The sequence below is a fragment of the Tasmannia lanceolata genome, unplaced genomic scaffold (genome assembly GCF_043159265.1).
Source record: "Tasmannia lanceolata isolate RefF3 unplaced genomic scaffold, GAP_Taslan_0.1 ptg000003l, whole genome shotgun sequence".
NCBI classification, from domain to species: Eukaryota; Viridiplantae; Streptophyta; class Magnoliopsida; order Canellales; family Winteraceae; genus Tasmannia; species Tasmannia lanceolata.
This window is the reverse complement of record NW_027518680.1, coordinates 52,731,904-52,803,992: the sequence shown is the minus strand read 5'-3', so window position 1 is coordinate 52,803,992 and position 72,089 is coordinate 52,731,904. Positions and strand designations below refer to the sequence as shown.

At 39.8% G+C, this 72,089-nt stretch overlaps 1 protein-coding gene across 2 annotated transcripts; it reads right to left on the bottom strand.

Annotated features, from left to right (window-relative positions):
• Positions 1-16,549: 16,549 nt before the first annotated feature.
• On the bottom strand, positions 16,550-41,713 carry VPS11 (vacuolar protein sorting 11). Of its 2 annotated transcripts, XR_013238081.1 has the most exons (6): positions 41,330-41,713; positions 39,541-39,714; positions 39,087-39,410; positions 37,204-38,982; positions 17,074-17,685; positions 16,550-16,975 (listed from the first exon to the last, which is right to left on the bottom strand). XR_013238081.1 is itself a non-coding variant. In XM_077365854.1 (5 exons), exons 1-5 carry the CDS (start codon positions 41,549-41,551, stop codon positions 17,299-17,301), a joined length of 2,886 nt encoding a protein of 961 aa, XP_077221969.1. In that variant the 5' UTR covers positions 41,552-41,713; the 3' UTR covers positions 16,550-17,298. The 2 variants fall into 2 exon arrangements, 1 of the variants encoding a protein (XP_077221969.1); XM_077365854.1 differs by having other exon boundaries at positions 16,550-17,685.
• Between the last annotated feature and the right edge of the window lie 30,376 nt (positions 41,714-72,089).

Genomic DNA, 72,089 nt, shown 5'->3' with positions numbered 1-72,089 from the left:
ATTTTTTAATGGATTTTACCAATTTTTAACCATATGAGTGATTTTACAAGTGAAGCTGTTGCAAACGAACTCGAAATGAGTTGAAACTTCTCCAGCAACAAGATATGATGAGATGTAACTTACTGGAAGATTTTTACAGATTTTTACATTAAACTCATATTTAATATGGATTTAAAAATTAATTGACCAGATTGCAAAAATAACACATAAACTACTAGAAATAGATATCTAAATTCCATGAAATTTCTACAGTAGTAAGAGATAAGTGAAAATAGCATACTGTGAGATTTTCATGAATTTAGAAAACTATTTACTATCAGTTTCGAATTTTTCAAATTTCAAACCAGATTATGAATTAACACTACAGCTCATATGAAACAAGATCCAAATCACTTGAAAATTTTACAGAAGCAAGAAGTATAGAATTTAAGACTACTGTAAAAATTTGGAGAATTTTATCTGTGATTTGACGTCAGTAACAATTCTCCCAAAATCTGCTGATTTTCAAAGAAAGCATAAAATTATATACCAAACAAAATCCAAAAATTCTCACAAATTCATGGTAGAATGTATCATTATCATATTATTTTCCCACGAAATTTCATTATTTTTGGAATCTGTTTAGTATATCGTTTAGTTTTCTTTGTTAAAAATCATGCAAAAATCCGAAAATATACCAAATAATTCTAAAAAAATTCCGAGAACGGTGTACCTACCTGTGATCGAAATCCTCGCCGAATCCGAGAGCCGAAAAACTCGAAAATCCCGCCTCCGTGCTATCGCTTCCGCTTTCTTTCTCTTTTTCGTTTTTTGTTTCTTTTTCTTCTTTTCTTGTTTCTTTTTCTTCTTTTTTTTTTCTTTTCAACCCCACATAGCAACTTTGTTAGAACACATGATAGAAGAGAAATGAGTTGTGTCCTCTTACTCACCCTCATTGAACCATTTATAGCAAAGGAATGGGAGGGTGGTGGCCACCATTGTGGACTTATTCCATGGTAGGTGGCCACCATTGTGGACATATTCCATGGTAGGTGGCCACCATTGTGGACATTGAATTTTGACATGTGTGTGGCCCCATGCATGTTTTTTAAAGTTCTTTTGAGTAGGTAAAAGATAACCCAAATGGGTCCCATATGTGACCAAATTCCCAATTGTGCATAAAATCATATGCCCCACTCCAAAGTATGATCGGAACCGTTCATTTGATGGGCGACAATGTGATTTAATTTGTGCTCCGCTAATCAATCCTATGGGCTGATCCAAGCCATCCAATAGATCAAAATGTGAATATGTTACCCCATTTTTAAATCACTCCTATTTGATGATCCGAACCGTCCATTTGATGGGTGACAATTGATGATCTTGACCGTTCAAATAGTGGGCTGCGATGTGATTTAATTTGTGCTCCACTAATCAATCCTATGGGCTGATCCAAACCATCCAATAGATCAAAATGTGAATATGTTACCCCATTTTTAAATCACTCCCATTTGATGATCCGAACCGTCCATTTGATGGGCGACAATTGATGATCTTGACCGTTCAAATGGTGGGTCGCAATGTAAATTGGTTGTGCCCCCTTAAATCATTCCTCTATGACGATCCAGACCATCCAATTGATGGGTCCCCTACCTAAGTAGGTTGTGTCCTCCTAAATCATTTCAATGGGCTGATCCGAGTAACTCAACCTGATGATCGAAACAAAATTGGTTGTTAAAACGACTTCTCTGAGATCTTGACCGTTCTCTTGATGATCATCTTTAGGTGTTGGATCGAAGTAGGTTCAAAACTCATTTTTCACTAAAACAATGTGCGGGCCACCCTGTTTGATCCAAATCTAAACAAATGCTCAAGACGGGCCCATCAATCGGATCCAAATTCTCTCTTGTTCGGATTCTTGGGAATAATCTCTCTCAACACTTAACGGAAAAGTGCGAAACATGGCGGAAATGATTGGATGGGGTTTCGCCCAAGCATAGCGAACTTCGGTCCGATCAAAATGGGGTGTCTACAGATGCCCCTCTTTGGCAAAGCGTGTGTAACACGCGAATGGCAAAGCTGAACAGACGACACATTTTGACTGACCCGAAAGCAAAGCAAATTTTTGGGTTTTCAGTTTTAAAACGATATTCACAGAGATAAAACTCTACCAACAATAGGGAGATAGCCTCTCACCGACTCTTAACTCGGCAACGACAACTCAAAGAGATAGTCTCTCCCTAATACTCATGACTCAACTGTTTAAATCAATACGCAAAGACTCTATTAAAGCAAACACAAACATACTCTGTTAAAACAAAGCTTTTAAGAAAACGAACCCAATAAAATTACCTCAAAGAAAGCAGACCACTATCGATGCAGACGTAAATCAACCCTTCAAAGAATATCAAATCAAATTACTCAAAGAGTATGTAACACTCATAGAGTCTCAAATCAAACACTCAGAGAGCTTCAAACACATAGAAATCTTTATACTCAAAGAGCCTCAACCACCCGAAGAGTCTGTAACACTCAAAGGGTCTCAACTACTCAAAGAGTCTCAAACACATGCAAAAACCTTTATACTCGAAAGAGTCTCAACTACATAGAGAAACCTTTATACTCAAAGAGCCTCAACTACCCGAAGAGTCTGTAACACTCAAAGGGTCTTAACTACTCAAAGAGTCTCAAACCGACACGAAAATATTTATACTCAAAGAGTCTCAACTACCCGAAGAGTCTGTAACACTCAAAGGGTCTCAACTACTCAAAGAGTCTCAAACCAACACAAAAACATTTATACTCAAAGAGTCTCAACTACCCGAAGAGTCTGTAACACTCAAAGGGTCTCAACTACTCAAAGAGTCTTAAATACACCAAAAAAACATTTATACTCAAAGAGTCTCAACTTCTCGAAGAGTCTGTAACACTCAAAGGGTCTCAACTACTCAAAGAGTCTCAAATTACAACACAAAAACATTTATACTCAAAGAGTCTCAACTACCCGAAGAGTCTGTAACACTCAAAGGGTCTCAACTACTCAAAGAGTCTCAAATTAACACAAAAACGTTTATACTCAAAGAATCTCAACTACCCGAAGAGTCTGTAACACTCAAAGGGTCTCAACTACTCAAAGAGTCTCAAAACATTTATACTCAGAGAGTCTCAACTACCCGAAGAGTCTGTAACACTCGAAGGGTCTCAACTACTCAAATCAACACCAAACATTTATACTCAAAGAGTCTCAACTACCCGAAGAGTCTGTAACACTCAAAGGGTCTCAACTACTCAAAGAGTCTCAAATCAACACAAAAATATTTATACTCAAAGAGTCTCAACTACCCGAAGAGTCTGTAACACTCAAAGGGTCTCAACTACTCAAAGAGTCTCAAATACAACACAAAAACATTTATACTCAAAGAGTCTCAACTACCCGAAGAGTCTGTAACACTCAAAGGGTCTCAACTCTCAAAGAGTCTCAAATTAACACAAAAACGTTTATACTCAAAGAGTCTCAACTACCCGAAGAGTCTGTAACACTCAAAGGATCTCAACTACTCAAAGAGTCTCAAAACAAATCAAAACATTTATACTCAGAGAGTCTCAATTACCCGAAGAGTCTGTAACACTCAAAGGGCCTTAACTACTCAAAGAGTCTCAAATACAACACAAAAACATTTATACTCAAAGAGTCTCAACTACCCGAAGAGTCTGTAACACTCAAAGGGTCTCAACTACTCAAAGAGTCTCAAATTAACACAAAAACGTTTATACTCAAAGAGTCTCAACTACCCGAAGAGTCTGTAACACTCAAAGGATCTCAACTACTCAAAGAGTCTCAAAACAAATCAAAACATTTATACTCAGAGAGTCTCAATTACCCGAAGAGTCTGTAACACTCAAAGGGCCTTAACTACTCAAAGAGTCTCAAATCAACACAAAATTTTTTATCGATCTTATATCGAGTTCATTGATAGCATAGCTATCTCCTGCCGAGAATAAATGGGAGTGCATGATCATTGCTGAAAACCAAACTCAAATAACTTGAAAGAATTTTTGGGTATTGACTCTTTTAAAGAGAGGAAAAGCATTCTGTTAAGATTTGAAGATTGCAAAAGTAGGTTCTAGATTCCGCTGGGGACTAGATTTTCTAAAACATTGACTCTTTGAAAGAATGAGTTCAATTGAGGAATTTGATTCAAGAGAGTGTTCAAGCTTCTCTTGCCTCTATTTGCTGAAAATATTTATCTCAATTTTCTTGTATTTGATATCTTTTATGACTCAAGTCATAAAAGATGCCCCTAGTATGATTACTTCCATGACAGAATCCATAGGAGAGCAAAATCAGGATAGGTAAGAAAATTCAAGTTTGCATGGGTTCTTTCTCTGGTATATGGGTAAATGGATATCCACAAATGGATGAGTCTGAGAATTTTTTTCTTCCATTGCTCACTACTTGAGGCTTTGATGTCTTTGGCAAGTTTGAACAAAATGTCTCTTGCCCTTTCCTTGATTTCTAAACCAGGATCTACTCTGAATTTTCTTCACATTTAAAAAGGTATACTCTCGCTCTTCCAGTGCCAAACACTTCGGACATTGAGAGAGAAAAAAATGATAAAAATAAGACCAAGACTTCCAATGACTCAATCAAAGAAGACTCAAATTACTCAAGGGACTTGACTCACTTTTGATTCACCCTTAGATAAAATGTGTTATTTTATTATGGTAAGGCTAGGCACTCTTAGAGTACTCTTGAAAACCATGTCAAGAGGCTCTAGTTTCCTCCATCGGGATTTCCGTCATGGTTATTAACCCCTTCGGATTGCTCAGTCTTAATGCCCCTAGTTTAAAAAAAGATATCAAAGCAAGTCTTGTCGACACTACTCGGATTCCAGGATCCTGCCCTGTGTAGAGGTTGCTTCTCTGTCTCCTTGATTTGTCTTTTCGGAAGAAGTCAAAATTAATGTCTTCCAAGTTTTCAGTCTAAAAGACCACTTATCTCAACTTTTGCTTTCCAAGCTTTCAGTCTAAAAGACTACTTATCTCAATTTTTGCTTGTACTCAAACTTGGGAATTCTACGTAACTGAGGACCTCCTTCTGCTTCTATTCAACTCAACTTTTCATGGGAAGTATTTGCCTCTGACTAGATTGTCTCTTCAAGTTTTCAATCCAGCATACCACTACCCTTACCTTCTGATAAGTCAATCATTTTGCTTGTTGACTTAGCAAGAAAAACGACTTTCACCTTTCTCTAGGCCGCCCTTTCGGGTTTTCAACCTAGCGGATCTTCAGACTCTCATTCTTTTCTTTCTGTTTTTCTTTTCATTCGCCTCGAACCTTTACTTGTTTCACCAGAAGGACTTTCTAGGTGGGCTCGGGTTCAAAAGGGTTGAATACCTAAGGTTCTAAGGATTTGGACCGAATCCGGTCTAGCCAGACTACCTACGTACCCCAAAAATGGAGGATCAGGTCCGCGTAGTTCGCTTAAGGATTTTTCAAAGAATGGTTTAGCTTTTAGCTTCAAAATTTTGAAAAGGGATTTTATCCCAAGGTTTGACCGAACCTGAATTAATCAAGTTGCCTACGTACCCCTGAAGAAATGGGGATCAGGTCCGACGTAGTTCGGGTGCATAAATGCCCCGGGTTTATAATGTGTTTGAAAAGAAACATTGGCTTTAAATTGTTGGCCCAAAGGGTTCTCAAAAGGATTTTAAAACGTTGGATTTTGGCTATTAAGGCTCAAACGTCCAATGATGGCCTCCTGATGTATTTGATGTACAAGCTCTTTTGTTTAAGGTTCAAAGCCTTTGAAAATTTTTATTCGAGGAGTCTGGCGGTTTTCTGGCAAAACTTCAACCATTGTGCTTCACTCCCATCTTGCCTTGAAATCATAATGAAAATACACAGCCCAATTTTTCTTTTAGGGCTCAAATCTATGACTTCATTTCGAGAAAGTCTTCTCTCACTTCTTCATCAGCTCCACAGGATATCTGATACTTATCTCTTTAAAATTGTACTCTTCAACTGGATGCCTAAAGCAGATGAAGTCTTGCTTTGCTCAACGACAGGGCATTCCCCTGGTTTATCCTTATAGGATCAAGCAAGACTACCTCAAACCCCTCTAAACAGGTTTATCAATTCTTTGCGCTCCTTAGGAGATAAAGTTTTTCCAATCCATTTCTCCCGAGTTTCGAATTTCGATACCACTATCAATGGCTTCGATTTCTTCTTCAAGTGGCTATGCTCGACGCTCTTCCTCTCGTTTGACCATCTTTCAAATCTCGAGGGGAATTTCGTCTGCATTCTCATCCGAGAAGGGGGTCTTGTAGTTGTTTTAAACATTTAATCCAAGAGTGAATCATAAAAAATTGAAGATACAGACTCAAATGCTTTATTGAATTGAAATACTTTGAAGTACATAGATGACTTTGAACGCGCCTCAGTAGGCTCTACATTGAATTTAATCAAAAAGCTAAACACCGACTCTGAACGAGAAAGACTGATTGACATGACACATTTTCTTTTCTTTTTTTAACATCAACATAACTGAACTTTTCCAACTTCGAGAGAAGAAAGTTGATGTACACTCAATGAAAGACAAATCTAAAGACACAGGACACTTCTTCAAAGGTAGTGAACCGGCACTGAAAGTTTATAGGTGATACACCTTTCTTCATGATAATGATAATTACAAAGTTCGATCCCGAAGTAGGAATCCCAGAAAAGGCAACTCCACAAGGTCTAGGTTAAATGGGGCAACAAAAGGCTTATGCTGACAATGTGGGTAAAGCAATAGACTGATGTATCGAATGAATTCAGAAATGGTCAGTCTTTTGGAAGAAGGGCTTTTTGTTGAACACAGACTTTTGACTTAGAAGCAATCACACTATCTCAATAGTCATGGGATAAAAATTCTAAACAAATAGAGAAAAGAGTAATCTTGAAATACATCAACGGGTATGTTAATTTGGAAAGAATCCTCAATCTATTCCTTAAGATGTTCTTTGGGTATAACCGTTCTTCTTTTGGGAATGAAAGAGTCAGGAACGATAAACATCCCTAATCAGAATAAGTTTCGATCTCAGCAACGATCATGCACTCAAAGAATACAGGTAAGATCAAACTTTTCCATCAATGATTTCGATATGATCCAAAGGTAAAAGATATATGATAGGTAAACATTGATCAATGAAAAATCAATGGCTCAGATAATAGACCATGGCCATAAGAATGACAAAAGTAGAGTCCAGGGCCAGATCTAAAATCTGAATGATGGATATCAACAACTGTAGATCAATATGATTAGATCAAGATGAGATGAGATAGCATAAGATTGCTTTCAACGGATGGATCATGAATGACTAATCCTATGAGATCTTTGGAAATGAATGGGATTTACATCCTAACCCCAAAGGAAAAGTTTTTTAATCTTCGCACATTTTATCAGTGTTACCTGAAGGCATCAACCCTAACCCTAATCTAGCGGAGTGGAGAGAGGATCTCGACTCATGACTTTGTTTGTGTACCTAGGACCGATCGTAGCCATTGAAAGATGGACTACGGCCTAATCTAGACACAAATGGGTAAGATATCCTAAACTAGGCTCACACACGTGATGCACATGTGCTCGTATACTACATGCATGTGTGGGTTAATCTAGGGGTAAGGCCAAGAGTTCCCTTAGCGCGAATCTATGTTCGATATACTGTACCAGTGTCCGGTGTATCAGTACGTGAACAAGAGATCCGTTTACGTACCATAAAGGTACTAGGCTAAGGGTGGAATGCTTCTCTAGCACAGAGGCACCAGGTGATGAAATCCCAGTCAACCATGCTAGATAACACTCCGGGTTCCTAAAATAGGACGTGTGTGCATGTGAGATGCAGGGGTTTAGATGAAAGTGATGTAAGTGTGTGCAATAAGTTTGCGCAATCTATGATGCCTTCAGGTTTTGTTAGATTAAGTTTGAGTAAATGTGATGAGAAAATAAAGCATACAAACTAATCTAACAAGCATAAAAGAGATAGAGTTTTCATGAGCCAGTTGAAATAGATTCAAATGAGTTATCCTTTGGAATTGTAATGAAGTTAGGTTATCCCCAGCAGAGTCGCCAGTCTGTGGGACCCGATCCCGCGAGAGGGGGGTGGTGGCGCGAGAGCCGCCACGCACTATCTCTTGGTCTCTCGTACCCACGCGATTGGCGTGTGCCTTTTATTATTAATTTTAATTCATCTTTTATGTGAACTTGGGATCACTAAGGCAATCCGAATTCCACACAAAAGAGACTGACAGAGTCGCCACCTAGATGTGGGATCTAGGACCCATAATTAACCAGAAATCTAGACTCGCTACCTGGTTACAAGAATGGAAGGTATGGGGATTTATCCACCACATGCACCATTCCTGCCCGATAATCGGTCTTCAATTCCAAAAGTTAACTCTTTTAAATTCATTTTTAATGGCTCATTCAACTCTCTGTTAATGTGCTATCTATGTGACATGCATCCTATGATCTAATTTCAATGTGAATCCTAAATGTGTATCTTGATTTCTTAATTGGTTTGGATTCAATCTAAGTGAAAGTTCTCCTAAAATTCTAATTTCATGGAAAATCCTAAGTGATTTGATTGTTTCAACAGTTTTAAAAGTGATTAGCCCGAGTCCTCAGATGGTCTGGTATTCATCCAAAGAAGCCTACGTATCCCCGCCTCCACGAGAATCAAGGCAACGTAGTTCTTCGCGCCTATTCTAAGTTATGATGCCTAAGACACCTAGCCCTCTATCCTAAACTCGATCTAAAAGACCGGACCAATTATTAAAGTTTATTGTACGATTATTTAAATTCCAGTGAATTGTGAATTTTAGGACACCCTATATGCCCTAACTAAATGCAGATTAGCCCTACGCTGATGCAGGTGGTTCTTACAACCTATGTGTGACTAGGCTGTATTTCCTAAGGAAAACCAAGGGTGGACTAGCGTATCCTACTCTAGTCATCACTCGGCGATGTGGATCGCCAACTGACCGGACGGAGGCGCTCCTATAACTCTAGGACAGACCTCTAACTCTAAAACAAGCACACAGCAAACAATCAATCAAACAACCTATCAAAAGAAAAACCCTAACTCTAAAATTCTCTATCGAGGAGAAACTCCTAACTCTAGAGGAAGGTCTTTTGAAAACAATATTTTAAAGGTTTTTGAAGAAGGTTTAAAACGTTTATTTACAAAAAAAAGTTTGGCTGGACTTGGGATGTAAATCCCAAGCTGCACTACGTACCTCGGAAGAGGATCAAGCCAACGTAGTTCGAAACGAACTCTCAAACTACGCTTCTAAAAGAAACACTCACACTTCAGATTTTTTAAGGTTTTTTAAAGTTTTCAAATGTTTTTGAGTTTTAAATTTCTAATGTTTTTGGATTTTAAAGCTTTTCCAATGCTCAGGACCTTTAGATGAATTCACTCTTACAGAGAACAAACAAGCATAACCATAAACTAGGGCAAAGCCCTAAAGCAAAAAGGGAAAACCCCAAACAAGCAACTAACGCCTCAAAGAGACGAACCACAACAAGAAAGATAGCGTCCCAAGAAGAGAGAAAACGATCCAAGATCCCAAGCAAGCAAAGCTTTAATAAGACTGAGTTAGCCTCTAATCAAAGCGAAGTAATCAACAACTCTAAAGGAGAAACTCCAAACTAACAACACTAAAGAGAGGAACAAATGAGTCAGAGACTCTCTAATACTACAACTTAGAGGAGGAATGAGTCAAAGACTCCCAAATAACGCCAACAGAAGAACCAATGAGTCAAAGACTTCCTAGTAATACAACAAAAGAACGAATGAGTCAAAGACTCTCTAAAAGAAATGGAAACATGAGTCAAAGACTCCAATAACACCAACTAAAGGATAGATGAGTCAAAGACTCTCTAAGAGAAAAGGAAACACGAATTTGCACATTTGGCAGAGGTAAAACACCCAGCCGGGCCGGACAGCTACCTAGCCCTAGGGTGCAACAAATGTGCAACCCAATACCCATAAGGGTATGGGTATGGAGCCAAGCCGAGTAGGGCGTTCTTCCAAAACCAAACGGCGCACAAAGAGGACTAACGAGAGAATGAGACCGGGCGGGTCTCCCAAACACACACAAAGATGAAGGTGCTTTAGAGATTTTAAGATGATTTTCAATTAATTTCAATTTTTTAATGGATTTTACCAATTTTTAACCATATGAGTGATTTTACAAGTGAAGCTGTTGCAAACGAACTCGAAATGAGTTGAAACTTCTCCAGCAACAAGATATGATGAGATGTAACTTACTGGAAGATTTTTACAGATTTTTACATTAAACTCATATTTAATATGGATTTAAAAATTAATTGACCAGATTGCAAAAATAACACATAAACTACTAGAAATAGATATCTAAATTCCATGAAATTTCTACAGTAGTAAGAGATAAGTGAAAATAGCATACTGTGAGATTTTCATGAATTTAGAAAACTATTTACTATCAGTTTCGAATTTTTCAAATTTCAAACCAGATTATGAATTAACACTACAGCTCATATGAAACAAGATCCAAATCACTTGAAAATTTTACAGAAGCAAGAAGTATAGAATTTAAGACTACTGTAAAAATTTGGAGAATTTTATCTGTGATTTGACGTCAGTAACAATTCTCCCAAAATCTGCTGATTTTCAAAGAAAGCATAAAATTATATACCAAACAAAATCCAAAAATTCTCACAAATTCATGGTAGAATGTATCATTATCATATTATTTTCCCACGAAATTTCATTATTTTTGGAATCTGTTTAGTATATCGTTTAGTTTTCTTTGTTAAAAATCATGCAAAAATCCGAAAATATACCAAATAATTCTAAAAAAATTCCGAGAACGGTGTACCTACCTGTGATCGAAATCCTCGCCGAATCCGAGAGCCGAAAAACTCGAAAATCCCGCCTCCGTGCTATCGCTTCCGCTTTCTTTCTCTTTTTCGTTTTTTGTTTCTTTTTCTTCTTTTCTTGTTTCTTTTTCTTCTTTTTTTTTTCTTTTCAACCCCACATAGCAACTTTGTTAGAACACATGATAGAAGAGAAATGAGTTGTGTCCTCTTACTCACCCTCATTGAACCATTTATAGCAAAGGAATGGGAGGGTGGTGGCCACCATTGTGGACTTATTCCATGGTAGGTGGCCACCATTGTGGACATATTCCATGGTAGGTGGCCACCATTGTGGACATTGAATTTTGACATGTGTGTGGCCCCATGCATGTTTTTTAAAGTTCTTTTGAGTAGGTAAAAGATAACCCAAATGGGTCCCATATGTGACCAAATTCCCAATTGTGCATAAAATCATATGCCCCACTCCAAAGTATGATCGGAACCGTTCATTTGATGGGCGACAATGTGATTTAATTTGTGCTCCGCTAATCAATCCTATGGGCTGATCCAAGCCATCCAATAGATCAAAATGTGAATATGTTACCCCATTTTTAAATCACTCCTATTTGATGATCCGAACCGTCCATTTGATGGGTGACAATTGATGATCTTGACCGTTCAAATAGTGGGCTGCGATGTGATTTAATTTGTGCTCCACTAATCAATCCTATGGGCTGATCCAAACCATCCAATAGATCAAAATGTGAATATGTTACCCCATTTTTAAATCACTCCCATTTGATGATCCGAACCGTCCATTTGATGGGCGACAATTGATGATCTTGACCGTTCAAATGGTGGGTCGCAATGTAAATTGGTTGTGCCCCCTTAAATCATTCCTCTATGACGATCCAGACCATCCAATTGATGGGTCCCCTACCTAAGTAGGTTGTGTCCTCCTAAATCATTTCAATGGGCTGATCCGAGTAACTCAACCTGATGATCGAAACAAAATTGGTTGTTAAAACGACTTCTCTGAGATCTTGACCGTTCTCTTGATGATCATCTTTAGGTGTTGGATCGAAGTAGGTTCAAAACTCATTTTTCACTAAAACAATGTGCGGGCCACCCTGTTTGATCCAAATCTAAACAAATGCTCAAGACGGGCCCATCAATCGGATCCAAATTCTCTCTTGTTCGGATTCTTGGGAATAATCTCTCTCAACACTTAACGGAAAAGTGCGAAACATGGCGGAAATGATTGGATGGGGTTTCGCCCAAGCATAGCGAACTTCGGTCCGATCAAAATGGGGTGTCTACAAGCATAAGTCAAGAATGCGCTTCTGTCTTTGCAAACATGTTTGGTAGCGCATGAATCGATCCACCAAGATCTTCTCCTTCGAGGAAATTAACCTCAAATATCATGGCAAGAAACTTTTCCTTATTTCCATCTTTGTTTCCTTGAGTGTTTGACTTTTTAGATCGAAACTCCCTCTTGTAGTGGCCAATTTTGTCACACTGGAAACAAGCGCCTTTGCGCTTCTTGTTCTTATCAGAACCCTTGCCATTTTGATGCTTTCTCTTCCGATTACCTTTCCAAGGTTTAGTAGGGGGTTCGAATCTGTTACAGTAGCAACTTCCACCATATGGACTTTAGAGGATTGATTTGCTATATCATCTTTATTGTCTCGAAGCCTTGATTCTTCCTCAACTTGGAGGGTTTGAATCAAATCTTCGAGTGTCATTTCCTCTTTTTTATATTTCAGACTTTTCCTAAAGTCTTTCCAAGATTGTGGTAATTTGTCAATGATAGAGGGTATGACGACAGTGTCATCAAGATTCACCCCTTGTTGGTGAACTTGATTAATGATATGTTGGATCTCATGGACTTGATCCATTACCAACTTATCATCAGTCATTTTGTAATTTAAAAAGTGACTTACAACAAACTTTTTGACACCGGCATTTTCTGATAGGTACTTCGCCTCTAAGGCCGTCCAAAGTGCTCCCGCCGAACCAATGCTATGGTAGATGTCAAACAGTTCATCTGTCATAGCATTGAGGATGTGTCTTTTGCACAGATAATCATCTTGTTCCTACTTCCTCCTTCTACGGGCTTGGGCAAGCGTCTCGTTTTCAACTTCTGCCGGTTTGGGTGAAGTCAATACATATACCACTTTAAGAGTGGTGAGAATGAAATGTACTTTCTTCTGCCATCTTTTGAAGTTCCCCTTGTTGAATCGTTCCAACTTGACAAAATCTTGCGTCATTTGCTTCATTGACTGCGCCATGCAGATCTCCAACAGAAGAATATCATCTTAAGAATGTTGGAAATTATCCGTGTAGTGGTTGAGAAGAAGATAAGAAGATGCTTCAAGGCGCGTAAACGCTCTCCTTAAGACGATATTCGCCCCCACCAGTAGTTTGCAAAGGGGACCACAAACTCGCCTCCAATATACAATGAAGCCCGGTTCCAAACTGATTGCTTGACGACGTTCTGCACTGAACGGAATCAAGCCTGAATCACCTTTGAATTTTGCAAGTATTTGAAACCTAAGAGTTCTGTTTCTGCAGAAAACAGAATACTTGAAAGGATTTCTAAAAAACAGTAAAACAATAACTTTGTAGGGGTTTAGAGGGAGAGAATTGTGCTGGAAATAGTGATTTTGGGTATGCCAAAGTAGAAATCCGAATTCTGTATAGAATGAGTATTTTCTACTGGTTTTATAGAGCTTCTGGTGGCTTTGCCCGTTGGAAAACACCCTTTCTGGACATCCTTTCAGCGGGTTTGAATTTTGACCATTAGATCGTGTCTAATCGCGACTCTACGGATCAGATCAATCCTGGAGTGACTGTTGGCTTGTGTAAAAACCCTTTCAACTCTGAACCGCTAGATTGCCCATCCATTGTGCAGATCACACCCTTTGGGCCTTTGACCATTGAGTAGATGGGACACCATCCAACGGTCATCTTCCACTAGCCGTTACACTACGATCTAACGCTTCGGATTGCACCCGCTCACGCACTATCCATTAGAGCCCCTAGGCCTGCTGGGCCAACGGTTGGGTCCGAACTCAGACCCAATCCGACCGAACCATTCGATGCGAAGTGCAAAGTGCGCCTAAAAAAGCGTCATTATGCGCCCTATAGCCCATTGCCCACGCCGTGCGCCCGCGTGTGCGAACGATGTGTTGCACCGTCCCACGGTTCAACCCAAGGCTAAGACCCATTGAGCACCATAATAAAGAAGAGAAAAGAGTAAGGCTTTATAAGCCCAAATTTTTCTTTCTTATGAGTCGATATGGGACTATCTTTTTCACACTACTTTTGTACTCTTCTCTTTCTCTTAGAAAAAGCAACTTTTTCCAAAAAAAAGTTTTTCCTTTTTCAAAACACACTTAGAAAACATTTTCCAAAGACTCTCTTCTGACCAAAAAATAAGATTTTGAAAATCAAAATCTAACACTCTCTAACTCCCTATTGAAGAGATTTCTCCTGAAATTGATTTTCGACGATATCCCATCTTCCCTCGCTTGAAGCAATCCTTCGCCCAAGCTTCTTGATCTACCACCACCGCGAATAAATCTGGAAAAACTTCTTTTAAAGCGGTCCCTCCACACCACTTATCCTCCCAAAACTAGATCCTCTCCCCCGAGTAAACTCTAAACCTTACTCCCTCTTAGAACTTGCTTTTTTGCCTTAATATGTCCCTCCAAATTGTCACTCCTTTTTGTCAATACCCGTCATCTAATAGCCATCCCCCGGGAAGTGCCCCATACTTTTCTTCAATAATTACCAAAACCATATCCTACCGAGAAATCAGGTAGGGTCGGGTCTAATTTTTTAGGGGAAACCCGAGATTCATACACCCGACCCTACCCGAGATAGTTTGCCGGTTTGGGTTGGGTCAGGTTTTTATTTTTTAGGGCAGGATATTGACTAATTTCAATGATTGTAGAAAACAATAAATCTTCACACCAAAAATTTCTAAATTTGTATCATCAAGTGCATAATTAAGAAAAAAAACTATTTTTTTCACATCACAAATATGATCACCTCAGTGAAAACAATTATATCAATATAATGGAAAAACATTGGGCAGGTTCAATCCCATACCTACAAAAAAACAGGCAAAAATCCATTTTTTGTATTCCTAAGGCCACCAGAATACAGCCATTGCCCGTCCAACACAGCCATCGGACGTCTAAATCAGCAAACCAATAAGCCATGTGTCCAGTGGCGATGAGGCTTCTAAGCGTAGTCCAATGCAATGGACCAGTGAGTTCTTTTATAATAAGTTCAAGTGTGAAGAAGAAAAGTAGGGAGGCCCTTTCAATCTCATAAATGTAGGGCGCAACCACATCCTTGTTGTGGAAGTATAAATGATTAAATAACAACTCCAACGGCTTAAGCTATTGGAGTAATTGGTTGTTTCACAGTAGTACAATAAGCACAGTCATTATTACATAGTAGGCCCCACATTTGGTTGATCCAGACCGTCCATGAGATATTATTCCCTTACTTTGCAAAGACCAGACAATCCGAATATCCAATAACGTGCATTTCCTATATTTAAAAGTAAGATAGGATTGTCCGACTGGTGTGAACTTAGAGGCATTAAAGATCGAACCAAAAGGAGAACCGAAGGCGGGGGCCCATCGTGTAATACATGGCACACCTCATTGCATGACAACTGGCATAGGGCCTTGGGCGTACCCTACCGAAGCATTCCTCCCATGTCCAGGGAGAATTTTCTCTTAGCTCTAGCAAGATCGATGAATTTCCGCCAAAATTGAAACGATCGAAATGCATAAACCAAAATCTAAAGTGTAATAGTGGTATATTATATCAGTATGCATTACATAAGGGCAATGATACACCCCCCTCCTCACAGAAATCATTAACCTTTAAGCCTTTCGGAGTTAACGGTGGCTCCTCCACCCCTTTGTAAATCCTACGATATCTGTTAAAGGGAGGGGGAAATATCCATCCGAGGGGGGGATATCACTGCCCTTACATAATTATGTTTATATGAATTGCATACAAAATGTGGTGCATGTATTTTGTACAAATATTTATGTGAATTACAAGTGAAATTTAACATGTACTAAATTATTAGAAATGTTGCAATTAGAAATGCGCCACAGAGCATGTCATGAAGTCTACGATGTTTTTAAACCATTATCGATGGTTGTCTTGCTCATATGATGGTTTCTAAGAGTATTTGATCCTGTTCTAACATTTGCTGAAGTATAAGGTTTAAATTCTATCATTTGCATATATTTTTGTATATTTCCTTAATTTTATAAGTTTTCTATCGAAATTTCCAAACGAAACCAAAACGTTTCTGTTTCCTTGACGACCAAAACCAAAACTGAAATTTAAAACCTTGGTGAGATATTGGGCCTGCAGGCAATTTCAATTGCTATGTTTTAAGAATTCTGACCTCTATGTTGTAAAGATGGATTCCCGCGTAACTGGAACATAAATGAGGACTGCATATATGAGCTCCAAGAAGCAGCAAGAGAGCCCTGTGTCGAGTCTCTCAAATCACATAACCCAATGTCTCGCATTGTCGTCCAGGGCTGACCAGTTCAGCAGAATTAGCATCCGCCTTGTATGTTCTCTCGTCATCAAATTGTCTCCTGTTAAAAAATCAATGCACGCCGTCTTTCCATCCCCCCTTTCGTAATTAAGATCATCCCCTGTTATTCTGTTAAAATAGAGGGAATTCCCTTTCCAAGCATTCGATTACAGTTAATCGGAACATTTCATTTACGAAATCAACATTCTTAAATTCCACAAAGGAGTGAAGGTAGAGGATGCATCCTTTAGTTGACAGGAATGATCGAATTCGGTTTCAAATTTTAAATGCTCAAGTAAATACGTATGCCGAAAAGTCACTATTGACGAATCAATGCACGCTTAAACTCATGTTTGAACTCTAAATATCACTTCCAAATACACATCAAAGCCGAGCGAAAATTCACAAAATTCTGGGATAAATGCCATACCTCGGACTGGATTTTCTTAGTCTCAGAGAGCAAAGTCTCATTTGTAGCAACCAGTGAACCTTGTAACTGTGGCCCCAACTGTGAAGAAGCCTCTGCCTGCATATGCTTAAATTAAGATATCCAAACAAATCCCCTTAACAAGTATTTACACAACAGGTCCCAACAGTGGAAACTGCACAAGAGAATAACAGTACCTCCCGAAGGCTCCATAACAATCTTTAAAAAAGTGGCATTTTTCTCTCTTCTCCTTGGTCACTTTTGGGAGATAAACTCAGATCAGATAGACCACAACCCCAGGCCATTAGGACGAGATTCCCAGATCAACTCTCCAATAGTGAATCATAGATTTGCAGGGCGATGGATACGAGAAAAGAGCGCTATAATCAACACATCTCACTACAGAGTACACACACCCCTTCTCAAAAACCGCCATGGGGAGTACTGCTTGATCGAGAAATGTCTTGGGGTGCATCACTAGTTTTGCTCACAACCCCCTTGCCAAAATAGTCAGCAATTACAGAAAACCCATCCTTTGAATTCTTCACAAGCTGGAAAAATTGATCTTGGTCTCTGGCATTTTGCTCCAAGCTTCTTTTCATCTCCAAGACAGACCTGTATTCAGGCGCACATTCAGGGCATTCTTTCTCATTGTCACCAAGGCAACGTTGGTGAAAAGAATGCATGCACATAAAATGCACAGCAGGAAGATCAAGAGTAAAAGTGCAAGCGGTGCATTTGCTGAGCTGAAAAATCCTTGCATTCGTTCTGAGGTCCTGTACTTCTTTCCTCATTGCTGAGGTATCCTCCTGCATAAAAAAAGATGTATAGATAAACACAAGCAATAAGAAATGCTAATTGCATTGTTACTCTTGCTAATCGCTTGTTCAATACTTACAACCATTACATAATGAAATACAATTTATCATTGAACAAGGGATGAAGGAGTGACTCTACAAACTGAAGAGTTCTGGGTGTGATACTTCAGAAGAGGAATGCTAGACTCAAGGGTATCCTTGCAAAAATAAAGTGAAAGGTTGCCCCCATTGGCTGGATGTCACTAAACAGCATTAATAATGGCTGCACAGTCGAGGAGTATTGTGATATGCAGCCGCTGCCAATGGAGGGGCCCTTACACTTGATTTGTGCAAGGGCGCCCGGAGTTTAGCATTCCTCACTTCGGAATAAGAGCGCCTGTGGATTTGGATGGAACAAATTATTGATGGAAATGTTAAGATTATTCTAATTTCAATTAGATTATTATGTTTAGCTGCTGCAGAATTTTTTTATATATTAATGGAGTCGTCAAATTCTGATAGAAGTGTTGAAGAATCCAAAAACCTGGTTTAGCACTGAAGAATTTTGAAGATAACAGTAACGCCACGTTTGGATACCAACAAGATTTAGATTTGGAATTAGTTGATATTTTGAACTGGATCAGATCCTTAGATTTCCAAATCAGCTACAACAGTGCAAAAAATTCCGATTTTCAAATCTGTTCTACGAGACATTATTTGGAAATCAATATTTGTGGCAACTTCCTTCACCATCGCTGCTCCTCGACGTTGCTCCGGCAGCAGCGAGACATCTCTCTCTCTCTCTCTCTCTCTCTCTCTCTCTCTCTCTCTCTCTCTCTCTCTCTCTCTCTCTCTCAAAACATGATCATGAAGATGATTGATGTGTTTTGTATCCAAAACTCAAATCCAAATCAAAATACAAATGCGTGAGGTATCCAAACGGGCCCTAAGGGGATTGAAGAGGAAGAAGAATTGGAAGAATACCTGAATTGAAAAGTTTTAAACTTTCAGGAGATTAAAGCATAAGGATAATGGGGATAGAAGAGAAAACTACTGGTTTTAATAAAGAATTTGGATGGTTCTATATACTTTCAGATGGTATAAAAAAAAGTGAAAACAATCTTAAGAAAATATAAAGCAAACAAGAAGTTTTGATAGTTTCTTTACATTTCATTTAGATTAATTTTGATTTTATTGACCACCATTGTGATGTTTCATAGCACTCCATGAGAGGGGTCGATCAAAAGGCCTGACTAGGATGAAGTCCGTCCTTATTTTCATGGTGGCAAGTTTTGTCTACTATGCTCTATCTGGCTATCTATTCCCAATCTAGACATTTTTTTCATAGTATTGTTGGGCATGGCCGCAAGGCATCACTGCTCAACAGATCGGGTCAGGGTACCACGGACTTGGAGTGGGCGCCTTTACTCTCGATTGGGCTGGGATCTCGGCCTACAATGGCAGCCCGCTGGTGACGCCATGGATCTCCCTCTCGATGTAGCCGTTGGTTTCATCATGTTTATCTACATAATTATCCCTTTGTGTTACTGGAAATTCAATACCTTTGATACTAGAGAATTTCCTACTGTTAACTAAGTATCGCAAGTAAATTGATCCTGGTTAATAACCAGACTCGTTCTTTGATAAATGATCATTATGAGTCAGACTGAGTAGAATTTGATCAATCCTTTTTCTTGTCGTTAAGGTGGAGAACTAAACCAAGAATTCTATTTCTTCATCATCAATTGAATCACTGTTCGCGACCCAAGATTCTATTTTCTCATCAATTCAATCACAGTTCACGTTTTTTCTTTTTCTTATCAATGAATAGATCTCTTTACTTGTACGACTTAGATGTCTCGTATTTCTTGAAAAAGTGATACGATTGATGGGATTTGGTATGATGCTTATGAGATCGATGATATCGATGAGATTGATATTCAAATATTTCTTCTTAGAACGTGATTTGACCCCATAAGCGGGACCACCACCCAATAGCATGTTGCCGCCAAAAGCGAAAACCCCGTATTTCTTCCACAAAATCTCCCAACTGTTCTAGAGCAACTAGAAAGATATTCTTTAACCAGAAAGAATTCAGTTCAAATGTAGGATACCTGTTCAGAAGTTTTCGCAACCCAATCATGTATGATGGAATCATCAAAGATTTTATCTTTTCTAACTCTGTCTGTGTGTACGAACGAGATATCCAATAACGAGGAAAAAATTGAATAGAGGAACTCCCGAGCATTTGGTGATCTCAGATGTGTCCATATCAATGAAACAGTGAGTCATTATTTCGATGACTTATTTCTTCGGACAGAAGATCCTGTAAACACTTACTCGAAATCTCGATTATCAGTTTCCATTGTGGAAGAATCGCCCACTTTTTTAATAAGGAATCGGCCATGATATATCCGATCCATACATAATATCATGAAAAATGGATAAAATTTTGACTGCTACTCAGTATCGATAACGGGTCTTAAAAGGTATCTAAAAGGGTGAAATTTAAATATTTCCACCCTGTCGAAGTAAGGAACCATGGCATATATGTTTGGAACAGATTCCATTTTGAGAGATTTGAAAAAGCACTATCTCGTTGAAAGGTTTGATACATCTGCCCTTTCTCAACGCATTACTTTAGACAAAGACTCCATTTTTTCCTCCTTCCGGATGGTAAATATTTCACAGAACATGGAATGCGAATCAAACCCATGTTTGAATTGAAACCGAGATACTGATACAAATTCTTCCCTTCTGAATCAGATAGATTCATATTTGAAAGAGGCTGACAAAAAGTTCATTCAAATTGACTATTTCTTCCTCTGTTAGAGGTGTTCCAAAAATGTCTGCAATCACACACGAATGAATCAAATCGAATTGAAAAATAAAAAGATTTGTACAAGTTATACGTCTCATCACCACTTTGTGGAAACTCGTTAGGTATGAATATGTCAGATATCTGTGACTCGATTGGTGAAATAGTCTCTCCAAAAAAACATGTTTTTTTTACCGACGCATAGAAAATATCTTGTTGTGAATGAACAAGATATTGAGGAATTGTCGATATGTAAGATCATAATTATTGATACGGGTCTTTTCCACATAAAAAGGGAATCTGTTGTACAATATGTTAGAAAGAATAAGGGTATTCTCGTCAATACTAAGTGTAATAAAGGTATTCTTGTCAATGTACCCCTCTTAAGTGATATATATGTATATCGTGTGGGGAAGGAGAAAACGTACAGTACTCTCCCCTTTCACGCATTTTCTACTTCTCTCTCACGTTAACTCTCTGTCCCACTCTCTCTCTCTCTCTCTCTCTCTCTCCACCATGTAGATTAACATGGTATCAGAGCATCCAGGTTGAAGATCATACACTCCTACAAGGTGCTACTTCATCCTTCTTCTCTCTTTTTTTAACCCTAAAAAAAACAGTTTTTTGGGATTTTTTGATTAAACCCTAACCCTTCAAAACCGCCCCACCCAAAGTCCCATTAATCCTCTTTTTTCTTTCCTTTTTAGCATTTTTCCATCGGGTTTCCATCTCTAACCCTAACCATCAACTGTAACCCTTGTCCAAACCTATCACTACCCTTCCCTAGGCCTATTCATCAGTTTCGCCCCCCTTCTTCCTTAGTCAGTTTTATACCCCTAATTCCACAGTTCCCTTCGGAACAAACTGTAACCCTAACTTTCATTCATGTAAACCATCAATACCTAAAAATTTGTTTTGATGATCTAAATTTTTCCTCCTCTATTTGTTTGTTCTGTGGTTAGTTCCTGGATTACTAGTTTATTCTTGCTTTATCAATGGTTGGGTGGTGCTTTTACGTTGTTTCTTGTCGCGGCACTGAATATTGATGTTGTTGTGCGAGTATGTTGGTGGAGTTGTTGATGGACAGGTTGGTATATGGATTCTAACCCCATGGCTGAGTGTTGATGTTGATGTTGTTGTGATTGATTTTGTTGTCGGTCAAGCTGTTGTGGTATTGGTGCCTGTAAAGTTGTTTGGTGGTCGTGGCGCTGCTGTGGGTTGTTGTTGGTGACCTTGTTAGTCGTGTTGTGGTGTTGTTGACTTTGCTGGTGACTATGGTTGGTAGCCTTGTTTAGGGCTGTGCATTATTCGGTTAAAACCGAAATAACAGACCGAACCGAATTCGATCGGTTATTTCGGTTCGGCTTTCGGATTTTCGGTTCAATTTCGGTTACACTATTTAGCATATTTCGGTTTTCAGTTTCCGGTTCGGTTTGTTAAAAAAAAACTTCGGTTTTACCGAAAAACCGAAGTATCGGTGACGGTCAAAGAAAAGCCTTTAAAAACTATTTGTTATTTAATATATTTTATGTCACTTTCTTTTTGACTTTTCAAACTAACCTTTATTTCTACTGATTTAAATACTGGCATGTGGCCTTGTCTTTTCCGCCCAACAGTAGGATAATACAACCCTTTTTTAATGCAAAATGTGGTCTTGTCTTTAATGCTTTTTGTCACGTCAAATCACATTAAGAGGTGCCGTATTATTCTATAAGGTGGGTGCGAAGATTAAAAAAACTAGCACAGCTACCTACTTGCCTAGGATTTATACGTTTTGCTCTCTCTCTCTCTCTCTCTCTCTCTCTCTCTCTCTCCTTCTTTAGTCTTTTCAAATTAAGTTTTCCAGAGGCTAAGATTGAGAAGTGAGAACTAAAGAGGAATAAGATCTCCACAGCACGCGGCCACGCCTCCACGTCTGCAGGACTACTCTAACTCCGGCGATTGTCGTCGGCCACCACTCCAACTTCGTGACTCCCACCCAAGGCTGTCATGGCCACCACCTAACCACTCATCCATGTCTACGGGGTCACTATCTCTGTTTTAGAAGGTACAAAATGGGGTTTCTCACTCTCTCTGTCCACTGATTTGTTTTCTACTTTTCTCCACTGATTTTAGTCCTAAAATAGAAGCTAAAATGGGGGTTTATAATCTTGTTCTTGTCAACAAAATCTTGTTCTTGTTTTACTCATATAATTCGGTTATAACCGAACTAACCGAAGAAACGAACTTTTTTCGTTTTCGGTTTCGGTTCAAGTTCGGTTAGAACATAATTCGGTTCGGTTTCGGTTATCTTTTTCAGTAATCGAAATATTTTGGTTCGGTTATTTTCAGCTAATTCGGTTCGGTTTCAACCGAATGAATAGCCCTAGCCTTGTTGGTAGTTGTGATTGAAGTGTTGCCTATTCATCTTGGGCACATTTTCTTTTAGTGGTTTTATTGGTGTTTGATTGAATTTATTATGGAATATGTGGAGAAAACTTCTCAGCCACCAATTGTGACTAAGATTAATGAGGTCTGTTCTAGGTCATAGACTAGCCAATCTAGTTACATGTGGAGCCTCCACTCCAGATGACGTCGTAAAGCTGGATGGGATGAACTATCTGTCGTGGAAGATGGCTGTCTATACTTATTTATTTGGGCGTCGGAAAATCAGTTTTTTAGAGAACAAACCTCTGGCTACCACTGATTCAATGTATGTTCAGTGGCGTGAAGATGATGATGTGATTCATTCTTTTCTCTGGAGTTGTATGGAGTCCCCCTATTGCTACTTCACTAATGTATCTTCAGTCTTCCAAAGAAATTTTGGAGCAGACGGCTGTGATGTACTCTGGGACAGATAACTTGACAAGTATCTGTGATAGATTTACAGATTGCTTTAACCTTCAGTGAGGCGACAAGGCTGTGGGAGCCCATTATATTGATTATCTTACGCTATGCCAGGAGCTTGATTTATTACTGCCCTTCACTGTTGACCCTATCGTCCTAAAAAAATGACAGGAGTTACGAGTTGTTCGTTTTTTTGGATTCATTAGGGCCTGACTATTTACAGCTTCGACAGCAGATTGTTGGTTCTAGCTCCTCTGGTTCGCTTCCCACATTTGCTGATGTCTTCTCTCAGGTTCAACGTATGAGAGTTGTTCAACATAGTGATCTTATGCCAGATGGGTCCGCTCATGTGACATATGCTGGGTCTGATCGTGGTTGGTGGTGGCCGTTTTGGACATGGTCGTGGTCGGTTTGGCCGTGAGTCAGGGGCAGGCCGCGATGGTGGAGGTCGTGGACGCGGGTCCCGTTACTGCACTCACTGCCGGATGGATGGTCACAGTGTTGAGTACTGTTATGACTTACAACATGAGGTTCGTTCCTACAGACCTGTGAGTGCTTCTGTTGCTGCATCAGACAGTCTTCCCTCATCTACCACCCCATCTGTGACTCCCGACACCATGGTCATCACTCGTACAGAATATGATGAGCTTGTGCATCTAAGAGAAAAGGAAAGCAGCCAGTTGCCACGTTTACACACAAAGGTAGCCCCTCATGTTTTCTCTCTGGTACATCTTTTGGAGTATGGCTCATTGATTCAGGAGTATCCCACCATATGACTGGTAATCCTACCATTCTTTCTTCCTTCCAGTCAATTTCCTCTACTTGCCCTCGTACTGTCACTTTAGCTGATGAAACTACCTCCCATACGTCTGGAATGGGGGTAGTTTTCCACCTCAACAGGGTTTGAGTTGTCATCTGTTCTTTATATACCATCATTTCCTGTTAATTTGTTGTCAGTTAGCCAAGTAACAAAATCTCTAAATTGTTCTGTTTCTTTTTTTTTTCTTCCTAATGTGCTTTTCAGGACAAGACGACTGGGATGAGGATTGGCTTGGGCCGTGAGATTGATGGCCTCTTTTATCTTGATCATGCAGGAGCTGTTGTTCTTCTTCGGAGTTCTATGGACGTCTATCAGTGGCATTATCATTTGGGACATCCTCCTTTTTCTGGAACGGTGAAGCTTTCATTATAAGAGAGAAGACCGAGATGGTCGAAACTCCAAAGATTACAAGGAGAGACAAGCAAGAGAAACAAGAAGAGAGAAACAATTATGGAGGAAGAAAGTAAAAAAATTCCAAATTTGCCTACCCACTCCTTGACGAGCAAGGCCATCTGCCACATTATTTGCCGACCTCCAGATATGCTTGAATGTAATAGATGAGCCCCCAATTTTGTCTTGGATCTCATAAAAAAAGTGAGCAAATCGCCATGGAGGGACCACCACGCCTTTCAACCATCGAATGACATTCATTGAGTCACCTTCCACAATCATCTTCTCCAAGAGCTCTCTCCTTAACCTTTGTATGCCTTAATAAGCTGCCCTTACTTCCGCTTCACTAGCGTCTGCCGCTCCAATCGGACCCAAGAAAGTCCAAATGATCTCATTGCTAGAATCCCTCAAAACACCTCCAATTCCGGCCTGCCCAGGATTACCCATGCTGGATCCATCAAAATTAAGTTTAATCAACCCTTTCGGTGAAGGTTCCCAAGCTTGCACAATAGTATCTCTCCTCTCCATACTATTGCAAACCTCCTGCCACCACCCCTCCCATAAATCAAAAGCTAAAGTGAATCTAAATAGAGGGAGGGAGGGCCTTCACCTAAGAGATAACCAGAGCAATAACTTTGGTGAACAAAAGGTAGGGAGATTTAGCCATACCCTCAAACACCCTAGCGTTCCTTTCTTTCCATAGTACCCATAATACAGCTAGATTAGAAGGCTCACTTTCCAAAGCACCTTTCCTCTCCTCTTCCACGGGCCAACCTCCCAAATTTCCAGAAGCTCGTTTAGCGTAGATGGAAAACCCACATCATACCAAAGCTCGACAATATACCACTCCATACCAATCTTGCTACTTTGCAGTGGATGAAGATATGATCTATAGATTCCCCAGCTTCAATACACAAGGGACAATGATCCACCAACCACATCCCCCTTTTACGAAGAAAATCAATCGTCTGAATCCGACCTTTAAGAGCCGCCCAAGCAAATATACACACTCTAGGGGGAGCTGGATTTTCCATACCTTTGCTTCCATGGAAGGTACAGAAAGAGGCAATAAATTTTTATAGAAAGATTTAACAGAAAAAGTACCATTAGAGTCCATATCCATATCTTTTTGTCCTCCCCAGAACCTCTGATGTAGCACCCATAAAGCACCTCAAGAAATCTTGAAACCTCTTCTATTTCCAAGTCAAAGAAACTCCTTCTGAAACTAGGAGTCCAAACCACACTGTCCCTATTCTTTTCAAAGCAATCCCTCACTTGTATTTCTTTTCGATCTGCCACTACAAATAAGGCTGGAAATAGAATTTTCAAGGGAGTGACCGAACACCAAGCATCCTCCCAAAAACTAATATGATCACCAGAATAGACCTTAAACCTCGTACCCAAATTAAATCGATGAGTCAAACGCATTATATCACGCCAAACAGAACAACCCATTTTACGAAAAAGGTCCTATGATTCCCAGTGGCCCGGCTTCACCCCCATATTTACTTTCTACAACTTTAGCCCACAAATGAGACCGTTCTTCACCAAACCTCCACAACCATTTTCCCAACAAAGCTAAATTTGTCTCTCTCTTTAATTCTACAGATTCCCAACCCACCCCATTTAGTTGGCTTGCAAACCTTTTTCCACTTCACCAAAGGTATCCTCCCAAAAACTAATATGATCACAAGAATAGACCTTAAACCTCATACCCAAATTAAATCGATGAGTCAAACGCATTATATCACGCCAAACAGTACAACCCATTTTACGAAAAAGGTCCTATGATTCCCAGTGGCCCGGCTTCGCCCCATATTTACTTTCTATAACTTTTGCCCACAAATGAGACCGTTCTTCACCAAACCTCGACAACCATTTTCCCAACAAAGCTAAATCTGTCTCTTTAATTCTACAGATTCCCAACCCACCCCATGTAGTTGGCTTGAAAACCTTTTTCCACTTCACCAAAGGTATTCCTTTTCTCTCATTTGACCCCCCCCCCCCCTCACACATAGAAACCTCCGCTGAATTTTCTCGATCCGATCAACAATACTCATTGGGAATTTAAATAAAGGCAATTGATAAATAGGGATATTTGCCCAAACAACCTTAATCAAAGTTAACCTTCCACCTCGAGACACTAGCTTTCTTTTCCATGGATCTAGCCTCTTCTGAATTCTCTCCACTACTGCATCCCAGGCTTGCTTTTTTGGTCGTCCTTTACCCAGTGGTAAACCCAGATACGAACAAGGAAGGGAATCCAACTTACACCCCATGATTGACCAGCCACCGTGGAATCAATATTTATAACATAAATTCTGGATTTGTGAAAAATTGATCGTTGGCCGGTAACTAATTCATAGCATCTGAGAATGGCCTTCAGATTTAAAATCTGCATTGGTTCTGGGACACAGAATAGAAGAGTGTCATCCGCAAATTGTAAATGTGAAACTTCAACCTCACTCTGACCTATCTGTATCCCTTTTAGGATTCCAACCCTTCTCCCCTGCTTCCAATAGTCTACTCATAGTTTTCGCCATAATGACAAAGAGGAATGAAGAAATCGGATCACCTTGTCTGAGACCCCTGGAGGATTTAAAGAACCCCTTTGGGGATCCATTGATGAGAATAAAGAACCATGCCGATGATAAACATCTTGAAATCCAGTCTCGCCACTTTTTGCCAAAACCCATTCTCCCAAGAAGGTAGTCTCGGCAAGACCATTCTACCCGATCATAAGCTTTTTCCATGTCTAATTTGCATATTACACCTCCCACTCTTTCTCTCAAAGCATAATCCACTACCTCATTTGCAATCAAAGAGCAATCCATGATTTGCCTTTGGCTGACGAAAGCATGTTGAGACTGGGATATTATCTTTGGAAGAACTCTCTTTAGATGCTCAGCTAACACTTTAGCCAAAATCTTATATAAGCAACCAACAAGGCTAATAGGTCGAAAGTCCGACACTTTAGATGCACCTTTTATTTTGGGAATAAGAGCACTAAAAGTGGCTCCCGTGCGTCTATCCAACTCCAGACCATCATGGAATTCCTCAAAGAAATTCATGATATCTTCTTTCACATAGGGCCAACATTGCTTAAAGAAAGCCATTCAAAAACCATCCGGGCCACAGGCTTTATCCCGCCCCAGAGAGAATACTCCACTTTCTACTTCCTCCTCCACAAAGAGGCTTTCGCAATCATGTGATGAGATGATCTGCTGCTCCCTGATCTCTCCTCAATCGACCTGATTTCATTGAAATCACCCCCAATGCACGATGGATGATTCCATCTCGCTCCAATTACCCCTAGCTCTCCCCAGAACAGGTTCTTTTCATTTCTACGAACAAGCCCGTAAACCCCAGTAAAAGTCCACCACGAGTGATCACCGATCTGACAGACAACAATGGAGACAGAGAATTTGCCGATCCAAAACTCCTACATTTCCCACTTCCCGTCCCAGGCAATGAGGATCCCTCCTGACAATCCCACTGCGTCTAAAGAAATAAAGTCCCAATCCACTCTAATTCCCAGACTTCTCACTTCTGCAATATTTACTATGTTCAATTTGGTTTCTTGAATACAGATCAAATCTGGCTTGTTTCCTCTGACCAACCCTCTCACTCGGGCCTTTTTCTCCAGGGAACCCAACCCATTCACATTCCATGATAGAATCTTCATTAAGCAACCAAGTCTTGTTTTCCTTCCCCTCTAGGGCAACTGCAACTACCAATTTCCGAACCTCCCACAATCAATTTTTTCTGAGCACAACCATCGTAATTCACTTCTAATTTCAAACGAGCAAGTTCCCGAAGGGTTCTTCTGGTAGGCTCCAAACCCGAAGAGTCTCCCTGATCTCTGAATCTGAATTCTCTTTCCTCTGCTTTTCTGATTAATGCCCTAAGGTTATCTTCAAAACCTTCATATACCAAACCCAATCTTTTTCAAGTGTCCACCGAATGAGAGACAAATATCTCCACCATCTCTTCCCTAGCTCCCTGCCGTGATATAGGCACTATGTCTTCCTCCTGTTGAGGAATCACAGCAAGAGAATTCGCCTCAGATGGATCGACAAGACAGATCTCCTTTCCTTTAACTTTTCTTCTATCATCAAATGCCAACTCCGTATTCGTAAGCTGATTTGACTGGGAAGGACAAAAAGAATATGGATCTGAATATTCTACTGGGCTATCTCTGTTCTCATCATGGACAATATAATTACCTCTTTCTGTAACCTGCACTTCAGACAAAGAGGAAGAAAATCCAGGGATATAATTATTCAATAAATGCAAAGTACCTGACGAATTTTGCGGCTGTTTGAGAGCTGGTTCCTGTGGACCTTTTGATACCACTAGATTTGCCTCGTCAGGCATCACCAGAGAATATTGTCTCCCCAAGGGGTCCCTTAAGAGCAGCATTTTAGAAGATTTAAATTCCCCGGCTTTCCGGATGCCCCTTTGGATCTCAGAATTTGGCTCGTCTCCGCATCTTTGTCCGCATCTCTGCTTGTCCAGGCTAACAGACGCCTCCATTTGGGTTTCTTTTATTAAAGCGACCCCAGAATCTAAAGCCTTCAACCCAGCTACAGAGTAGTTAATTGGCAAAGAGGCAATAAAAGATCCATCTCCTTGAGATCTCCCCTCTGTCTCAGAAATTTTAGAAATTTCTCCATCAAACCCTTCGGAATCACAATCCTCGAAAATTAACTCCGTAGTTACACAGAAACCAGACGTGTTGCCAAGGTCTGTCGTCTGAACCTTCGATTTAATACTTTTGCGAGGAGTGCGAGTTGCCGGACATAGGGATAAAGGGGATGGCTTAATAGTCTAGGATGGGTCAAACCAGAAGAAAGGCTAGGATAGTGGATCTGATCTTTTAGACTCCTTATAAGGCCCACAATCTCACTTACAAAAGTGGCAAAACAGCCTTGAAAACTAGAAAACCCAGGGTCCATGCATCCATTTGGTCGCTGGGCTAGGTCCACATGGCCCAGTGACTGACATCTGTCCTCAAAAGCATTAATCCAACCTGCTATGTCTGGTCTCTCTTCTGGAAAATTGAATGTCACCGGAGGCACGTGACTTGATGGAGAACAAACCAAACTTCTGCTCGCTGACAGCTGTTGAGGCAGCTCTCTGTCCGCTGGCGCTTGTAATGTCTCCACGTACTCCTCTAAAACAGCTGCCTCTAAATTTGAAATTCAAAACCGATGCTCGGGTACGCCGCCATGCTAACCTGCACTGGGGGAAAGCCCACTATTGTACGCTGGAAAAGTATTCGTGCCGCCTTCTCCAACCGATGGGAAGTCCCCTGCTAACTCGTCAACCGCCGTTGGATCAGTCTCCAACTCGCTTTCCAGGGAAGGCTCTTCATCTGAATCCTCAGAATTCGGAATGGAGCCATTAGGTCCTTCAATCTGATTAGATGCATGTTGCTTTTCTAACTTTACCCACAGAATCCGACCATCCATACATGCTGGGACGGCAATGGAGATGGGACAGTTTCCACTAGTGCAAATTTTCATCCTGGCTGATTTGTAACCATGACCACTTTTGCTGGATAAAGCAAGGATCTCTACCTTGCCAATTTTACTCGCAATCCTTTGGAAACTCTCCTCACACCAAGCTTGAGAAGGCACTCCAGATATGCTCCACCAATCTGAAGACTCCATTGATGCAAATTTGGTGTTCCATGGTAAGAATTCCACTAAGGGGGAATTTACGGCTGATTTCCAAACAGATTGCATTCTCTGGAAATTCAATTCAGATGGAAGGTCGACCATCACCTCCAGTACATCCCTTTTATATACATCAATCTTAGGCCCCGAGTCAATTTTCCTCTGAAGCCAATCTGCCAGAGCTGGAACATTTGCGGACCATCCTCCACGAATCTTTCCTCAAAAACTCCGTTGTGTATTTTTAATCGACCCTTAACGGAACAATGTCGCTGCTTCCAGGCCTTCCTTCCACTAATTTTTGGTCCGGCTCCTCTTTGTCAATCACCTGAGTTTGATCTTTGACCGGGCCACCGATTCCTCCTTTCATCACCCTGGAGTCCTGGCTAGCTAGGTTTGTGTCAGTTGCAGCCCAAATTTTACCATACTTCCAGCATTCCACTCGTTTGCAAAAATTTGTGAAAGCACATCTACTGCATCTCCAATCCCCTAACCCTACTTCTCTTCTTCTCTGTATAGCTCGGTCGATTCTCCAGGATTTTTTGTTCCTTACTCGCTGCCATGGGGCCATCTTCTTCTGGAAGCTCTCTTCTGCCTTAGAAAGCTGTTCGGCAGTGATCCTTAGATAGAACAAACCATTGTGCTTGGTTCAACCTCGGACTCATTTTCAATTGGGACATCCTCTTGCTGATACGCTTTGGAAAACTTCTTTTATTTCACAGTCTGTTGAGTCATTTCATTGCGAGTCCTGTGCGTGTTGGGGAAACACCATCGTGTGTCTTTCCCTTCTCGAGTTAGTAGTCGTGTTTCTCGTCCTTTTGAGTTGATACATTCAGATGCTGGCGGTCCTTCTAGAACTACTTCAACAAATGGATTTAAATATTTTATAATATTTGTTGATGATTATTCTCGTGTCGCTTGGTTGTTTTCATTGAAGGAGCGTTCTCAAGTTTTTAATGCCTTTCGCAGTTTCTATTTTGAAATAGTAAATCAGTTTAAATGTTCCATTAAGTCTTTACGTACTGATAATGCTAAGGAGTATTTTTCTGTAGAAAATGGATTCACTGATTTTCTTGCATATCGTGGTATTATACACCAGTTGTCATGTGCGTACACATCGCAACAAAATGGTGTTGCTGAAAGGAAGATTCGCTATATTCTAGATATGATGCGCACCAATATGTTCCAGATGAAAGTTCCGAAGATTCATTGGGGTGATGCAGTTCTTATAGCTTGCTACCTCTGGAACCGTCTTCCGTCTTCTGTTTTATCCAGGAAACTCCGTTTTCCATCCTGTACCCTTTAGGAGATCCGTTTCCCTTAGTACCTCGAGTCTTTGGCTGTAAGTGTTTTGTTCAGAATTTATCTCTTGGCGTTGACAAATTGGAGCCTCGGGCAGAAAAATGTATTTTTCTGGGTTACTCTCGTACCCAGAAAGGTTATAAATGTTATAGTCCTCGTCTTAGAAGGATATTTGTCTTTGCAGATGTGACTTTATTTGAAGATCAGCCGTATTCGGCTGAATTGTCTTCTCCTTCATCCGTAGATTTACCAAATATGCCAGTTCCTCTCATTATGGGTACTCCTCGTTCTCCACATCTGTTACCTACTATTTCTGATTCTGCACCGGGTTCTTTTCCTACAACTGGGGCGACATCTTCGACCACAACAAAAAATGAGGCATCGTCTCCGCCAACTGATCCACCTCCCCAATTGGATTGCCCTTCTCCTTCTTTAGGTAATTGCTCTCCTTTGTTAGATTCACCCATTGTTGCACGCACTAGGTCATATACTGTTGCACATCCGTAGATTTACCAAATATGCCAGTTCCTCTCATTATGGGTACTCCTCGTTCTCCACATCTGTTACCTACTATTTCTGATTCTGCACCGGGTTCTTTTCCTACAACTGGGGCGACATCTTCAACCACAACAAAAAATGAGGCATCGTCTCCGCCAACTGATCCACCTCCCCAATTGGATTGCCCTTCTCCTTCTTTAGGTAATTGCTCTCCTTTGTTAGATTCACCCATTGTTGCACGCACTAGGTCATATACTGTTGCACATCCCATTTCAAATTTTGTTTCCTACAAGAATCTTTCGCCATCCTTTCGTTCCTTTGTTTCTGCCATGTCTTCGATTATTTTGCCTTAGTCTATTTCAAATGCACTGAAGCATCCTAGGTGGCGAGCTCCCATGGATGCAGAGATGGTTGCGCTTCATTCCAATAAAACGTGGCGGTTGGTTCCTCTTCCTTTTGGAGCTCGGCCTGTTGGGTGTCGTTGGGTATTCGCAATTAAGTATCATCCAGATGGGTATGTAGAACACCTCAAAGCTCGGCTTGTTGCTAAAGGGTATACTCAGACGTTTGGTGTTGACTATCATGAGACATTTTCCCCTGTCGCTAAAATTCCTTCGGCACGAATTATCATTGCTCTTGATGTTAATCATGGTTGGCCTCTATATAAACTGGATGTAAAGAACGCCTTCCATCACGACGATCTTTCTTAGGAGGTCTATATGGAGCAACCTCCCGTGTATGTTGCAACCTCCTGTGTATGTTGCTCAAGGGGAGATGTGCTCCTCAGTGTGCCGGCTTCAGAAGGCGATTTATGGTCTGAAGCAATCGCCGAGAGCGTGGTTTGGGAGGTTCAATACTGTCGTTTTACCAGATCTATGGACCAATTAGCTGTTATGTTGACCAAACCTTTAAATAGAGCAAAATTAAGTGACATGGGAATGTTTGACATTTACACTTAAGGGGGAGTGTTAGATGTATGTATATGCCCAGGGGCATAGTGGTCATTTGTAATATTCTATCTTTATATAAATACATGAGTGAGGGGGAGTTTTCCCTAACCCACTTTCTTCCTCTCCATCCTTTCTCTCTAACAAAAACCATCACATAAGCAACAAAAGCATCCATAATGGCTTAATCATATTGAACACCTAGTGACATGCATTGTCACGCATGTCTAGAACAGTAAAGTCAATAAAGAATTACAATGTAAAGTCCACGAAAGTAAAATGACCAGTCTCCCATCTAAGCACCCCAACCCTATGAGTAAATCACCCAAGGAGCGAAGTACTGAGAAAAGCGAAAGGCTATACTTGTACTGGGAAGCATGGATGCAGTGGGTAAAAGAACATGACTTTTTGGCTGACTTTTAACTAGCTTCGGGTATTCATCATCAGTAAGAGTAAAAATATAACCATTAGGGTCTAATTGCTGTAAGAAGGATGTATGTGTAGGCAGAGGTGGATCTGAGATCTATACCTTCTTCATTGTATGACACTTGATTAACACATGCTGGTTTACCACGTAGATCCCAACAAAAACCAATAATATGATTGGTCAAATCACATTGTGTACATTTCCTAGGCTCACAGCCTCAACGACAAAGTCCCCTTGAATCACGACTACCAGCACTTATACGACCATCATGATTACCTCGGCCACCTCTTCCACAATCACCATGTCATCCAATAGAAACAAGGGATGCCCAGTCATTAGGTCAGTATTAGATGCAGCCCTACTAAGGGAAACTCGCTGAAGATGAGAAAAACTATCATTTAAAAATGTTATGTCCTTGCTGGCCACCTTTTGTGCCTTAATTGGGTCACATGGTTTGAAATTTCCATCAAAACCGATACAACAACCAAAATGTTTCTGTTTTTATCCCCACCAAAATGCATACTGAAACTGAAATGTATATCGAAACCAAAACCGTTAATTGTATTAGTAGTATAAATATCCGTATGTGTTATATAATTATATTTATGTGTGAAATGTGGTGTATGTATCATATATAAGTATATATGAATTACATCTGAAATGGAGTATGTACTAAATTATTAGACATGCACGACAATGCATATCACTAGGTGTTTGATGTTGTTAAACCGTGATGGATGGTTGTCTTGCTTATGTGATGGTTTCTAAAGTATATATTTGTGCTTATTCTAGCATTTCCCAAAGTTTCATCTTAAAATTTTATCATTTCTACATATATATATATATATATATATATGAGAAAACATTTCCTACACACTTGTGTAGGTAAGTTACCTACACACTAGCTTAAAATACATAGGGGGCCCACATTGTTTGGGTGATCCAAACAATTCATTTGAATGGTCCTCACAGAGATAGGGTGTCCACAAAAAATCAGATCCATAGGATCATCCCAACCCTACGATTTGTGGAGGTAAAATGGACGTGTATAAACCTTCACAAATTAGTCCATTTTTTGCCTCCATAGTTTGAATGGTTGGGATGATCCTATGGATCTAATTTTTTGTGGATGCCCTATCTATGTGAGGACCATTCAAATGAATGGTTTGGATCACCCAAACAATGTGGGCCCCCTATGTATTTTAAGCTAGTGTGTAGGTAACTTACCTACACAAGTGTCTAGGAAATGCTCTCTCTCTCTCTCTCTCTCTCTCTCTCTCTCTCTCTCTCTCTCTCTCTCTCTCTCTCTATATATATATATATATATATATATATATATATATATAAGGAAAAGGATTGTACGCTCGAGTGTACCAAGCTTATGGTACGCTCGAGTGCCCAATCACATGTGGGCCCACTTTGTTAGGATGATCCAAAGGATTCATTGAAAGGCCCTTACATAGATGGGGTGTGTACCAAAAATCAGCTCCATAGGATCATCCTAACCCATCCATTTGTGGAGGTCAAAATGGACAGACACTGTTTGTCCACAAATCTACCCATTTTTGCCCTCCACTTTTGGAGGGGTTAGGATGATTCAATGGAGCTGATTTTTGGTACACACCCTATCTATGATAGGGCCTTGCAAATGAATGCTTTGGATCACCACAAAAAATGTGGGACCCATGTGATTGGGCACTCGAGCGTACCATAAGCTTGGTACGCTCGAGCGTACAATCCTCTCTCTCTCTCTCTCTCTCTCTCTCTCTCTCTCTCTCTCTCTCTCTCTATATATATATATATATATATATATATATAAGAGAAAACTTATCTACACTAGTGTGTAGAAACTCTTCTCTCTATATATATATATGGTGACAAAAATCGAATTTTAAAAACTTACTGGATCATATTCAGACCATAACCCAGAGAGGAACTTAGCAACCCTAAATGCTTCCTATTTCTGACTTTGTAACATCAAGTCAGTGGTGAGAGGTTGATACATGTTAAGTTCCTCCTACATACCTTTGAAGGTTGCCCAAATTTTTGTCCCTTTTGCAGTAATGCAAATCTCTTAGTATAACTGAAATATGCATGAGATGTTCTTTCGAACAAATACATTTCGAGGAAAGAATACATAATCTCCTTAGATGAACCCAAAATATGACATTACTACTAAAAAATGGCTCTATCCTGTTCCAAAGCCATGCCATAATTTAGTAATTTTCCTGCACCCATTCATTATAGCTTGTTGCATTGGAAGGAAGCTTATTTTCTGTAAGATATTTCAGTTTACCCTTGGCAATATGAAATAAGTGAACAGACATAGACTAATGTAAATAGTGTGTCCCATTTGCAGTTCAAGGAACTTAGAATGACCAATCACACCCAACTTTCCATCTGTTTTTTCGTTTATGAGAGGATAGGAAAATGAAACGGTCCTTTTAAAAAAACAAGATATTTACTGCAGAAAGAGGAACACCACAATTGTCTGCTGACCGGTACACCTGAATCACAAGATTACACCAAGATCTGTCCACACAAACTAATAGAGGATCTTCAGTTCAAATCCATCATGTAAAACACCAAACACTTGAAGTTCAAGACTTCAACCATAACACATCAACACCTCCTTTCTTCAAAGTGGGAGAACAAAAAGCATCCACACAATGAACACAGTGAAACATCAGCTAAACAGAAGTGTAACACATTGAAATAGCAACCAAGCATTATGGTTGCTACACATGGAAAACCATAGATCTGGGGTTTCTAAACTCGTCCCCCAAGAAGATCAGAACCAAGTGAATGAAAATAAAAGGAGGAAGATAAAGAGAATGGTTGGAGATGGAGCTGATCAAATTTTATGCTCTGATACCATGTCACAATTTGAGGGAAGGGAGAAGAGAAGAGAAACTTAGTGGAGAAATAGAGAGGAATGGATAATGTGAGTAGGCCTCACGATCTACCTCCTTTTAAAATGTATTAATTTAAGGCTCTTTACACAAATACCAAAACTACCCTAACATACATAATAACGAATTGAAAAATATTAATAATGGATAAATTTTAAATTTCTCTAATGCCGATAAAAAAAATCAACTGTAATCATCGGCATACTCATGCATACCAAGTATTGAAGTTCAAAAAAGAATTGTGATATATAATGTTTTACAAAATTGGGGACATTTGTCTTATATATATGTTATATAATAAATAGAATATGCCTAATGAGTCATACTTGTACAGAATAAATGGCATACAACCAGCCAATAGGAATATTTTAGTAATAAATAGGAAAATAAATACATCTAAATGAAAATATATTTATCTTATACATAGATGAATATGCATACATGCATAGTTGCAATACAAATACATATTAAAGATCAATTAAGAACTATCTGACCCTACATGGATCAATCCACTCACAACATGAGTGAATGTGCTGATGCAACAGGGACACTCGATTGACCTTTTCACCGGCATGCTTGCCTAAATAGAAAAGATACACATGAAAATGCAAACACTTTCCCATACAAGCATGTGTATGAACTATGAACAAATAAATAAATAGATGGAAGCATGTAAAACTAAGTGTCATATTTGAAAGATCTCTTGGGCTCTATTTTAACTTGGAAACTGGTCAATTACCAATTTCCAGGAGGTACACATGCTTGTATGGGAAAGTTGATTAATGTATTAACTGGGTACTCCAGTCACTAACTTATACTGAATATTTCTTTCACACCAAATAAGATGCAGTGAAACAACAAAGCATGAAATAGAATTATCTTTGAAAGATGCAATATTCCAGAAATACTGACCTGATATTTCTCAATTGATCTACGGTCATCTTCAATCAGCTTTGATTCTTGTTCAAGTTTTCGAGCAATGTAATCCTTGACAACAGAGAGTGTGAGACATGGGTTCCTAGACAGTGTTTGGAGAACCATAATTGGAGGTAATATGTCATCCCTTTCAATAAATGTCAACACTTCTTTGACTTCTTTGGAGCAATCTTCTCCAAGCTCACCAAAGTACTTTAGCAGATCCCCCCAAAGAGATGGATCTCCCCCTTTGCTTGAATCCCCAAGCCTTTTGCAGCATGCAATCAAACCATCATGGTCGTGGGATTGCATGTAGCAAGCAATCACTTCCTTATAAAGCTTCATCTTCTCATATAGAAACAATAGGCCTTCTTTGAATACATTCATCTCACAAAGAATGAGAGCGAGGTCAACATCATACAAAGGTTGCTCCATATCAGATGGCCATGCACTCTTGAGCAAGCTCAATCCTTTCTTAATTCTTTCTATATGATTCTTTTCATTATTCATAGCGTCGGTTTCAACATTTGATTTCTTTTTGGCCTCTCGTGTCGATGAATTAGCTACTTCTGTGGAGCTTCTTGCCTTAAGATAGAGAGGAACACCACCATTTTCCTGGGAAAGCGATGGAAAATTCATGTCATTAGATAGGTAAAGCTCCAAGAGAGTGTTGTGAATTTCTACTTGAGCAGGTGAATCTTCGACTTTGCTGATGTACTTCTCAAGAAAATCCATAAGAGACTCTGGATGATGGATAAATATGTTCACAAAATCTACAGGGGAAGGCAACATAGATATTTGTATACCATTAGAGGATTTCTTTTGGGACAATTCTCCATTATCAGTGCAAAGCCTCATAAGCATTGTGATTGTCTCAACTGGCTTGTGCTCCACAAGGGTCTTACCGTACTCTTTCACAGTGACACCAACTTGCATGGGTTCAAGACTTGAAATATATTGCAATGCTTCGTCATAAAGATCCAAATCTTCAAGTAAGATTTTCAAGTACCACTCATGTTTCCCCGCCTTCTTAGCGACATACATTGCATGTTCATGATACCCAGCAGCACGGCAAACTCTTATAGCAGTCTCTACATCAAACTTGTGTTCTCCAACCCCATCTTCACTTTTGATAAAAACATCCAACTTTTCAACATCTTTTAATTTTGTATAACAGTTCAGAAGAAGGGTAGTATGGTCTTTAGAAGCCAGCCCTTTCTCATGTAATTTTTCCAAGTAATTAGTAAGGTTGTAGATCCGTTGGGCGTCTAGAAACTTTTGTATGACATATGAAGGTTCTAGGTGACCAATGGTGTGAATATATTGAGCCATTGCCTCATCATAGTCTTGTTTCCAATATAAATGGTCTCCGTATTTCCGTAGCACTTCAGAAGTGGCCGCAGCATCTGCTTGATGACTTTGAACAAGATTGATAGCAACGGCATAGAGATTCTTCTTGAAAAGCATATCCAACTTGCTTTCCATGTCCTTTTCTCCCATGCACAAAGCTGTTTTGTCACTCATTATCAGAATTATGTTACCCCATTCGCAAAGCATATGTGAAACCTCCCCAACCACTATACTATGGGCAATCAATCGGTTTTTTAGATCATAAACATTGAAAGTATTCTTGTTGTTCCTTTGATCTGCAATAACACATAATAAGTAGCCCCGAAACCACCCAAGGAATTTCTTCTCCCCCTCAAAAGCCCAACAAGGACCGCGCCCATCAACTTCATAGAAGTAAACAGCCTCAGGACGACCAATTACTAGCTCCTGGTTAGTTGACAAGAAAACATGTTTCAATTGAGTAACAAATACAGAAATTCGTCCTTCTAAAATCAAACCAAAAAGGAAACACAAGAATATTAATTGCATACCAAGTGATCACTCATCGTAACAGTATTGATATCACATCCAATTTGATCTAGGGTCTGCCGTCTAGGTGGTTGATCCTGCAAGCTAAACAAGCTCACGGAAATGGGAGTAACAGCGAAGAGTTGAAGGGCTTGTCCATCAACTCGGAACCCTAGACCTGTGATAGAAGAATGACTCTTTTCCGAAACATTCTCCACCTCCAGCTTGAACCTTGTGATACGTTCACGTGCAATGTCCCCTTTGATGCAGTAGATGCAACCGGTGTCCAACCCAATAGAGATGAGTAATATTGGTGGAGCTTCCTCAAGAACTAAAAATGATGTGATCTGCAGAAAATCAGTCTTAGTACCTCTTAACTCTTAAGCTTAGAGAAACTGCAGAATTAAGATATTCCACAAGTAATTATACCTAGATCACATGAGATAAGAAGGTGAGAACAAGTTTAGCACACAATACCTTTGCTTCAGGAAACTGATTGGTGAATACCCGTAATATCTGGATACAAACAGGAGTATTTGTGCTTGAACTCTCTGGCTGCATCTTATCGAGGTCAAAAACCTTCAAGCAGATGGGCGATGACTGTGGAGATGTTTGCTCATCCTCCCCAACAGTCACAAGGAAATTGCGTTGCTGATTTATCAAGAGATAAAAGCTTAAGTTAAAGTGCTCATTTCCAACATGATAAGGAGAGCCACGATAGATTGATAAAAGCAATTCTTGATTATTTTTTTCGAAAGATAACTTCCGAATTTTTGAAAACGCAAAAAACAAAAATCGAAAGAAGAAACAACCTACAAAAAGCTACACAACATTACAGTAATAAAGGTAGATTAGCCCCTACAGCCACCACGTCCCCATCAACACCCTCTTCATCCAGCCCAATTGCAATCTCAGTTGAACTCCCCAGGTATGCGAGAAGTAAATTAGTGGGTTTCCAGAAAGGTCTCTAATATGCGATAACAGATATGTGATGTGCCACAGGCCCAGGCATTTGTCGGCAGTCCAAGCAATGATGCTGCCTACCAAATATCATTCTCTACATTAATGAAATGAAATGCAAAGTAAAGTGGCTTAAAAAACATTTCCCCTTTTTGTGCTTAGATAGAGACTCATCATTTGTGTTATGATTAGGTTTTGAAAAGTGAAATTCCTGTGACTCTTGACAATGATATGAAAAGTGGGCCCACCTTCGATTTAACTAAGATGGGTCCACAAAACATGTTGACTCATAAAACCTTAAATGTTTTTCTACCTTCGCAATTGGAATTGGAACCACTATTTGCATCATTTACATCCAAATGGCAATTTATCTATAAATGGAACAAATCAAAGGCAAGATGATAACAACGACAGCGACGACGAGTTCCAGCCTGAGCTTTTCAGGCAAAATTTTGACCATTTCCGTTGAATTTCGGTTGTTTCAATGATTTCGGTTGAATTCCGGTGAAATTTGTTAAATTTTGACGGAAATAATCGAGTGGAAGGACTCCATTGAGATTTAGTTTTGGTGGAGATGAAAATGGAAACATTCCAATGTGGCACTTTAGGACTAACCACACTAACAACAAAAGAAATATATGGACATGTAATAGTCAAATAGATTAACTTACCAACCAGTTTTCTATATGTGTCATTATCTTTAAATGGTTCACCCACATCCAAACGTTACTTAGCATTAATCTCATTAACGTACCAAGTAATTCAGTCTCCTAAACTAAGTCAATAACATATTTTCTCTGAGGCAGATTACTGCCTTGCTTGGATCTTTCAACTTCAATTACTAAGTAACACAGTGGTCCCAAATCTCTAGTCTGAAAATAGTGACCAAGATGCTCTTCTAATTTCTAAATACTCACAAGATCATATCCAGTCAAAACAATGTCATCAACATAAACCACTAACACAATAATCACATGCTTGTTTTACAGAAAACCAAATGCACTGTTTTACAATAATCAATGTACATACACTGGAATTTTTCTATGTATTGAATGAATTTTCTAGAGAAGTTTGGAAAGAAAAATATTTCTAAAATTCCCTACTTTTTTTACACATGAAAATGCATAACTTGAATCAACCCAATTCAATTTTTATTTAGAGGAACCTTCGATTCATGACTATATATCTCTAAATTAACCATAATCATATTATTAAAAAATTTCAATCAGAAATGTTATTCTTGGCATCCAAAAACATGGCCTAAATGAAATTGGATAAAATATAGGGGAAAAAAAAAAAGCAATACCTTGAGTTGTTGGACGAAGAGAACAGAAGAGGCGTGGGCTTGGAATCCATAGATGAATTTCAAGCCGCGATCGAGCAGATTCACGGTACCATCATTGCATCCAACGACTATTTTCCCTCTCCCGCTCGAACAACACTCGATTTTTCCCTCGATTTCTTCAGGAATCGACCATTTTCCTGAGGATTTCTCTTCGAAGAACTCGAATTTCCTCCATTGATACATCTCTTACAGCATCAATTTAATGTAAGGAAGAAAAACACAATCGAATGGACAAAGATTCGTGATCAGAAAAAATAGCGTTCTGCAAAGAGCAGTAACCCTAACCCTAGAGATCGGTATATTGGGGATCTTCTTTTGCAGTAGAAGTTTTGAAACTAAAGAGAAATAGACGAAAGGTTTATTAGGCTTTCTCTTGTCCTCAGTTATAAAGTAAATGACACATTGATACCCTTATTTTGATAACGACACTCCTCTGTGAAATTATTTGGTAAGTTTTCAGATAAAAAATACGAGCAGGCCATGAATTCCGATTTTCAATGATCTACAATGTTTCGCAGGTTCATTACTCATGTTGATCAGTAGATGGACGGTTCTGATCACCGAACAGCTGAACCCTACTTGTATTTTTGTTGAATGTACTTTTCCATTGGGAAATGATAGGGCTGCAACTTGGGTCGGGGTAACCACATTGACCCGACCTTGAAAATAACATGGATGGGTAGACCTGGCAAAAATTGACCCGGACCAGCAGGTCGACTCAGCCAGCCCGTAAATTCCGGGTCCGGGTCAACATTTTGTGACCCGTATCTATGTTGACCCACATGTCAACCCGGCCCGTGACCAAATACTATAGTTTCAGGTGTATTTCTTTCTCTACTCCAGTGAAGTTTCTTATACATTTTAAGTAAAGATAGATGGAATGAAAAAACGGAACATATGGGTTTCAAGGGGGGAAAAGATAGAGCAATTTCTCTCAAAACTCATTAGCCAAAGATCATAACCACCAGTTTTCTTTGTGTTATCCCGATCCTAGTTTTTAAGCGTGTAAATCCATGTAAACCCCTTTGGCAGCTCTAATCTGCAGTGTTTCATTTGTAAAATTTTCATGAAGAAATCATTGGAGAAAGAAATAAAAATTAATTAAATGAAGAATCGGTATTTGGTTATTTCTTTGAAAACCCACCAATAATAACTCTGTTTTCAGTTATTCCTATGCATATCAATGAAAAATCATGTCAAGAAAGTCATTTTCATTCGTTTTCCTATACATCCATCTCTCTTCCTGCTATCTCTCTCTCTTCATTCGTTTTCCTAAACCCACCAAAAATTTCACGGAACTCCGTGAAAATTCACTGAGTTCCATGAATACCCCTGTTCGAAAAAAAAAATATGAAAAGGTGTAATCCATGGGTGACCCGCGGGTCAACCCGGTCCGTACGGGCTGGATGCGGGTCTAACATTCATGGCCCGTAAATTTTTCCGGATCATTTTGACCCAGCCCGTTTGAGCCGGACCTTGTCAAACCCGGCCCGGCCCAGCCCACCCGTTTGCCATGTCTATGGATGGGGTTTAGAAATCATGGGTCTTGGGTAGGGTCGGGTTTTAAATTGGAAAACCTGACTCAATCTTGGGTAGGGCCGGGTTTAAAGGAAAAAAAACCAAACCTGAAACCAGGCCGACTCATATGGGTGTACTGTGACTTTCTTAAATATCTCTTTAGTAACTTAACAAATTATTTTCCAATATATTGATACAATTGTTTTAGGTGATCATGTCCGTTATGTGAAAATATATTGTCGTCGTTAAATTTATACACTTGATGACATAAATTTAGAGAATTTTGGTGTGAAGATTTGCTTTGTTTTTCTATATTCGCTAAAATTAGTCACTATCCTATGCTAAAAATGAAAACTCAACCCAACCCAAGAAGCTATCTTGGGCAGGGTCGGGTTTACGAATCTCAGGTTTTCTTGTAAAAAATTTCACCCGACCCGGCCCGAGATAATTCTCTGGTAGGGTAAGGTTTTGGAAAACTCGACCTGAGTTGCACCCCTAGGAAATGATGTATTAGTGTTAGACCTTTTTTTACTTGAATTTGCTACGGACCATCACATAATGCATTTTACGGAACGGCTGATGCATGAGAGTGCAGCCACATAGGCTCAGATTTTGTCCTATGTGGCTGCACTCTGATGCAACAGCCGTTCCGTAAAAATGCCTTATGTGATGGTTCCTGGTGACCTTTTTAAGTTGGGACAACTCGCCCCCTCTAGTGTTAAAGAGTAGCCATAAATTAGAGTTGCAACTTGGGTTGGGTTTTACCCAACCTGAAAAACTCATGGGGCTGGTTTATGAATCCCAGGATTTTTATATTAAAAAAAAAAAAAACCAATCCAACCCGACCTGAGAAAGCTTGTAGGGTAGGGTAGAGTTATGAAAAACTCAACCTGAGTTGCTACCCCAGTTTTTGTGCTTTTTCAGTGACGATGATAAAATAATGAAAGGAAAGAAACAAAAAAAAATGATGACAATTTGTAACAATCAACCAGTATGATATAAGGTTTCTCCATTGTGACCTGGTGGTCACGGGTTAGAGTCACGGAAACAGCCTCTCTGCAAAGCAGGAGTAAAGCTCCGTACATCTAACCCTTCCTAGACCCCAAAATGGTGGGAGCCTCGTGCACTGGGCCGCCCAACCAGTATGATATAATTCAATTAGGTAGAACTACATTTCTCTACAAGTTTCTCCCAATGTTTTGATACCGAGAAGGTTGCTAGAACTTGCTGACGATGATGATAATGGATATAGGTACTTATTTAACAAACAAGAACTCATGTGTTTTGGTCAGAAAGATCTTAAAGATAAGATGAGTTTAATTGATTTAACAGGGGCTCTTGTAATCGAAACTATCAAACCGATGGTACTTCTTTCCCAACTAAAATATTTACCATTAGTACCATGTACCAATGGAAGGATAGGCAGGCCCCTGGAATGCCTCATGTGATGATCCCTAGTAATTTCCTTTTTTTTCATTATGCATGCACTAGTGTTTGTACATTGTGTTGCATCTAACATTTCTCTTTGCCTTCAAAACTAAACGAATAACGTTGGGGAGTCGGGGTTGGGGGCGCGCTGGATATCATTTCCCTTTACATTTGCATAATAAAAATTCATGACTGAAATAGTATTTTTTGTGTATCCCATCAACTCATCATGGCCCTTTTTACATGTCTTTTCTCCAAAAATTGTCTACATTTGTGCTCTATAATAAATAATAATTTAATTTAAGAAGATGCTTATACCTAAATGATCATTTTCAAATAATTAAACCTGAATGTCCACTCGATCAGAGGCTCCCTTTATTTGTGTACGCTTGCCCTTTGTGCATTTGCCCTAACATGAGGTGATTTGGTTTACCACGAGCACAGTGTCAAATACGGGTTGTTTGGATCTAGGGTAAAAAGTTTCTTGGAAAATGAGTTTCCTAGCATTTGGATAACTCATTTCTATGTAATTATTTTTTAAAGAGAAAAGTACGGAATGCATGTGATAGTTTCGAGAAATTACGGATTTTGTGTACTTTTGAAAACAAGCATTAAACACAGGTGATTCTTCAAAATCGGGTGGAAAAAAGACCTTGATATGCTTCTGACATCAACAGAAATCCCATTTTTCATTACTGCCTATTAAATTGGCGCGCTTCACAAGGCTTCTTTTGGTTCGTCTGAATGTGTATTTGAACCGACAGAACCTTGGGTTCGTTTCTATCTTGACCGTTGGAAATAACTAGAGATGGATAAATGCTTGACACGTGTTGAAGAACTTTTTGAACATTGGCGCCTCTATACACAGCCGGTTTGGTTTGGATTTGAAATCTTTCTTTCAACCCAGAGTCCCTTGGGTTCGTTTAAATCTTGGACGTCGCCAATATGCATAGACGGTCGGATCCACGACACGTGGACATTAACATGGAACGGTGGCGTCTTCTAATAATACTGCCTCTCTGTATGAGATTTCGCTGGCGTACCCATTATTTCCGCCGGCGTACTCCTTGATATTCCAGCGGCGTTCTTTAGAATCCGGCAGCGTATTCGATATTCTGGTGGCGTACTCGACAGGTTTGTGTAGACACCCCATTTTGACCATGCCCTAAATCTTTCAATTTTGTGCAAAACCCAATCAAATCAATCAACTAGGGTCCTAAATTTCACCCTAGGCTAGCTGTAGGCGTGGCAACGGGGCCGGATGTTGGGGTCCCCTTCCCCTTCCCCTCTGCGGGGAATTTCCCCCCTCCCCTTCCCCTTCCCCTCAGCGGGGATGGTGGGGAATCCCCCTCTCCTCCCCGCGGGGAATATCTAATCCCCTTCCCCTTCCCCTTCCCCTCCCCGCATCCTTCGGGGACAAAATCCCCGCCCCGCCCCCTCTTTGGAACCCAACCAAACCAGCAAACAGAGCTTCTTTCTTCTACGTCCATTACAGACAATATTGTGACGAATGCTATGATTCTATTCATGTGATCAACAAACAGATGGACAAAATCAGAAATGCATGGATGAGACAACAAACATAAATAATAACAGGACCTCATCTTTCAGCAATTTTCTGCATAAATTATGGAATGATAAATAGGAAATGAGCACCAGGATTACCTTCATTAACATGCAGCCAATGTGCAAAAAGTAACTATTTCAGTAGTCACAATGAACTTTAAAAGTCCATAAGTGGGCGCTCACACACGCAAAATAATGTTCATTAGTTCATTCTGTATAGCATGTTAACCCCCAGATGAGCATGAGAAATGAGAATGGAGAAGAGAACAAAATCAACAAATGACTTATTTCTTTAACTGCAATTCAGTCTAGTGCTGACATGAAACAAATTTCTAGTAGCTAAATTTTTCTTGTTGAAAATTAAAACCTGCAATCCAACCCTAAAATTCTGTTGGCACTACGATTTTTTGATAATTGCATACACTCAGCGTCTCAGGCTCTCAGCTTGTCTTTATTATTTCAACATCTGTGAAAAGGTTATTATAGTTCCCAAAATGCTCTCAGAAGCTAATTAAAAGGAAAAGACAAGCTAAGTTTATGTTTGGGGGAATCTTGTAGCCGATCCACAGAGTTTCTAGTAGTTTTCCTTAAAAAAAACACTTAAAAATTTACAAAAAAATGGCATTGATTAGCGGGGCGGGGACAACTCCATCCCCTTCCCCTTCCCCTCCCCAAACGGGGCGGGGCGGGGCGGATCCCCGCCTTTTCGGGTGAAATTGTCAGCCCGCCTAGCTGAGGGTCTCACTAAGGTCCCCGCAAAAATTCATCGAAATTCGAGCGCGTTTACCTAGCGAACGAGTCGAGCAAGTCGTAGTGCAAGTTCATATAGGGGGGTGGATTATCCGTAAGGTGGTTGTCCAAATAAGAAAAAGAGGTCGAATTTATCACTTCATTATAAAAAGAATCCATCGAAAAAAAAAACAGAACACGCAGAGAGAGAGAGAGAGAAGGAAAAAAGAGGGTTTCTTGTTTTTTTTTCTTCTTCTTCTTCTTGTCTGACCCGATCCCACCGGAATTTCGCCCTACTCCGGCTAGCACCATCACCGGATCTTCATCAAAGAGAGAAATCAGAGAGGGAGAGAGATGTAGAGAGGGAGAAATCTTTTTTTTTTTTTTGAGCCTTCTTCTCAGGCAAGTTTCTGATCTCCGGCCAGTCTTCGATCAAGTTTCTTTTACAAATCTCCATTCTCTGTTAAATTTCGTTCATTTCTAACCTTGTAATTCATAGATCTGAGATTTTCCCTAAAATTCCAAACCCTAACTCATTCGTTCATTTTCTTCTTCTCCGATCCAACTAATCTCCAGCCATTCTTCGGTTGTGCTCCAGTCAAGATCTGACCAAACTTTCCTCATGAAATTACTTCATTAGAGTTTTTAATCTTCTTCTTTTGATACTTTTCATTTCTCAAACCCTAATTCCAGATCTGACACCCTATATTTTTTTATTCTCTTCTCCGGTCAAATTTTTTCTTCTCCGACAAGCTCCGGTAAGCTTAAGATCTAGCTGGATTTCATCTTTTGTTCATCTTCTTTGCAAGCCCTAGATCCGGATCCAACTCAGCCCATTCCTCATTCTATCAGATATCATTTCTCATCTCCATTCCTAGATCTCTCATTTCCATAATTTCAGGCAATTTTCGCCGGAATCCGGCAAAAATTCACGACCCGATAACCTCTACAAATTCCTCCCTCATGTTGCAAAAAAAAAAAGCCAAGTAAAGAAGATTAGCAGAAGAAAGATCTCTCGGAACTGACTCTGTGGATCATCGGCATAGCAGGTGTAATGTCCTTTTAAAAATTTTCAATTCCCTTCATTTTCTAGTTCAGGTAAATCCCTGCTATATTACACATGGTTGAATGATTTATGTTCTTTATTTTGTTTGAAGGATTTGATTAATTCCTTATGCTTAGATGATTTTTATTTTTTACAATCAAATGATCTATGTGATTCTACTTTGGTTAAAGGATTCGTTTAGTCCCTGATGCGGGTGAATCTCACCTCCTTGAAATGGATTGATTGTTGTAGTGGAACCTTGGCTGAAAGATCGGTTCAGTCCTTAATAGTGGGATGGGGCTCATGTTCTTATAATTGATCTATGTTGATTAGTTTTGATTGAAAAAACTAGTTCAGTTCTTGTGGTGTTCAATTTTTGATTGATTAGTGTTCATGATTATTACACTGATCAGAAAATAGAATTCATAACCTTGCTTTAAGTCCTAATGCTTATGTTGTTGATATCAAGTTCAATATGCCTCAATGTGTGCATAGTTTATTTGGTTCATTGGTGAGTTAACATATGTAAGTGATATCAAATGGACTGTGTTTCAATGTGTATATACCATAGCTGGTTGCCTGTTGATTGAAGCATAAGAAGTAGCATCAGGTTTATACACTCATATTGTGATTACACTCAGTTACTGTCCCGTTGGTTTATGCACTAGTTCAGTCATTCACTGGTTCAATTTTACTATTTTTGTATTGGATAATTGTGGACCCCGATCCGGGAGAGAGATGGGGGACGAGCCCCCAGCGGCCTCTTGGATCATCCACATGTAAAGGAGAGCTCTACCGAGGAACTCTCGAAACGGATGCCACTCTTATAGCATAGCACGAGTGGCGATATAAAAGAGATACCTCTCGATTCGGGAACAAGTCCGGATTCGAAACGTACCTAAATAAACTCAGAGTCGCCATCCATGGTATACGGCCATGGATCCTCAAACAAAATATGCTCCGTATACCATGGATAACTAGAGATATGTATGGGTCCGTGCCTGATTACGAATGGAGAAGGTCTGAGAGCACCTCCAATTCGTCCGAGTGCAAGCACTTAGTCTCTTATGCCATTTATCATTAAATTTAAAGAGTTTCGGGCAAAAATCATATAAAATAGGAACAATTCTCAGGAATTGTCTACCTAAGCATGCATTTTTTGAGGATAAAGAAATAAGCATACACAAAAAAGAAATAAGCATACACAAAATGAAATGAAAAAAAAAATGTCACCTAAGCAAAGCTAGGTTATGAGTGACATGCCTAATGGGTGTCTAAGTTCTGGTGGACATACACATGCAAGCTACAGCTAAAGGTATAGTATCAGTACAAGAAAGTAAGAAAACACATCAAAACATAAAACACAAATCAATCCTATATACGACAGGACAAGACAAATCCTAACTCTAATGCGACTTGACTCGGACCAAGATGGCCGTCCATCCCAGCTGCTCTACGTATCCCGCCCTCGGGAAGAATCGGAGTCAACGTAGTTCGATGACCTATTCTAAATTACAATGCCTAACCATCTAGAACCGCTATCCTAGACTCGATCCATTAAACTCGACTGATTTTTAAAGCTTTATGTACGATTGCTTAAATTCAAGTGAATTGTAAATTTTCAGGACTCTCTATATGCCATAACTAATGCAAGTTGGTTAGCCTTAAGCTAATGCAGGTGGTTCCTACATCTTATGTGTAACTAGGCTGTGCAACCTAAGAAAAACCATGGGCTGACTATATGCTTCCTAGTCTAGTCATCGGTTCGACTAAATGTCTAACCGATCGACTCGAAGCTTCCTAACTCTAGGGACACTCACATGACAGGACGCACCATATCAATACAAATCAAGACAGCCTCCTAACTCTAAAACAAATCAAACAGCTAAGACATACTCCTAACTCTAGGGGAAGATCTTTTGAAAAGGTTTTGAAGAAGCTTTCTATTTTTTTAAAGTTTTGACAAATTTATTTTAAAGGTTTGGCTGGACCTGGGATGTGGATCCCAAGCTGCACTACGTACCTCGTGGAAGAGGATCAAGCCAACGTAGTTCGAAACGAACTCTCCTAATTACCACTAAAAAGCTTAACATTCCAAATGATTTAAAGCTTTTTTTATGTTTTTCAACTGTTTTTGAATTTTAAGATATTTCAATGTTTTTGAATTTTAAAATATTCAATTATTTTTGGGTTTCAAATTTCTGATGTTTTTTCGAGTTTTCAAATATTCTAATGCTTTTGTGATTTTAAATGATTTCAATGCTCTTGTGATATTAAGATTTCAATGGTTTATGGATTTAAAAATTTAAAATGTTTTCACCCTTTTGGTCAAAGGCCAAAGGTAACACACAATGTAACACCCTAGGGTAAAACCCTTAGGGTAAAGGGGAAACCCCAAATCAACAAACTAGTATTCCAGAATAAAATGCAACAATCCACAAACAAATAGACGAGTACTGCAAGAACAGAGAAAACATCCAAAAAAACCAAGCGAGCACAGCTCTAATAAGACTGAGCTAGTCTTTAACAAAGAAGAAAGACTACAACTCTAAAGGAGAAACTCCCCGCTATCAAAACCAAAGAAGGGGTACAAATGAGTCAATGACTCTCAAATAGCACCACCATGAATGAGGGTAAAAAATAGTCTAAGACTCACTAAAAGAAAGGGGTTACTCTAACATGAGACTCAGTGAGCCTCCTAAAGGGGAAACTCTCTAAATGAGACAGGGCATATCTCATAACAAGGAAAACATCCTAATGAGACATAGTGTGTCTCCTAATGAGGACTCTACTATCTAATAGGTGTCTAAAAGACTGTGTTAGTCTATTAAATAAAGAGGGGAGCACTACTTGGACTGAGTAAGTCCCCTAAGGATGGGCTTGGGCTAGCACCTTCATCGCCCTACAACACCATCTAATTAAGTATGAAAATTAGAATAGATGCACTACTGAGGATATTTATAAAAAACGTCCAAGCTTTATAACAACTTTAAACTCTAATAAATAAGGCTGATTAGCAACTATTAACCATTATAATAATAGTGAGTCACTACTACTTAAAAAAATAGAAATGAAAGAGCGAAATTCAATATATCCCTGTATAAAAGGATAACATTTAAAACCCTTCCCAAAGATGTATAAAATGGTATTTGTTGTTCCCAAAAGAATTCTTCACAAACAAGATAAGGTATATACTATCAAAGAATAGCTTAGCTCAAAATCATCCTTTTTCCTAATATAAAACAAGTCAAAACCAAGCAGATGATCAAATATGATTGTGTTGGTATAATTTCTAAAAGTGGACAACTAAAGGGGTTCATTTACCAACAAAATTTAGGAATTTGGACCAAAGGCATAATCCAAAGAACAATAGCTGAAGCAAGATCAAAATAACATCTCACTGATTATTTCACCATTCATAGGAGAATCATTCGAACAGCCATAGGAATTCAAACTGAGACTTATAGTTATAGGAAAATTATGTACATCTTAAAACATAATCCATCTTATATTAATTCCATTGTTCTAAAAAATATCCCATACATGTCAAAGCCTAATCATACAATACCCATTACTTATTAAACATGAAAGGAAAGCCTTTAAATTCAGCAAAAGGTAAACAAAGTAGCATTATGAAAATTACACTTATAGAACATAGCTAATTATAAACACATTCACACATATCATGTTACTGCCTTATTTGGGCATAAGGAAAACATTAGTTGTTGCCCTGTATGCACTATGGCTGCCACATCATGTGTGTGAGGGATGCTAATTATCAAAAAGAATTAGGGGCTGCACATAAAAAAAAACTTAAGGGTTGCCATTATCAAAGGTGTGAAGGCTGTCAATACCAAATGTATATGAGCTGTTATAATCAACGGTGTATGGAGCTGCTAAAATCCATGTGAGAAGGGGGCTGAATCTGTGTTGAAACAGAGGCTGATTATGGACAGATTCATGCTTAAAACAGGGACAGATTTGCGCTCAAAACTGAGACAAATTCGTGCTCAAAACAGGGACAGATTTGCGCTCAAAACTGGGACAAATTTGTGCTTAAAATATGGACAGATTCGTGCTTAAAACAGGGACAAATTTGCGCTCAAAACTGGGACAGATTCGTGCTTAAAACATGGACAGATTTGCGCTCAAAACTGGGACAGATTCGTGCTTAAAACATGGACAGATTTGCGCTCAAAACTGGGACAGATTCGTGCTTAAAACATGGACAGATTTGCGCTCAAAACTAGGACAGATTCGTACTTAAAACAGGGACAGATTCACGCTCAAACAAGGGCAGAAATGAGGACTGACTTAAACAGGGCTGGAATGGGGACTGACTTAAACAGGGGCTGAAATGGGGACTGACTTAAACAGGGGCTGGAATGAGGGCTGACTCAAACCAGGCTGAAATGAAATGAAATTCTGCAACTTACCTGTCTAGGAACTTGGCTGCTAGCATAGACATTGAGTAGATGGCTGCATCAGATGATTGAAAGCTCGTTTTTACTATTTTTGCAGCAGCACCTTGTAGACACCCCATTTTGACCTGACCCGATTTTCCAAATTCAAATAAAATCCCGAAGTTGAATAAGGTCCTGAAGGGCGAAGTAAACCCGAAAACTCCGAAAAATGTTATTGCTGCCGGGCCTATTGAATATTCTTCGCAACCCAAGAAACCCCGAAAATCCCATTGACACTCCTCTAATTGAGTCTTTGAATTCCAAATGCTTGACTACAACGTGATTTTGATATTTTCGCTAATTCACCTTGTCCATTCGTGCGTAAAAGAGCTACCAAAAGGTCATCACCATTTTCAAAGATGTCCCTGACAAATTATGCCGAAAATGGGCCAAAAGAAAAATTAAAGAAAAGACAAGCGAAATTAGTATTATTATCAAAACATAGTTGTACCAACTTTATTTCAAGAGGAATGATACATCCCCCCTTTCTTCCTACCTAGACCGCCCCTTTTGCAATGAAAATACACCCAGAGTGGGCTGTCTAAGGAAGAAAAAGAGGCAAGCATATTGCTTTCCTTTATTAGTATGCCCCTATTCTTACCTAGACCCCATCTTATGGGAAGAAAATGAAGGCAAGCATATGTAAAGGGGCTGTCCATGGAATGGAAAGGAAGCAAATTTATCATTTCTCTTAAATAGCCAACGAATTAGGGCTAAGAGAGAGTCTTCATTTTCTTCTCATATCAGAGGAGCTGGAGGATGGCAGCCGCAAGAAAAAAAAAAAAAAAAAAAGGCAGAGAGAGAGAGGGAGAGAGAGCATCGACACCACCTCCGGCGAGCCACCAACCGGCTAGCCACCACCACCTTTCCACCTCTAACCCATCTCAAACCCCATCCTCCCTCCATGGCAGCATCTCCCTAGCAGCCACCACCAACCACCTTCTTCCTCGACATCACCTCCGGCCGGCCACCTTCCTCTTTTTCTTCTTCTTCTTCTTCTTCTTCTTCTTCTTCTTTGTTTCATCTGCACCACCACCTCCATCTCCGGCAAACCCCACCGGAATCCGAGAACCCACTCCCAAACCCATCTCCCCATTTTTCTCACCAAACGCCGTTATCCTCCGGTCGGATTCTCGCCGGAATCCGCCCACCTCCTCCAATCTCCACCATCGCAACCCCTTCCACCTCTATCTTCTTCCATCCCCTGTTTATTCAAAACCCCATTATCCCCTTCATCAGCCACTACTTCTATTTTAGAACCCAAAACCCCATTTCTGCAACTCCGGCAACTTCGCCGGAATCCGGCCTTTGCCTCTAACCTTTGGCTATCCCTCTCCACTGCTATCGCCCTCCCCCACCACCACCACCGGGTATCCTCTCCACCACAACCCTTATCTGTAACCCTCAAACCATATCCCCTGTTTTTGGCCCCTTTTCCACCTCCGGCAAACCCATTGATTCCGGCAAGCTTGCCGGAATCCGATCAAACCCACACCATCCGATCTCCGATCTCCCATCCCCCATCTCAAACCCATCTCAAACCCATCTCAAACCCATCAACCTCCCCTGTTTTATTTTATTTTTTCTCTTCTTTTTCTGCCTTATTCTCCACTTTTCCATCGGCCATCACCTCTTCATTTTTTTTTAAAACCCAAAACCCCAATCGCTCCGTCCATCTTCTCCGGGCACCTCGCCGGAATCCGGCCAAGCATCCATCGAATCCGACCATCCTCCTGCCGGTCAAGCACTACAATCATTTCACTCCTCCACCTTCACCGATCTTCACCTCTGCAACCTGCAACGTTCCCCCCTCCGGACCAAAACCTAACGATATTAGTGCAAGCTCCGATCGGCCACCTCTTGTTGCTCATCGTTGATCATCGTCGGACTATCATCCTCTCTATATTCCAGCCAGCAAGAGGCATAGAAGGAGGAAATTCCACAAAGGAGGTTCCCTTGAATATGCTAAAGGAGGTAATGAAGGGGTCTGTGGGGGTTTAAGGTAGAGAAAGAGAAGAGCATGGAAAGGGAATTAAGCTGGGAGGTCTAGCTTCTTCAATAATCAGCCCCATCTTCTCCAATTTTGCCCGGCAATCACTGATCTGGATCATTGCAAATCCTCGACAATCATTTCCGATACCATCGCCTAAAAGCTCCAGAGAGTCCTCAACGATTGCAATTTTGCCCAATACAGGTAATGCCATCCTATGATATTTTCACCCCAAAGATCTACAAATTGCGTGAGATGTTAGTCATTTTCTCATAGTAATGCTGGAATTGGTAGTGCTTCATGGTTTTTCATTTTTCCTTTCACTGTTAGCAGAATTGGAGTGAGTAGATGTGGGTATTGAAATAGATTATATGTGTGTATCAGCGCTAGCATTACCGTGCTCTCTTAATTGTACAAACTTGGGTTTGTCTCTTCTACTTCAGTTGGTTTTCTAATTCCCTCTAACAATTCTCATTGATCCATAGAGCAAGTTCTGATAAAAAAAAATGGGATGAACTGGGTCTAACTATTTTAACATGGAGGTGTTGATGTCAGCTTCCATTCATTAACACCGCTATCTTTTGCTAACTGGACCAATTCAGTTTATCTTTTCTTTTCTTAGCTGATTTGAGAAAACTCTATGGATTGTGAGAGCATTTGAGGATTCCATAAGTGATAAGGGACAGGATTGGAATGTACAATTAAGTTAGCATGGTTATGCTAATGTCATTTCCCTGCGTCATAGGAGGCTGGTATTTTAATGATTTGATGAGTATACCCTGTTTCGATAAGTGCGCCAAATACAGTTGAAACTATCTTGTTTGCTAAGTGCACTTATCTCAGCTTATCATTCTGTTAGAATGGTTGTCTTAAATTTTCGTTGAAAAATTGTGATGATTTTTTAATGTTATATCGGATGGAAGAAGCAAGATAAGCTGGTGTATCTTTGGAAAATACACTTGAGGTGATATTATTGCTCTGAGAGGGTGTTAAAGGGCTGATATCTATGCTACTCTATCAGGATAATAGCATCGTTATATTGTTTAATACTCATCAGGTTTAATGATTGATTCACTTACATGGCATGTCATTCATATAATCAACATTTAAACAGATGAGTGTATGGCAATGCTAACAGTGACTTTATCCAAATATTGTAGTACGGATAATGGTGTCATAGGATGATATTGGCATTGCTTCATTCTAATGAGTATATCAGATTCACCTTTTGGTTAGGATATTCATGGCCCATATTATCACCTCAATAGTAGATTCCATTACCATGGACAAATCCTAATCGCTGCCTCTCGATTTCCAAGTGTTGGCTTTTCCTTTTTATCTTTGGTTTTTGGGAATCCTTTTCTCTTCTTTGTCCCTCGGGATCACTTTCGAAGTTTAAGATTCCATCGATTTTGAGAGCACATCTTGTCGGGTTTGGGCGATGACGGAATATTTCTCGAGCCAACCCCTTGCCCTTCCTATCATTTTCCCCATCTTAGGGTCTTCACAAGGTTTGAGGGTTTTTCTTTCTTTTTCGGGACTATCTTTGCACGTTCCTTGGGATCCTCTTCGAGTTTCGGTGTTCCATCATGTCTTGAGATCACTTTGTCGTGCCAGGCGATGACAGAATATTTCTTGAGCCACCCCTTTGCCCTTCGTGTCCATTTTCCTATCTCATCATTTTCTACAGGGCTTAGAGGTTTCCCCTTCTCCGAGATCATTACTTCTTATAGGGTTTTGAAGTTCCCTTCACTTTCGAGATCATTTTTTGCGCGTTCTTCGGGATCATTTTCAAGTTTCAGGATTCTATCGATTTAGTAGTTCTTATTATAAGGTTTTTGTCTGGCTCTTTTGTTTAGAAGTCTACCCTTAGGGTTAGAAGCTTTTCATCTCTCGTTTGTTCAGGGTCTTCCCTCGAAGGTTAGTTTCGTTTTCGTCTCTTTGAGATTATTTTCTCGTATCGGATTTTTAGTTCCCTCATATATTTTCTTTCCCCCAAGGCTTTAGGGATCCCGTTTCCCTCTAAATTACTCTACCGCGATATGGTGGGTAAGGAGGCTCTTCTATCGGATCCCCTTTAGCTGAAGGGTGTTAACGCACTTTTTAATCGTCAAAAATATAAAAGCACTTCAAAAACATTTGAAAACCTTAAAAAAATAAATATAAAGTGTTTCTTTTAGAAGCGTAGTTTGAGAGTTCATTTCGAACTACGTTGGCTTGATCCTCTTCCACGAGGTACGTAGTGCAGCTTGAGATTCTTATCTCAAGTCCAGCCAAACTTTGTAAATAAATCTTTTAACCCTTAAAAAAAAATATAAATCTTCCAAAATATTATTTTTCGAAAAGATCTTCCTCTAGAGTTAGGACTTTGTCCTAGATAAAGAGTTTTAGAGTTAGGAGTTTGTCTTGTGTTGTGTGGTTTGTTTGTGTTTGTGTTAGAGTTAGGGGTTTGTTACGCCTCCGTCCGGTCAGTTGGCGATTCACATCGCCGACTGATGACTAGGTCTTGGATACGTTAGCGAACCTATTGTTTTCCTTAGGAAGTACAGCCTAGTTACACATAGGTTGTAGGAACCACCTGCATTAGCTTAGGGCTAACCTGCATTTAGTTAGGGCATATAGGGTGTCCTAAAATCTACAATTCACTGGAATTTAAATAATCGTTCAAGAAGCTTTAATAATTAGTCCGGTCTTTTAGATCGAGTCTAAGATAGAGGTCAGGTGTCTTAGGCATCCTAGCTTAGGATAGGCGCGAAGAACTACGTTGCCTTGATTCTCGTGGAGGCGGGGATACGTAGGCTTCTTTGGATGAACATCAGACCATCCGAGGACTCGGGCTAATCATTTAGAGTCTTAGGATTTGTTGTGTAATTATTGTAATTCTTTTGATGTGTTTTCTTACTTTCTTGTGCAGAACTATACCTTTAGCTGTAGCATGCATGTGTTCGTCCACCAGAACTTAGACACCAGTTAGGTATGTCACTCATAACCTAGCAATCATTAGGCGACACATCTTTTATTTTATTTTGTGTGCTTATTATTTGTATTCTCAGGAAATGCATGCTTAGGTAGACGACTCCTGAGGATTGTCCCCATTTCACATGATTTTCGCCTAAAACTCTTCAAGGTTAATAATAAATGGCATAAGAGACCAAGTGTTCGCACTCGGACGAATTGGGGGCGCTCTTCGGACCTTCTCCATTCATCATCAGGCACGGACCTTTCGTATCTCTGGTTATCCATTGCAAACAGAGCATTTGTTTTGGTTCCATGGCGTGTCCATGATGGCGACTCTGAGTTATTTCTAGATATATCTTGGTTTCGAGCCCTGGCTCCGGATCAGGATGTGTCTCTTTCTTTTTATATCGCCACTCATGCTATGCTGTGAGGGTGGCATCCGTTTCGAGAGTTCCCTGGTAGAGCTCTCCTTCACATTGTGGAGATCTTAGAGGATTGCAGGAGGGATCTCGCGTCCCTCGGCACCCGTCCTCTCGGATCGGGGTTCACAGGCTGGCGACTCTGCTGGGGAGTTCTTGAAACATTGCCTAACTCTGTTAAAATGCCATTTTTACTAACTTTGGAGGAATTTGGGTTAAAATCATTTTAAATGGGAACCTTTTCTCTTAGAATCCAGGGGCACCAGATAGGTGCGTAATTAAAACAAGGGATTCACACACTGCACATCATGCATAATCATATATATATATATATTTTTTATTTTTTATTTCTTTAATTGTTTTTTATTGTTTTTTTATTATTGGTTCCACGGGATAGATTCAATGCGTTCCCGACTGGGATGTTATTACACCCTGATGGTGCTGTTGAATCTATTTCCAAGCTATGCGCCGGAGCTGCAGCCGTAGACACTGGGTGTGCTGGTGTTCTACAGCAGCTGATGAGCGGTGAACATACTCTGTATAATGCCGGGCGTGCTGGCGTTATACCTCAAGGGTATGGTCATATGCATAGTACCCGATAGATTGAGTCCGGAGCCCTACTTTGTTTTATATATTATGTATATACTTACTGACTTAGTGAAATCCAACTAGGAAGTACCCGTGTTTATATAAGTATATTGCATTCATATGGGGTTGAACATGTGTTGCTCACACATGTGAAGCTTAGAGTTAGGAGCCTTGTCCCATTTGTAGACTAGGGTAGCTCACTTTATGTGGCTACAGCGCGGTCCTAGTACACTCACTGGTCTGTCGCGAGTCGAGACTTTCTCGACTCCGTTAGATAGATTAGGGCTGGTGCCCCTGGTTAGGGTGTGTATATATATATATGTATATATATGTGTGTATAGTGTATTATTCTTAGATTAGGGCTTATCCTTTCGAATAAGGTTTCTTTATCTATTTCAGTCGTACCATTCTTTCAGACTCGGTCGATGACTCTTGCTCTTGCTTGGTCATCATCCAGATCGCAGTCTACTCTGTCATCTTTATCATATGATTATTCCTATATCTCGGATTTATATCCGTTTTTGTCAGCTGAAATCGGGGCCTACTTTCTACTGAGATTTTCTGACCTATTATCATTGATTAGAGTTCGTTCACTATTTCAGTTTTGGATCAGGGCAATGATTCTTGTTCACTACCTTTTATAGCCTGGGTTCATTTCTTGATTCTTCGTTATCCATTCTTCTTGCTAGCTGTTAGACCAGGGCCTGTCTATCTATGAAGTTTTCTGGTCTAACCATTAGCCACATTGTTTCGTTCCCCAGCCTTCGGACATGGTCAGTAATTTTCCTCTATCGTTATTATGACCGTGGTCTACCTTTTGTCTCTCGAGTGTATAGTTGTGTCGTTCCTTTGTACATAACTTATTTGCTGAGTCGATTTGTAGTTACCTTCTTGTACCTACACCATTTGTTGAGTTGATTGTCTAGATTAAGACTCATTTTCGGTGGGTATTCCTGGTCTAATTCATCCTATCTATATTTTCTTGATTTGGTTGTTGGCATTTCCCTTGCCATTGTTGAAACCATAATCTGTCATCTCGTCGTCGGATTGTACATATCTCTTGTTTGTATATGATTCTATCGGTTGATTAGATTAGGACTCATTTCTAGTGGGGGATTCCTAGTTTAATCAATTGTATTTACATTCTTTCAGATTCACCTGACGGGTGGCCTGTACTTGTCACTCGCATGGCCACAGTCTACTTGCTGCCATTTTCATTGTATATCCATTTTTTGTTGTGTCTTAGATCTGATCGATGGCTTCTCCGGTGTCTCTATAGCCATGATATATCTTTTGGTCGCAAATCCAACCCATGACCAAGTGTCGTCATTCATGGTCAGTCCTTCATGTGATTACATCTCCGTGGTGACCATATTCCGCTTGCTGATTGTGTGCTTATCTTGCCATCATTATTTGAGTGCAAGTATCCTTGCTGAGAGTCCTACATTATTGAGTTTCTATTCATTTACCCTTCTGCTGAGTTGTGGGGATCACCTTATATAGCCGTCATGCTGCCGGATTCTATATAAACACCTTTATCGTGATTGCTATCTTTTCAGAGTTATGGATAAGCGATGAGTTTACCCTACCACGATCCTTTTAGGGCCGTCATGCTGCCGGATTTTACTCAGCTCATTTTCAGTGTGATTGCTATCCTTTTGGGTTATTGATAAGTCATGTGCTTACCCTACCATGATCCTTCTTACAGTTCTGCTGTTAATTTTATCCAAGGGAGAGATGCGTTTGTATTATCTTTTGTTTCAACTTGTGTATGTCATTTTCCTGAGATTGCCTCATACTAAAATCAGTTTTTGTCAATTCCATGACAGGAGTCTGACCTAATTAACCTCACCCATTTGTTGAACCAGTCTCCTTTCACTTCACCTAAGCATGTCAACAGGTCTTATACCAGGGTTGAACCCCAAGTCATTGACATCATGGAAGAAGGTGTACTACTCATATTTTCAGTGCCAGTTCATCATTATAAAAAAAAATGTGTCCTGTGTTGTTAAGGTTTGTCTTTCATTAAGTTTGTACCAACTTTCTTCTCTCGGAGTTGGTAAGTCTTACTATGTTAGTGTCAAAAAAAGAAAGAAAAAAGAAAAAAAGAGGAAAGGATGTGTGTCATGTTTGTCAGTCGTGTTCATTGAGAGTCTGTAGTTTACATCATTTGTCAAGTTCAATGTAGAGCCCATTGAGGTGCGTAAAAAAAAATGAGTTACTGATGTACAAAAGAGTCTTCAATTCAAAAAAAGTTGTCGGTTTCGAATCTTTGATGTTTTACGATTCACTTTTAGATCTAATGCTTAAATAACTAAAGACACCCTCTTGGATGAGATTGCAGACGAAATTTCCCTCGAGATCTGAAAAGGTCAAACGAGAGGAAGAGCGTCTAGCATACCCACTTGAAGAAGAAATTGAAGCTATCGATAGTGGTATCGAAATCCGAAACTCGGGAAAGATGGATTGGCAAAACTTTATCTCTCGAGGAGCGTGAAAAATTGATAAACCTATATAGAGGGGTTCAAGAAAGTCTTGTTTGATTCTACAAGGATAAACCGGGTGAATGCTCTGGTGTGATGCAAGACAGGGCTCCACCATCTTTAGACATCAAGTTGAAAGTGAAAATTTTAGAGAATGAAGCATCAGACATCCAGTGGAGCTGATAAGATATTGAGAGAAGACTTTCGAAAAATGAAGTCACAGATTTGAGCCCTAAAGAAAAGAAGCACTTGGTCTACGTGTATTCAACGAGATTCTGAGTCGCAACATCTCAAGCGTATGGACATTTCTAATGTATAAAAAAAAAGTGAGAGAAAAAGAAAAGAAGAAGTGATTGAGTATCTAAGACAACTCCTTAGAAATATCAAGGACCCAGATGATGGAGTCAGTGAGATAAACTGAATATGATTATTGTCTTCAACATTTGGAGACTCAAGAGAGTTGTGGAATCTTAGACATGGATTCAAGATTTTCAAGGCAAGAGATGGGCACTGCGGTTGAAGTCTCGCCAGGAAACCGCCAGACTCCTCAACAAAAATATTCAATGCCTTTGAACCTTCTTCACTCAAAAGAGCTTGTACATCAAATATATCAGGAGGCCATCCTTGGACGTTTGAACCTTTATTAGCCAAAATCCTAACGTTTTAAAATTCATTTGTAAACCTTTTGGGCCAAAAGTCAAATCAAACCATTTCTTTCTAGCCACAACATAAACCAGGGGCATCTTTTATGACTTGCGTCATAAAAGATATCATGTTTGAACTACGTTATGACCTGATCCCCGCCTCTTCAGGGGTACGTAGGCGTCTGATTAATTCAGATTCGGTCAACCTTGGGGATAAAAGCTAAATCATTCCCCTTTCAAAATTTTGAAGCTTAAAGCTAAACCATTCTTTGTTAAACCCCATGGCGAACTACGCGGGCCTGATCCTCCATTTTTGGGGTACGTAGGTAGTCTGGCAAGACCAGATTCGGTCCAAATCGTTTGAACTTTAAATATCCCCCCCTTTTGAACCTAAGCCTTCCTAGAAAGTCCTTCTGGTAAAACAAGCAAAAGTTTAAGGCAAATGAAAGCAAAAAACAGAAAAAGAACGATAGTCTGAAGACCCACTAGGTTGAAAACCCGAAAGGGCGGCCTAAATGAAATCATGTGCTTGCTAAGTCAATAACCAAAGAAGTTGGCTTATGCAAAGGCAAGGGTAGCGGTCTGCTGGATTGAAAATTTGAAGAGGCAATCTAGTCAGAGTCAAAGAATTTTCATGAAGAGAGAAATTAAGGAGACAGATAAGCATTCTCAAACAGGGCAGGATCCTAGAATTCGAGTAGTGTCGGCAAGACTTGCTTTGATACTTTTCTAAACTAGGGGCATTAAGGCGGAACAATCCGAAGGGGGTAATAACCATGACAGAAATCCTGATGGAGGAAATTAGATCCTCTTGACATGGTTTTCGAGATTACTCCTAGGGTGGCTGACCTTACCATTTAAAAAAAATAACCCATTTTATCTAAAGGTGAATCAAAAGTGAGTTGAGTTCCTTGAATAATGTACATTTTCTTTAATAGAGTCCTTGGAAGTCTGTTCCTCATTTGTATGTGTTTTCTTTCAAGGTCCGCATTATACAGCACTAAAAGGAAGGGGTGTATACCTTCCAAAATGAAAGATCCTGGTTTATGTATCCTATTCAGACAGGTTGAATATGTCAAGTTTTAAGCAGTTGGTGGTGGAAAGAACGAACATCCAATAGTGGTCAATGAAAGGAGAAGTCTTTGAGCTTAGCCATTTTCCCATCTTTATTCCAAAGAAAGAACCCATGCAAATCCAAAATTTCTTTATCTATCCTTGTTCTACTTTCCTTGAGACTCTTGTCATGGAAGTACAATACACTAGGGGCATCTTTTATGACTTGCGTCATAAAAGATATCAAGCATACAAAGGCAATCAATGCTAATATTTACAAGTTGAAGTAAGAGAGATGCGAGCACGTCTTGAGCCAAATCTCTGAACTCTTCAAGTGAGCCCTCTTTCTTAAAAGAGTCAATTTCCAAAGAATATCCATTTCTCCAGCGGAGTTTAGAATTTGCTCCCGCAACTTCAAACCTCAGCAGAATGTTTTTCATCTATTAAAGACGGGTCAATATCCAAATCCCTACAAGTTACTTGAGTCAGATCCTCAGCAAGGAACTCGTATTCCCATTTTTCTCGGCAAGAGACATTTAATCCCAGAAAAATCAATTCTCCAATCAGTAAGTCCTCTGTGTAGGTCTTATGCATTCTTGGCTCTTCATGGTCTACCATTCAAGTATACCATGGACCCTTGCTTCCCGCGTGGTTCTTCGAGATCTGCCTTTCAAGTCGTATCATGGACCCACTATCCATACTCATTCTATTCATCTCCAGTGCTTGTCATTATCCTTGTTCATTCTTGGCTCTTCATGATCTACCAGTCAGGTACACCATGGACCCTTGCTCTATGAGTGGCTCTTTGTGATATATCCTTTTGTATATCATGGACCCACTATCCATGATCATTCCATTCGTTTCCATTACTTATCTTTGTTCCTTTTGGGCTCTTCGTCGCTTATTGCTGCAGACCCCGGATTTAATGCTTGGCTCTTCACGGTTTATTGTCGTGAACCCTCGATTCCTTTTCAGCTGGGCCCTTCGTGGCTAATTACCATGGACCTCAGATTTATTGCTAGGCTCTTCATGGTTTATTACCGTAGACCCTCGATTTTTGTCATCTTGGCTCTTCGTGGCACAATGCCACGGACCTTTGATATTCCCTGTCTGGCTTTTCATGGTTGTTACTCTGGACCCTCGATTTCCAGTTTCTTTAAAAAAAAAAAATCCTCATTTAAATTTGGAACTCAATTTTGCAATTTTCAAAATATAGGCAGAGTTTTTGGTTTACTTGTTTAAAGGGGCCAGTGCCCGCAAGATTTCATCAAATTTCTTTGAGTTGTACCTTGGGTAAAAGTCATGTTTTCCTAATCGCTTCTAGCTATGCTAGGTTTTAACTATTTTTCATCATCTCTGACCTCTAGGAGGTTATGTTAGGAGCGATCTGACCGTCATTTTCAGAATAAAAAACTCGAGATCTCATCACCCCATCCGGTATTGAAAGTTTGAGTCTCCTCAAACATTCTTTACCGTTTTGAAATCCGGTATTGAAAATTTGAGTCTTCTCAAATATTCTCTACCCGTCTTGTATTCCGGTATTGAAAGTTTGAGTCTTCTCAAACATTCTTTACCCATTTTGAAATCCGGTATTGAAAATTTGAGTCTTCTCAAATATTCTATACCCGTCTTGTATTCCGGTATTGAAAGTTTGAGTCTTCTCAAACATTCTTTACCCGTTTTGAAATCCGGTATTGAAAATTTGAGTCTTCTCAAATATTCTCTACCCGTCTTGTATTCCGGTATTGAAAGTTTGAGTCTTCTCAAACATTCTTTACCCGTTTTGAAATCCGGTATTGAAAATTTGGGTCTTCTCAAATATTCTCTACCCGTCTTGTATTCCGGTATTGAAAGTTTGAGTCTCCTCAAACATTCTTTACTCGTTTTGAAATCCGGTATTGATAATTTGAGTCTTCTCAAACATTCTCTACCCGTTTTGTAATCCGGTATCGAAAGTTTGAGTCTTCTCAAATATTCTTTACCCGTTTTGAATGATCTGGCTCTCGATTCCAGGATAAAAACTCGATGTATCCGGTATTGATAGTTTGAGTCTTCTCAAACATTCTCTACCCGTTTTGTAATCCGGTATCGAAAGTTTGAGTCTTCTCAAATATTCTTTACCCGTTTTGAATGATCTGGCTCTCGATTCCAGGATAAAAACTCGATGTATCCGGTATTGAAAATTTGAGTCTTCTCAAATATTCTCTACCCGTCTTGTAATCCGGTATTGAAAATGTGAGTCTTCTCAAATACTCTCTACCCGTCTTGTATTCTGATATTGATAGTTTGAGTCTCTTCAAACATTCTCTACCCGTCTTGTATTCCGGTATTGATAGTTTGAGTCTTCTCAAACATTCTCTACCCGTCTTGTAGTCCGGTATCGATAGTTTGAGTTTTCTCAAATAATTCTTTACCCGTTTTGGTGATTTCATAATCCGTTTATGAGTCTTCTCAAGTATTTTTTACCCGTTTTAGCACCCGATAATTAGCCAAGTGATTCTTGGTTTAAATTGTCAATCAAAATCTTCATTCTTCAATGCAAGCACTGAGTTAAGAGTCGGTGAGAGGTTATCTCCCTTTTGTTTTCAGTCTTTGAGTCTCGTAATGTTATTCTGTTGTTTTACCCTTGTGAATATCATTTTAGAATCAAAACCCAAAAAAATTGTTTTGTTTTGACAATCGGGCCGGCCAAAATGTGTTGTCTTGTCAGCTTTGCCAATCCTGTGACAAGCACACTTTGCCAAAGAGGGGCATCTGTAGACACCCCATTTTGACCTGACCCGATTTTCCAAATTCAAATAAAATCCCGAAGTTGAATAAGGTCCTGAAGTGCGAAGTAAACCCGAAAAATCCGAAAAATGTTATTGCTGCCGGGCCTATTGAATATTCTTCGCAACCCAAGAAACCCCGAAAATCCCATTGACACTCCTCTAATTGAGTCTTTGAATTCCAAATGCTTGACTACAACGTGATTTTGATATTTTCGCTAATTCACCTTGTCCATTCGTGCGTAAAAGAACTACCAAAAGGTCATCACCATTTTCAAAGATGTCCCTGACAAATTATGCCGAAAATGGGCCAAAAGAAAAATTAAAGAAAAGACAAGCGGAATTAGTATTATTATCAAAACATAGTTGTACCAACTTTATTTCAAGAGGAATGATACATCCCCCCTTTCTTCCTACCTAGACCGCCCCTTTTGCAATGAAAATACACCCAGAGTGGGCTGTCTAAGGAAGAAAAAGAGGCAAGCATATTGCTTTCCTTTATTAGTATGCCCCTGTTCTTACCTAGACCCCATCTTATGGGAAGAAAATGAAGGCAAGCATATGTAAAGGGGCTGTCCATGGAATGGAAAGGAAGCAAATTTATCATTTCTCTTAAATAGCCAACGAATTAGGGCTAAGAGAGAGTCTTCATTTTCTTCTCATATCAGAGGAGCTGGAGGATGGCAGCCGCAAGAAAAAAAAAAAAAAAAAAGGCAGAGAGAGAGAGGGAGAGAGAGCATCGACACCACCTCCGGCGAGCCACCAACCGGCTAGCCACCACCACCTTTCCACCTCTAACCCATCTCAAACCCCATCCTCCCTCCATGGCAGCATCTCCCTAGCAGCCACCACCAACCACCTTCTTCCTCGACATCACCTCCGGCCGGCCACCTTCCTCTTTTTCTTCTTCTTCTTCTTCTTCTTCTTCTTCTTTGTTTCATCTGCACCACCACCTCCATCTCCGGCAAACCCCACCGGAATCCGAGAACCCACTCCCAAACCCATCTCCCCATTTTTCTCACCAAACGCCGTTATCCTCCGGTCGGATTCTCGCCGGAATCCGCCCACCTCCTCCAATCTCCACCATCGCAACCCCTTCCACCTCTATCTTCTTCCATCCCCTGTTTATTCAAAACCCCATTATCCCCTTCATCAGCCACTACTTCTATTTTAGAACCCAAAACCCCATTTCTGCAACTCCGGCAACTTCGCCGGAATCCGGCCTTTGCCTCTAACCTTTGGCTATCCCTCTCCACTGCTATCGCCCTCCCCCACCACCACCACCGGGTATCCTCTCCACCACAACCCTTATCTGTAACCCTCAAACCATATCCCCTGTTTTTGGCCCCTTTTCCACCTCCGGCAAACCCATTGATTCCGGCAAGCTTGCCGGAATCCGATCAAACCCACACCATCCGATCTCCGATCTCCCATCCCCCATCTCAAACCCTTCTCAAACCCATCAACCTCCCCTGTTTTATTTTATTTTTTCTCTTCTTTTTCTGCCTTATTCTCCACTTTTCCATCGGCCATCACCTCTTCATTTTTTTTAAAAACCCAAAACCCCAATCGCTCCGTCCATCTTCTCCGGGCACCTCGCCGGAATCCGGCCAAGCATCCATCGAATCCGACCATCCTCCTGCCGGTCAAGCACTACAATCATTTCACTCCTCCACCTTCACCGATCTTCACCTCTGCAACCTGCAACGTTCCCCCCTCCGGACCAAAACCTAACGATATTAGTGCAAGCTCCGATCGGCCACCTCTTGTTGCTCATCGTTGATCATCGTCGGACTATCATCCTCTCTATATTCCAGCCAGCAAGAGGCATAGAAGGAGGAAATTCCACAAAGGAGGTTCCCTTGAATATGCTAAAGGAGGTAATGAAGGGGTCTGTGGGGGTTTAAGGTAGAGAAAGAGAAGAGCATGGAAAGGGAATTAAGCTGGGAGGTCTAGCTTCTTCAATAATCAGCCCCATCTTCTCCAATTTTGCCCGGCAATCACTGATCTGGATCATTGCAAATCCTCGACAATCATTTCCGATACCATCGCCTAAAAGCTCCAGAGAGTCCTCAACGATTGCAATTTTGCCCAATACAGGTAATGCCATCCTATGATATTTTCACCCCAAAGATCTACAAATTGCGTGAGATGTTAGCCATTTTCTCATAGTAATGCTGGAATTGGTAGTGCTTCATGGTTTTTCATTTTTCCTTTCACTGTTAGCAGAATTGGAGTGAGTAGATGTGGGTATTGAAATAGATTATATGTGTGTATCAGCGCTAGCATTACCGTGCTCTCTTAATTGTACAAACTTGGGTTTGTCTCTTCTACTTCAGTTGGTTTTCTAATTCCCTCTAACAATTCTCATTGATCCATAGAGCAAGTTCTGATAAAAAAAAATGGGATGAACTGGGTCTAACTATTTTAACATGGAGGTGTTGATGTCAGCTTCCATTCATTAACACCGCTATCTTTTGCTAACTGGACCAATTCAGTTTATCTTTTCTTTTCTTAGCTGATTTGAGAAAACTCTATGGATTGTGAGAGCATTTGAGGATTCCATAAGTGATAAGGGACAGGATTGGAATGTACAATTAAGTTAGCATGGTTATGCTAATGTCATTTCCCTGCGTCATAGGAGGCTGGTATTTTAATGATTTGATGAGTATACCCTGTTTCGATAAGTGCGCCAAATACAGTTGAAACTATCTTGTTTGCTAAGTGCACTTATCTCAGCTTATCATTCTGTTAGAATGGTTGTCTTAAATTTTCGTTGAAAAATTGTGATGATTTTTTAATGTTATATCGGATGGAAGAAGCAAGATAAGCTGGTGTATCTTTGGAAAATACACTTGAGGTGATATTATTGCTCTGAGAGGGTGTTAAAGGGCTGATATCTATGCTACTCTATCAGGATAATAGCATCGTTATATTGTTTAATACTCATCAGGTTTAATGATTGATTCACTTACATGGCATGTCATTCATATAATCAACATTTAAACAGATGAGTGTATGGCAATGCTAACAGTGACTTTATCCAAATATTGTAGTACGGATAATGGTGTCATAGGATGATATTGGCATTGCTTCATTCTAATGAGTATATCAGATTCACCTTTTGGTTAGGATATTCATGGCCCATATTATCACCTCAATAGTAGATTCCATTACCATGGACAAATCCTAATCGCTGCCTCTCGATTTCCAAGTGTTGGCTTTTCCTTTTTATCTTTGGCTTTTGGGAATCCTTTTCTCTTCTTTGTCCCTCGGGATCACTTTCGAAGTTTAAGATTCCATCGATTTTGAGAGCACATCTTGTCGGGTTTGGGCGATGACGGAATATTTCTCGAGCCAACCCCTTCCCCTTCCTATCATTTTCCCCATCTTAGGGTCTTCACAAGGTTTGAGGGTTTTTCTTTCTTTTTCGGGACTATCTTTGCACGTTCCTTGGGATCCTCTTCGAGTTTCGGTGTTCCATCATGTCTTGAGATCACTTTGTCGTGCCAGGCGATGACAGAATATTTCTTGAGCCACCCCTTTGCCCTTCGTGTCCATTTTCCTATCTCATCATTTTCTACAGGGCTTAGAGGTTTCCCCTTCTCCGAGATCATTACTTCTTATAGGGTTTTGAAGTTCCCTTCACTTTCGAGATCATTTTTTGCGCGTTCTTCGGGATCATTTTCAAGTTTCAGGATTCTATCGATTTAGTAGTTCTTATTATAAGGTTTTTGTCTGGCTCTTTTGTTTAGAAGTCTACTCTTAGGGTTAGAAGCTTTTCATCTCTCGTTTGTTCAGGGTCTTCCCTCGAAGGTTAGTTTCGTTTTCGTCTCTTTGAGATTATTTTCTCGTATCGGATTTTTAGTTCCCTCATATATTTTCTTTCCCCCAAGGCTTTAGGGATCCCGTTTCCCTCTAAATTACTCTACCGCGATATGGTGGGTAAGGAGGCTCTTCTATCGGATCCCCTTTAGCTGAAGGGTGTTAACGCACTTTTTAATCGTCAAAAATATAAAAGCACTTCAAAAACATTTGAAAACCTTAAAAAAATAAATATAAAGTGTTTCTTTTAGAAGCGTAGTTTGAGAGTTCGTTTCGAACTACGTTGGCTTGATCCTCTTCCACGAGGTACGTAGTGCAGCTTGAGATTCTTATCTCAAGTCCAGCCAAACTTTGTAAATAAATCTTTTAACCCTTAAAAAAAATATAAATCTTCCAAAATATTATTTTTCGAAAAGATCTTCCTCTAGAGTTAGGACTTTGTCCTAGATAAAGAGTTTTAGAGTTAGGAGTTTGTCTTGTGTTGTGTGGTTTGTTTGTGTTTGTGTTAGGGTTAGGGGTTTGTTACGCCTCCGTCCGGTCAGTTGGCGATTCACATCGCCGACTGATGACTAGGTCTTGGATACGTTAGCGAACCTATTGTTTTCCTTAGGAAGTACAGCCTAGTTACACATAGGTTGTAGGAACCACCTGCATTAGCTTAGGGCTAACCTGCATTTAGTTAGGGCATATAGGGTGTCCTAAAATCTACAATTCAAGAAGCTTTAATAATTAGTCCGGTCTTTTAGATCGAGTCTAAGATAGAGGTCAGGTGTCTTAGGCATCCTAGCTTAGGATAGGCGCGAAGAACTACGTTGCCTTGATTCTCGTGGAGGCGGGGATACGTAGGCTTCTTTGGATGAACATCAGACCATCCGAGGACTCGGGCTAATCATTTAGAGTCTTAGGATTTGTTGTGTAATTATTGTAATTCTTTTGATGTGTTTTCTTACTTTCTTGTGCAGAACTATACCTTTAGCTGTAGCATGCATGTGTTCGTCCACCAGAACTTAGACACCAGTTAGGTATGTCACTCATAACCTAGCAATCATTAGGCGACACATCTTTTATTTTATTTTGTGTGCTTATTATTTGTATTCTCAGGAAATGCATGCTTAGGTAGACGACTCCTGAGGATTGTCCCCATTTCACATGATTTTCGCCTAAAACTCTTCAAGGTTAATAATAAATGGCATAAGAGACCAAGTGTTCGCACTCGGACGAATTGGGGGCGCTCTTCGGACCTTCTCCATTCGTCATCAGGCACGGACCTTTCGTATCTCTGGTTATCCATTGCAAACAGAGCATTTGTTTTGGTTCCATGGCGTGTCCATGATGGCGACTCTGAGTTATTTCTAGATATATCTTGGTTTCGAGCCCTGGCTCCGGATCAGGATGTGTCTCTTTCTTTTTATATCGCCACTCATGCTATGCTGTGAGGGTGGCATCCGTTTCGAGAGTTCCCTGGTAGAGCTCTCCTTCACATTGTGGAGATCTTAGAGGATTGCAGGAGGGATCTCGCGTCCCTCGGCACCCGTCCTCTCGGATCGGGGTTCACACACCTGTGGTAGTTTGATGCTACTTCTGATGTGGCAGAGACATCTTTATTAATAGATTCCAAGAAAGAACTAGTGGCTTTATTCGGCACACACTCCTCTCAAATTTAAGCACCCAATATTCCTCATTTTCTAGCACAGTAAGCTCTTGGCACATTAGAAACCAAAGGTAATTTTGCATCTAATGAACCTAATATGCTCTTGCTATCCCAGAATTGTGATAGTCCCAGTCAAACCAGCGAAAAACCTTTGTATATGAACAGGGCCTGCACTTTTTGAGCAACTCATTTTGGCCACACACTTGAAGTTTCAAAAGGCGAGAAAAAAAATGTTCCTCCAGAGCTCAAAACTCTTACACTAGCTAGTAAAAATTCTTTCATCAAATTCAATGAGAATATGCTAACATAATAGTAATCTACTTATTGAAAAGTCAAAAGTAGTGAGTGAATCCCATAGCAACTAATTCTCAGGAATTGGACTATCATGTTTTAGTGAATTTATTGGACCAAATTGAAACATCTGGCTGAGCTTCAAGCTGAGTAGAGATAGCCTGTCTGATGATTCTGAAGAGAAAGAACCAAATGTACATGTCTATGAAGCTAGAGACAGACCAAACAGCTGACCTATGCATTACTACATCTCAATGATAGCACTACTACCATGATTTCCAGTGAAACATTATCTTAAATGACTATCGGTAAACCCAACAGAAATGATAAAAGCAATATGAAGTTTCAGGCTTTTCTTCTTTTTTTTCTTTTTTTTAATCAAGATTTTGAAGAGTACAACAAGCTACAAGAATAGTTGCAAACATTAGTGGATTTAGACATTGCAGACTTTCAAATGAAGATTAAACCCTGGAGTGTATTTAAACCTGAAATTTACCAACCATAAATCATAAAGAAAAGCTCTCCTAAAAAAAACTATACTAAAGGCATGCAACTATTCGAGCTAATGATCATATGATAAAAAAAATAGGATTAGTAACCACAATTACGATCTAGCTTTCCCTTTTAAGATTATATGACAGACAACTGCACTTTATCACCTATAACTACTACCTTGAGAGTCATTGTTTATCTAATATCGTTTTTGTCTGATCAATTATATAAGGTCACAATCCGGATAACCACAATATTTATCCAATTACTCTATAATTAACTGGTAAAGAGATGCCAATCCTACAACTACTAAACTACACACACGATTAAAATTTGAAGTTCACAGATCTTTCAAAAGCATTTCATCATACACAACATGCGCATAAAATGAAAACACTTACATGCCATTTGTTTACCAATTCATGAGAAATTTTTAAAGAAAGCTCAATCACGATTAGTTAGCAGCACAAAACTCATCTCCAAGTATCTTCTATTTAGCGAAAATTACTTGAAAGTAATTGAAATCCTAAATCAAAGCTAAACAACTAAAGATAACATCACATTAAAAATCCTATTAACATGATTTACACATAAACATAAAGATCTAAAAAAAAAAAAAATTATACCTGTGCTCTTCAAAATTGCCTTTTCTTGCTCAATGATGAAAGAAAATTAGCACCGAATCACTCCAACAAATGAGTATATGCTCAAACCTCAGCAAAACCTCCTTTCCAGCTATGATTTCAAATCCTGGGCACAATATGCTTAGAAGTAGATAGGTTTCCACAATCTTGCTGATGAAGACAATCA

Excerpts from the sequence above, each read along its gene's own strand:
- VPS11 (XM_077365854.1), bottom strand. The coding sequence starts at position 41,551 with ATGTATCAATGGAGGAAATTCGAGTTCTTCGAAGAGAAATCCTCAGGA. Across the intron at positions 39,715-41,329 it reads TCTTCGTCCAACAACTCAAG|CAACGCAATTTCCTTGTGAC; the intron begins GTATTGCTTTTT and ends TTGATAAATCAG. Across the intron at positions 38,983-39,086 it reads TTACGATGAGTGATCACTTG|GAGCTAGTAATTGGTCGTCC; the intron begins GTATGCAATTAA and ends TCAACTAACCAG.